This window comes from Hydra vulgaris, chromosome 10 (assembly GCF_038396675.1).
Source record: "Hydra vulgaris chromosome 10, alternate assembly HydraT2T_AEP".
Classification (NCBI taxonomy): Eukaryota; Metazoa; Cnidaria; class Hydrozoa; order Anthoathecata; family Hydridae; genus Hydra; species Hydra vulgaris.
This window is the reverse complement of record NC_088929.1, coordinates 39,562,323-39,634,411: the sequence shown is the minus strand read 5'-3', so window position 1 is coordinate 39,634,411 and position 72,089 is coordinate 39,562,323. Positions and strand designations below refer to the sequence as shown.

At 27.5% G+C, this 72,089-nt stretch overlaps 3 protein-coding genes and 1 long non-coding RNA gene across 4 annotated transcripts in view; 1 reads left to right on the top strand and 3 right to left on the bottom strand.

Moving 5' to 3' along the window:
* Nucleotides 1-375, bottom strand: part of LOC136086595 (uncharacterized) — a 5,396-nt gene extending 5,021 nt beyond the window's left edge. The window contains exon 1 of the long non-coding RNA XR_010641454.1: nucleotides 121-375. This is a non-coding gene — a long non-coding RNA (uncharacterized LOC136086595). The remainder of the gene's footprint in view (nucleotides 1-120) is intronic.
* Nucleotides 376-4,201: 3,826 nt separating this feature from the next.
* On the bottom strand, nucleotides 4,202-5,466 carry LOC124816598 (deoxyhypusine synthase). Its single transcript, XM_065807995.1, has one exon. It carries the CDS (start codon nucleotides 5,369-5,371, stop codon nucleotides 4,274-4,276), a length of 1,098 nt encoding a protein of 365 aa, XP_065664067.1. The 5' UTR covers nucleotides 5,372-5,466; the 3' UTR covers nucleotides 4,202-4,273.
* Nucleotides 5,467-33,407: 27,941 nt separating this feature from the next.
* LOC100198304 (LIM/homeobox protein Lhx1) lies at nucleotides 33,408-65,572 on the top strand. The gene is made up of 5 exons (XM_065807994.1): nucleotides 33,408-33,688; nucleotides 44,487-44,695; nucleotides 64,068-64,277; nucleotides 64,519-64,659; nucleotides 64,780-65,572. Exons 1-5 carry the CDS (start codon nucleotides 33,477-33,479, stop codon nucleotides 64,857-64,859), a joined length of 852 nt encoding a protein of 283 aa, XP_065664066.1. The 5' UTR covers nucleotides 33,408-33,476; the 3' UTR covers nucleotides 64,860-65,572.
* A 6,275-nt stretch (nucleotides 65,573-71,847) lies between these two features.
* The window catches only part of LOC100199350 (uncharacterized), a 14,666-nt gene continuing 14,424 nt past the window's right edge, over nucleotides 71,848-72,089 (bottom strand). The window contains exon 12 of the mRNA XM_065807993.1: nucleotides 71,848-72,032. Coding sequence (XP_065664065.1) covers nucleotides 71,976-72,032 — 57 coding nt within the window. The 3' untranslated portion in view covers nucleotides 71,848-71,975. The remainder of the gene's footprint in view (nucleotides 72,033-72,089) is intronic.

Sequence of the window (72,089 nt, the reverse complement as noted above, 5' to 3'; positions counted from 1 at the left end):
AAATAATTTACTCGAGATCTATATTCAAATAACTATTATATTATCCTAATAATACGTCTATTCGCACAAATCTTAATCTTATTTCTATAAGGAAAGATAAAAATTATTCGTGGTACTTACATACTTGCTTGCCATTCTCTTTATTAATATAAAATATTTTCACACAATATCAACCTAACGCATTGCAATGTCGATTTAAAATTTTTTTTTTAGTTTCCAGCTTTTAAATTAATTCCCATGCAAATCCCACAGGAAACCCACGTGGGATTTCCCATGTGTGTAAATACCATATGGTTCCCACATGTAACCCATGTGGGATTACCCACATGGGTTTAAGGTGACAAATTTCCATACAGATACCACATGGGAAAATCCGTCCCACATAAATCCCATCAATCCCACACGGAACCCACGCGGAACCCATGTGGGACGCGGTTTTATTTTTCACTGGGTTGCAATGTCGATTTAAAATTTTTTTTTTAGTTTCCAGCTTTTAAATTAATTCCCATGCAAATCCCACAGGAAACCCACGTGGGATTTCCCATGTGTGTAAATACCATATGGTTCCCACATGTAACCCATGTGGGATTACCCACATGGGTTTAAGGTGACAAATTTCCATACAGATACCACATGGGAAAATCCGTCCCACATAAATCCCATCAATCCCACACGGAACCCACGCGGAACCCATGTGGGACGCGGTTTTATTTTTCACTGGGTTGCAATGTCGATTTAAAATTTTTTTTTTAGTTTCCAGCTTTTAAATTAATTCCCATGCAAATCCCACAGGAAACCCACGTGGGATTTCCCATGTGTGTAAATACCATATGGTTCCCACATGTAACCCATGTGGGATTACCCACATGGGTTTAAGGTGACAAATTTCCATACAGATACCACATGGGAAAATCCGTCCCACATAAATCCCATCAATCCCACACGGAACCCACGCGGAACCCATGTGGGACGCGGTTTTATTTTTCACTGGGTTGCAATGTCGATTTAAAATTTTTTTTTTAGTTTCCAGCTTTTAAATTAATTCCCATGCAAATCCCACAGGAAACCCACGTGGGATTTCCCATGTGTGTAAATACCATATGGTTCCCACATGTAACCCATGTGGGATTACCCACATGGGTTTAAGGTGACAAATTTCCATACAGATACCACATGGGAAAATCCGTCCCACATAAATCCCATCAATCCCACACGGAACCCACGCGGAACCCATGTGGGACGCGGTTTTATTTTTCACTGGGGGAGCGTGTTAGATTTTAAATCAGTATCTCTAAGAGTTTTTAAAAAACTATAGCCAATCAAAGTTTAGAAAAATGAACGCTTTTTTATCACAAGAGGATCACTTTAAAATATTAAAGTCTAAAGAAAACCATATTTTAATTTTTTTTTGAACAGTCGTCAGAGTATAACAAAGAGAGGGGGTGACTGTTTTTCTTGTCCATCTCAGATTCAGAAAGGAGTCCAAGTTGCAGATGCTAAAAAGAAAGATATTAAAAGTTTAATTCTTGTGCATACAGGAGTGAACTGGGAGCAAGATAATTGTTTTAATTTTTTTAAAAAGTATCGTTATTAATTCTTTAATAGAAGAACGCCTAGAAGATGAGGAAGATACTATATGCAGTTGTCTTGATAAAAATGCTGTAAGCAGACATGTTTAACTTTTTTTTGTATTTCAAATTTTGTTTTGTTGTTGATCAGTTTTTTAATAAAAAAACTTACAATATTTTGTTTTATACCTCCTTTTCCGTTACCTTATTTATAGTATAATAATAAAAAACCTATAATTCGCGCAAGTTAAATAATTCAAAAATATTTCAATGCTTTTTAATAAACTAACAAGTCATGTGAATTTAACCAAACATTTTCAAAAAGTTCAAGTCCAACTGACATTATCAAAACAAGCTAAGTCCATATTTCAAAGAGGTTTATTTTGATATCCTGTAGAGTTGCATTTTTTTTTATGCAAGTGATTTTATAGTGTCTATTTAATGATACAAAATTAACTAACACAAGTTTTTTGGAGCGCTAATCAGGTGTGGGCTAGTTTTCCTTCGATTTCTCAAAATCAATTTACTCGGACTTAGAGCGGTTTGCAGATGGGCTCCTCAACTATATTATAACACTTGGCTCGCGCGTGTAAGGCAGGAGGGGGGGGGGGGGGAGGCGGATTAAAAGCTTATTCATATTTGACATAAGTATAAACATATAAATGTTTGAAGTTTGCTTCATGTCCGGAAATTAGCTACTACAAACAATAATAAAATGCTAAATCTGCCCCTGAACTCCAACTACTAAAAATAACATATTTTCCATCATATTTTTTTTTAATTAAAAAAAACTATTTAAAATAAACTAATAACTTACCTGAAAAAAAATTACCGAAAAAGGAAAATGTTTTAAAACTCCATTTTTTTATACTTTAAAACTTCAGATTGCAATTTTTCGGACAATTTATTTTTTAAATTAGTAGAAATTTAAAGGTTTAAAGGCACAAGCAGGAAAAAGTTATTCTTAAGACTGGGCCTTTTAGTCACAGAGGACAAAGTATTTTATAATAATAATAAAAAAAATTCTAAGCAATAACTGATTCTAATTTAAGGCTTTTTTAAAGATTTACACACAAAAACATAAAAATAAAATTGGTTAACTAATTTAACACCTTTTTTAAAATAAACACAAAATACGAACTTTATTGACTAGAAAATCGTTGCTTTTTAATGAAGTATTTTTTTTATACTTATTTACTGCTTTATTATAATTCTTTATTTTCTTTTTTTTTAATATATATCTAAACTGAGTTATTTAGGTATACTTGTAGAGAGATTAAATATATCAGCTGATTTATTTAGAGATGCAGCAGGGCATGCATCAACTGATGTCATAGATATATGATAATATATGCTTATTTAGACATAGGTACATAAGATTGATTTAATCATATGTACTTCTGTGATTAAATCAATCTTAACATATTAACTGATTTAATCATATGCACTGCTGTGCATATGATTAAATCAGTTGATGTTAGTTCTACTGTTATGTTATACAGGTATGGCTAAATAAGCATATACTACACTCTACACTGTACATAGAACAGAGAGGTTTTTGGTTCTATTAATTTAAAGAAAAGTTTTTTTTAAAAGTCTTTGCTTGTTTTTTTTGTTTTTTGGTCTACTTTTTTATATTTTTTAATCCATAAAGTGTAAACCAAACAAGCTTTATATAAATAAACAAATATATATATATATATATATATATATATATATATATATATATATATATATATATATATATATATATATATATATATATATACACACACACACACATATCAATAAAGACTAATCAGAAAATCTTTATCGATGAAACACTGTTATAAGTAAAATAAAATATTGTATTAATAGTTCTTTGAATGTGAAAAAGACTTTGATAGTAAAAAAAAGTGAAACAGATTTTAATAGTAAAAAAAAAAAAATTGTAAAAAAATCACTTTTCAATGCCTATTTTTAACATTTAAACAACTTTTAATAATCACTTCAATGTTGAAATAATTAAATATTAGCAGAAAATAATTAATTAGCAGAAAACTATTTTTAATAACTATTTTAAAAACCCACAAAACTTATTTTATTTACCTTATTTAACTTGTTTTTATTTATGACAAGACAAACCTTATTTAACTTATTTTTATTTATGACAAGAAAGTTTTTTTTAAATAACGTTTTTGTTTTTTCATCATTTTATACTGTTACTGTACTGTTGTTTATATATTTCTTTATTTTTGCTTTGTTAAAGGATTGAGTTGAGCATACATACATCAACTGACCTAAGTAAGGAGAACATACAGAGAGTGTAAAAACATCGACTGACTTAGGTAAGGAGATTGTGCAGATATACTGCAGTGTACATCGACCAACTTAAATAGAAAAAAAATGTAGTAGAGTGTAAATATATCGACTGACTTACACAAGTAGATAGAACATACAGAGGAGTGTACATACATCGACTGATTTAAATAGGAAGAACATGCAGGGAGCACACACATATTAACTAAGAGGTTTTAATTCGGACAGCCAATCTAATATTAAACAAAAAGATTCTTTTATTTAAATCATTATCTTTTTAAATCTTTTTAACACTGGTACTTTGGCTCAAACATACGGCACAATAAATTTCAAAGTTTTACTTAGAACCACTACTTTTTCTTTAAAGGTATTATAAATATTTTAACTAAAATATGATAATATATATACTACAACTTATTATTCTTTTTTTTTTCTACATACTTTGCAAAGGTTTCTGCAACCAAAATAGGAAAGATCAACGTCGCATCACCAAAAATCTTCACAGGTGTTGCGTTAACTTTAATTTTACCCCATGAAACAGCTTCATCAGGACTAGCACCTGAGTCTGAACCATCAAATTCACAAGAAGTATTAATATATATACTAAAATCTGCACCATTCCTCATTAAGTTTGCATTACATATATGGTGTTTTATTAGACCACCTCCAATAATGATTTGACCAGTATTTTTAGCATAAACAGCCAAATTGTTAATTTTTCTTATATCTTCAGCAATATCAATTCGAAGTCCAGGATGGCGATAACTATGGAAGTAAATATTATCACCAATAGAGCCATCAGTAATGGCTGGGCTAAAAACAGGTATATCATTTTTATATGCCCAATAATATATTGATTTTGGGTTATTAATTACTTTTCCCATTTTAGCAATCATTTTTGAGGGAGTCCAGTTAAAGTTATTTTTATTTTGTTCTTCTAACATTTCATCTAATATTGGCTGAAACCATTCTTCAAACAGACAATAATTTGTATTTGGCACAATCAGGTTTCCAGTTCGATTAAGTCCCTGTCTTCTTAATGACTCTCCCTTAAGGCTAAAATCTCCTAAATATGTAGGTGCCATACATTTAATAAAATCTTCCTCTATACCTCCAGCCGTTGTTACAAGAACATCAACTAATTTATGTTCTACAAGATAACGGATGATATCTCTGATACCTGAGGAGGCCATGTTTGAAGTGTACCCTAAAAAAATTGTGCAATTTGTTTTTGGCCTGTACATTTCATCTATAAATTCACTAACAGTAACTGGTAACTCATCGCGAACATGTAGCATTTTTAAGATTTCTTCTACTGCTCTTCCAAAGTTTAATGCTTGAAAACCAGTTCTTTTGTAGCTTGAAAGTATTTTTTCATAACAAATACCCTCATTAAAATCAAAACCTTCAACAGAGAGAAAATCAGAACAATCTACACTTTTAATAAAAACAGCATCCTTGGCTATTGAAAGAGGAAGTTCATTGGATTTCATTTCGGTTTCCATTATTTTTATATTACGTTAAATTAGTTTATTATGCTGTTATTGTTCATGCTGAATTTATCGAAACTTTCGTCCGGACAACGGAATACGCGTCCCGAATGCATATTTTGAAACCCTATTCAGGCTTAGAATAGGCAGAAAAATGAGCAATCTGATTCGCTGATTTTGAAAGAGAGGCAAGTGCGATTTTGTTGAAAAATATAATGAAAATCAAATCAAACAGATTTTTGAAATAAATTTCAAAGTAAATGATATACTAAGTTTATCAATACAAATCATGTGTTACTATCAACACAAGAAATTCATTTTATTTTAGTACTTTTCAGTGTATTTAAAGTGTATCAAAATCTATTTGTACAAGAGAATTTTCACTCGTAAAAGTTTCAATCAAGTTTATCTTGGTGATGAAGATTTTATCTATTGTTAATTTTAAGAAACGAAAAAAAAAAATGTGTTAAAGTAAATTTGAAAAAATCTACAAATTTGTTTCTCTTAAAATATGCTCTTGGCCTTAAAGCATTCTCAAATACATAGTTTATATAAGTATGTTGTACGAGACTAATAGTGAAGCACTTTTGCATACAAAGTTTATATGCAGTTTTACGTGACTACTGGTGAAGAACTTTATTTATAAACTGATTTACATGTTTATTATAAAGAGTTGAAAGTTAGGGTTTTTTAAAAAAAGAAAATTTGTACTAATTGCAAAACTAGCTTACATGTTCCATGTCAATATATGAGCTCTAAAGAGATTTTGTTTTCATGCTTTGTTTCAACCATAGTTTGGAGGAGGCTGATATATTTTTTTATTACGTAACTTTAATAAAACATTGTGTTAAATCATTAAAAACTTTTTTAAAATTTATAAAAATTTTGGCAGGCTGCATTAAGTTATAAAATATTTGAAAATTTAACAAAAAAAGTGACATTTATGTTTGTCTACAGAACAGTAATTTTTGTACAGTCACACATAAACACTGACATTAAAAGCATGAAAAAGTATTGAAGTCAAATAAGTTAACCAAATAAAAGAGGATTATGGCATAAATAAAAGTGGATTATGGCAAATGATTGTGGCATTTTTTGTATTGCAGTAATTGAAAAAAAAATGATTTAAAAAACTAAACTAAGTGGTTAAAATCAATCGTTTTAATGAAAAAAGCGTAATAAAAAAAAGAAAAGAAAATTATCAAAAAAAGAACAAAATAAGTTGTCATGCTATGAATATTTTTGCTATTATAAAATGTGTTTTGTATGTATAAACTCTTGAAATATTTCACTTGAATTTGCATGTGTGCAATTTTGCAAGATTTCTAAATGTGTTTCTTATCAAATATAATGTCCGTGTTCTATAAAGCATGCTCGATACAAAGTTTATATGCAATTGCACCAGACTACTGGTAAAGTACTTAAAACATGCAAAGTATAAATTTTAGGCTGTGGTAGAGGTTGTTCTAAGCTCGTTACTGCATCTTTATACCAACTTGTTAATTATAAACAGTTTAACATTTAAAATTTTGGAAAAAGAAAATTTTTGCAGATGTTTTGCCAAACTAGTTTACATGCTCCATATAAATTTACGAATCCTGAAGAAGTTACTGTTCAACCTAAATTTTGAAAAGGCTGATAAGGTGTACATCAATATTTTTCTTTATATATTATATAGGATGAAAATTGGATATTAATCTAATGGAAATAATTTGAATAATAAATTGGATAATAATTTATTGGAAAACTTAACAAAAAAGTGATATTTGTTTTTTCACTGAACATTAAAACTTTACTGAGTATTAAATTCAAAAAATTTAACCAAGTAAAGGTGAATTATGGCAATTTTTTGTAATAAAAATAACTTCATCAACATTAGCTTTTACATTTGAAGAAGCAAGTTTTCAAAAAAATTGGTAATATTGCATCAAAATAAAACATAACGCATCATGTTTTTATATTAATAAACGAGAGATATTCACTGAAATTTGAAAAAAGAACACTTGTTTTTATTGGTTATATTAAAAATTACATAATAAAACTTTGTCAATAAAATTTAAAAAAATAAAATTTGTAAATATGGAGTACATTTTATTTAAGATTTTTTTTCTAATTTTTTTAGAGCAGACATATTTTCTTTTTTTTCTGGAGTATATAATGTAAAATGAGTTATTAGCATTATAAATATATAAAATTTATCAAAGTTTGCTGCTTAATTTAATATTATTTACCATCAGTTGCTATTAAAGGATACATATTTTATATTAATTATAGAATACAATAACGAGTATTTTGTTCAGGTTAAAAGCTATATATCAACAAACATGTATTGTGTTTTGAAATTGAAATAAACAACAACATGAACCTGCATGTTTGCAATCTTTCTTGTTTCTACCTTTTTACACTTAGTTTTTCATATAGGTGTGGTAAGTTGAAAGTTATTGCTTTTGGTAATCAGTTTCCTATATCAAAACACACTTGTGGACATTTTTTCTAATAGCTTACAATGCTTTGTGATCTTTTATTACTATACATTACCAAAGGATATCTAAATTTGCTCTTGCCTACAATTGCTTTTAATTTAAGAGTGTTGCAAATCATCTGGGCTAGCTATAACAACCAAAAAGCAATATTCTCAAATTTTTTTAGTGTTGTATATAATTTATATATGGGAGTAATAAGTGTAAAGTTCTAATAAGAAATTTGGCTATTGTTTTAAAATACTTTTCTTGCTAAATGATTGGATAAATGGGAACTTAATTTGAAAAAAATTATACCAAGTTAATTATAGTCTATTGATATTAGTAGATAAATTTTAAAACAGTTTTAAAAAATCTATTGTATGAGAATCACAGCATAGTCAAGTTTCACTATCTGGTTTATAGTTTGTTACAATGGCTGTCTTTTTCATATCTTAGAATTATAAAAACAAACTAATTTTTTAAAATCTTTATTTTTAAGAAAAAATTCTGAAAATCACGGATGTTTTGAGTTGTGAGGGTTTGTATAAGTATATTTACCATATTGCACAAAATTGGATAGAAAAATCTTAACTTTTTTTTTGCTAATATTATTTGGTTTTTTATGAAATTACTCAAATTCACTTTTATTATTCAATACGTTTTTTGACATTTGATTTGATTTAAACATACGCGCAAAAGCCTCTCTTTCAAAATTGGCGAATCAGATTGCGCATATATCTCTGCCTATTCTGAGTCTGTATAGGGTTCCAAAATATGCGTCCCGAATTGATTTTACAGAAAAAGAGGTGTGTAGAAGCTGTTTTTTGCCGGCATAACGATATATATTATGATTGACATAATGATATATATTATGATTTATATTAATATATATCATTGGGATAAAATAACTAAAGTCATAGTCGGCAAATACAAATTTACACAAAAGTCCTATTTAATTGACATTTGCCGCGATTTACCGAATGCAGTCTAAATTTGCCAAATAATTTTCGAATAAGGTTTTCGTAGTTGGATTATAAAAAAACCCACGACCCTTTACTCAAGGGACAACTTTTGACGATGCGTCGTCCAAGGCCGTAAGAAATCTTACGTCGTGAAGTAAGATTTTTACGGTTAATTAAACTTAAATCTATTACGTTCCGTACCGCTAAATCACTCTCTTCTTTTAATATAACGTTCACATTTTAAGGATAAATAAAAATAATATATAGTAAGCTGTGACATGATTTTTTAATCAATTGTAGAGTACAATATCAAAAGATGCTGAGTCTGATGACAAAAGACATATTTAAAAAAAATTTTGGTCTGGTTGGTTTGTCAATTTTGATTCTAATGACAGAGGTCTATCAATAGTTTATCAAATTTAATGCTATCCAGCAAGCTTTAGGTTTTAATATCGAGCGAATTACTTAAAAGCTACGTTATTGTAACGCTTAATTTACTAATATTGACAACACAATTTTTTTTAGCTATTTTAAACTCACCAGATGCGGCATATTAGATGCAATAAAAATAAAACAAAATTTTATAAACGTTTAAATTTCCACTAACCGTCGTCTTCTAATCAATGAATTGTTAATGTATTAATAAGAGAACATTCTTTAATTTCACCCAATATAACATTAATCATTTTTAAAGTTTTTTCATCAAGAGCTTATAAAATATGTTTACAAAAGAATATTTAAAACGAAATGGAGTTTCTTGTTAATACTTTTACCCGAAATGGACACATATAAACTTTACTTATATGAGTGTTATAATTTATTGTGTTGACTTTTTTTTCAATAACGTTTTTCTTCAATCATGGAAATTATCAGAATTTTATTAAAAAATAAAATATTTAACATAGATAAGTTGATTTTGCATAACATACAAATGTATCTTGCACTATAGATGTAAATCTCTTATCGGTGAATTCAGTTCAAGAAAGACTAAAAAAGCTTATTAAAACTAAGTTGAAAGGATATGACGAAGAAAACCCACGAGTATTACGCAACTGCGCCTCATTCGCTATTCCATTAGGTATAATCTGCCGAAGATCAATTTGCGATTCACAGGTTTGAGAGCTCTAAAAAAGATACAAATGTCGCCCCAATTTTTAAACAAGGTAGCAAGCAGACCGAGCCAGTTATAGACTAGCCTCACTAACATCGGTACTCGTCAAAATTATAGAAGGTATTACACACGAAAAAATCATAAATCAATGTCTTAGCACTAACTTATTATCCAAAGAACAGCCAAAATTTCTTTATAGTAAAGGATGCACATCGAACTTACTTAAAACTCGGGGTGTACTAACAGAAACAATGCATCAAGGCTACGCCAGTAATATCTTCACTGACTTTGCGAAAACCTTTGATAAAGTTCCCCACGTCAGGCTTTTACACAAACTTAAAGCCTATGGCATAAACGGTTTGGTCTTGGACCGGATAGCAAACTGGCTAACAAATCTTTATCAACGAGTTATAATTGGCAAGCATAAACTATAATGGAATTACGTAACAAGCGGGGCACCCCAGGGCTCTGTACTGGGTCCACTTCTTCCACCACTTTTTATCTTATATATAAACAATCTGCCGGACTAAATTACTCATTACATAAAGATTAATGCCAACGATTGCAAAATGTTCACAGCTCTAAAATCTGAGGAGGACAAAGAACCTTTGTTGAGTTGACGTTGATAACTTAGTCGCATAAATGGAATATGCCTCTTCACTTCTATAAATATAAAGCTATGTGCGTCTAGCGTGGTAACTCCAAATCTATTAAAAATTATTCAATGCTTGACTTGAGTGGAAACAGAATTCAACAGGATGTCACTAAACGCAAACAATCTGGAAGTACTTCTATCTTAAAATTGATCTTAAAGTAAGCTATCAAGTCAAATCAGCAGCAGCAAGAGTCAAGAGTAAACCCGGTAGACAAAAGAAATTATTTAAAAGTTGTGGACTATTTTTGTGGAAAATACTCTACAAAACCTATATAAGACCAGTTAGAATTTGTTATCCAGGCTCGGTCACCACACAAGGAAAAAGACATTGCTATTCTAGAGCGAGTACAGCATAAAGCCACTAAAACAATCACGGAAATAAAACACTTGCCATGTGAAGAAAGACTCCGTCATCTTGGCTTAACTACACTTTAAGAAAAGAGAGTTCAAGGTAATTTGATTTAAGAGTTTAAACTTTTAAAAGGTATATCAAATTATTTTTGAGAACCCTCAAGTCTGCCCAAAATAGATTTTGAGATTCCTCAAGTCTGCACACCATAGATTTTGAGAACCCTCAAGTCTTACGCACCATAGATACAGTTTGTGTGGACATTATCTTTAACTTGAACGTCAAAGGATAAAAAACTGCAAAGCAAGATTCAATTTCTTTACTAATCGCATTGCCAATGTATGGAATACGATGCCTTTAGACACCTTAAGTGGTGAGTCGACTCGTTCAAAGATAGTGTTTACAAATTGAAATTCAATATATATCAATGATTGGACACACGAATATATTTTCTTTTAGCATGGAAGTGCCTGGTGTAGCACTTTCTCATCAAAATATATAAACGTAATATATGCATATATAATTGATTTCTGAAATACATAAACTCAAACTCAAGTGTAAAACAAATTATTAAAGTACTAGAAAATTATATTTAATGAGTTGAAAGATTTCTTATGACTTTAAAATACCCGAGTCATTGATCGCAAAGGTTTAAAACGAAATATGCTCTACAGATGCATGCAAGAATGGCGGTTCTTCCTGTTTATGAGAATGACAATGACCTTCACTTTTTAGGGCAAATTTATTAAATGTTTCTAAAAAGTACATTTTGTTTTTTTTTATATAAATAGAGATTGATATTTAAACAAATAAATTTTTTGGATAAAATTTTCTACTTTACGTATTATTATTTTTTAGATCTTTTTGATTCTAGTTTATTTTTATTTATTTTTGGCTCATTGCTGAAAACTGATCTGAATCTTTTACGTTGCAATGACATTATTTTTGTTTTAATAAAATAAAATGTATGATTAGTTTTTCAGTTTGTTAATAGTTTATATCATATTAGCCGAAATATCACAACAAAATAGCAAAGTTAAAATATAACCAAACAGAAAATGTTCTGATAACAACTGTACTTCGCTTAAATAAAAAGTGAAAGCGCAGAAAACAAAATTTGTTTTGACATTAATTCAAAGGCGACTATCATAAAAGTAGCTAAAAATTTAACATGAACTTACCCATAATAACATAATGGACATTTGTCATAGTTAATACCGTTATCGGTATCCATGAGATAATATCGTCATCAGTATCCATTAGATAATATCGTCATCGGTATCCATTAGATAATATCGTCATCGGTATCCATTAGATAATATTGTCATTGGTATCCATTAGCGAAACATTTAGAGTAGCGAAAGCTGTTGCTCTTACTAAAAATTTAAACAATTTTAAAAAACAAAAAAATTTTTTAATTTATCTTTTATTTTTGTATAAAATCACACTAGATATTGTACAATAGTTTTCTAGCTCCATTAAAAAAGAAAACACGCTAGAGGCTGTGTAACAGTTTTTTAAATCAGAAAAATTAAAATTAAATGCTGTTTACAGTAAAAACTGCCGGATAAGAAGTGACTAAATATACTTGTTTTTATTTAGGGTAGAGCGGGGCATATCGGGACAGTTGGGCATAACGGGAAAGTTATCTCAGCTGAAATTTATTATTATTTTTTAATTTTTCTTGATAAATCATTTTTAATTATTGTAAAAAAAAATCAATTTTAGAAATAGCAAAATGCATTGAAAATACCGAAACGCATCAGTAAGTTTGGGAAAAACAAAATTTGCGTATTTTCTTAAGCGATACAACGATAAAAGATTTAATTTGCATCATTGCGAATTGGTTTTATTTATAAAAAATATATTTTTCAGATTTTTTATCCTCTTTTAGAATCTGGTTTTAAAAAAGTATTTAAAATTGAACTTTTTGAATAGTATTACTTTCACTAAAATGACTTTTACTGTCATGTTTGATGCTGTTTACAGTTAAATGATTTTATTTTTAATCTAAAATATTATTTTTCTTGTTTAGGAAAGTAGTTTTAGTAATAAATTCAAAAGATTCTTATTTTTATAACTTAACTTCAATTATTAATAACGTTTAGTGTAAACAAAAAAATAAGAAATGATATAAGAAAGATCAATAATCCAAAATGGGATGAAATGCAGTTTTAGCTGTGAGTAAAAGGAAACTTAGAACTAGAAAAGCTGCTGATACATATGGCATATTTAAGTTTGCTCTACATTGGCATATTGCAAATAAAGCCAGCTCATCAAAAATGTTGCCAAGTAGTTTCAAGATATTTTTTGTGTGATAAGGTAAGTATGGGTTATTAAGGCCCACCTAACAGACTTTTGGCCATTTAGGCTTTAAAAATTAAGTTTAAAAAAATATTTTCGATTGCTGCTTAAGATTAATCATTCCTTGATGTAAAAATCTTATCTGTATATTGAGGAAGTAATTATAACAAAAGTTATTCATGTTTTTGTAACATACCTTAATTGGGCCTTATTACCCCCTTATGGGGGTAATAAGGCCCGTGTAAAAAATACAAAAAATAAATAAAGAAAAACCAGAAAAAAGTTTGGAAACATTCTTTTAATGCATAGTTTATCTCACATTTATAAAATAATAAGTAATCTTGCATATTTATATACTTTAAAAGAATCAATTTTTTATACAACAGTGAATAACAACAGAAAATTAAAAAATTCAATAAAGAAATGTTACAAAGAAAAACATTATTCTTCGCAGAATGGACATACTAATTCTTCCTCATCTTCAGAATCATACCCCATGCACGCCTCGTGGTACCATACTCTACATTTACAACATTGTCGCATACTTTCTACAGACTTTTGCTGGCATAACAAACAAAACCAATCATTCACATCCACACTTTCAGACTTACTTTTCTTTGCACTTGGTTTTCCTTTGCCTCTATTCTTTTTATTAACAGCTTTAGAAGTGGAAGATTGAGAATAATCTTTTTTCAGGTCTTTAGAAACATTTGCTTTTCCTTTGCCCTTATTCTTATTATTAATAGCTTTAGAAGTAGAAGATTGAAAATCTTCTTTTCGTTAGGGCTTTAGCAACATAGTTAAAACTTTTTTTGCGACCGACCATAGCCATATTTTTCTTTTTAGCAGGACTCGGCATTAAATCATTGAAACTTACATTAAGATTAATTTCAGGTTGATCGACTGAAACTGTTGAGGGACTGGGTTGGGTGACTGAAGCTGGTGAAGGACCAGATTCAGTGGGCCGATTTTTAGTGGGCCTTATTACCCGCTTTGAACCTGTTACGTTTATCGATAATGTATCCTTTTGTTTCAACACTTGCATAAATATTACATGATGAGTAATGATAACGAATAAGTACTTAATGCAAATAAATGCAATTGAAAAAAATTGAAGCTTTATAAAATATTTTAAAATGTAAAAACTCGTATCTTAAAAATTACACTTAAGCAATTTTTGACGAAACTAACAAAGTAATCTTGCTTTGTCGAACGCGCGGTAAAGAAATGCTGATTTTTTTTTGCTGCCAGTAATAAAACCAGATAAGTCTAATATTTTAATGTCGAAAAAAAGTTTCACAATTTATTTTTTCCCTAAGTTTGGATTAGTGGGCCTTATTACCCGCCGGTCTTTAATACCCATACTTACCTTATATGTAATCCATAAAAATTTTTTGTTTAATTTCAAATTTGATAGTAGTTACCAATTTAATAATATATGGGTTAGAGTAGAGCCAAAGTATTTTATAATAAATCACAAAATTTTTTTTTTTATTTAAGCTGTTGTTTCTTTTTTGTGGTGTATGAGTGTAAAAGACGTTTTCATATGTCTGAACATATTTAGACAATAGATTACCTTCATTTTTCATCATTTTTAAAGCTTTACAATTGACAAATAACAGCTGCTTTTTAACTGTCCCATTTTGCCCCACCCAATTGTAAAATGTAAAAGTTTTGCTAGTCAAGAGTTTTGTTACTTTGGTTGTCGTAACTTATTTTTAGAATTTTAATGTTTTTTTATTTTCTTATATCAATGAATTTTAGGAAATTTATAAAAAACAGTGTTAACTATGATTAGTTCATCCGCAACTAGCATTTGTTTCTTAAGTGTCCCTTTTTGCTCCGCTCTACCCTATTTAACTTATAACAATAAAACATAATTTATGACGTCAAAAATTACAAATTTAAACAGTTTTGACTATAAAAATAAACAGTAAAAAAATGTTGATTATGATTGAATATATTTTATTCATAATTTTAAGTACTTTAATATGTAATCTGTATTAAGAACTTAATAAAAGATTTATTGAAAAGATTTTAATTTGGAAATTGTTTAAAGTAATCACTTGTTTAAGTAATGAGTTTGCTTGGGTTGTCTTTATGAAATATAATTCTAGAAGCAAGTTTCTGCCGATGATGAAATAAACTAAACTAAGTATTGTAGGTACTTGCCTATACTATATTGGCGTATTATAAATAGCTTTGTATAAGGGTTAAAATCACTTTAATGAAAAGGTTAAAAAACATTGTTTTATAAACTAGCTATAAGTTTTGTAATATATAAATATTTTAAAATATAACCATTTTGTATATAGAAGAGTCCTACGACAGATGCTTAAAATTTTCTACAATAGAATATATTTTTTGACATTTTAAATATTTTTGGTGCATACCAGTAAGAAAATATCGTTTTTTTAACGGTTAAAAAAACACCAGAATTATATAAAAACTAAACGCTTGCCATTTCATTTATAATTATTTATGTGCTCTGCTAATGATTTGTCTGTTACAGAAGTGACACAGTTTTGCATTAACACAAAACAAACTTCAACAACTATATTGTTGTTGTGCAATTATTAATTAGTTAGCTTCTGCGCCGCTAGCTTACAAAACTACCTGAAATAAAACCTTTATTTAACATAACCGAAAACAGACTAAAAAACTAATAAGAACAAAACAGGTTAACAATAAATCTTATTTATTATAAATAAATAGTTCCTGAATGTCATCACAATCAAGGGATTGAAAAATTGCTTGAGATTTGGATTCTGTTTGGAGTGGTTTTTGTAGAGTTATACACAGAATATCAGTTTCAAGAACTTCCTCTATATATTTTAATTTTGGCCGTGCACATTTGTAATTTTTACTTGGACATGAAGGACACAGTTAGGTTCCATGAAGAACACAGTTAGAACACCATTGTGCTTATCTTCAACCAACCTTTTTTAAAATTAAACAAAAAAAAAACTGAAAAAATATATATAAATTATTAACAAAAAAATTTTTTAAAAACTAATTTATAAACTTTGTTTGCCTAGTTATTTGATGCAAAATAATTAAGAAAAAATACAAAAATAGCAAAATGCTGGATGACATTTGCGTTTTGTATTTTAAGTGCAAATCTTTTAGAGAGTGCATCAAAAATCTCCTCTGGATTTTGTTTTTGGTTTCTTTTTTTTCCGCACAAATTCTGCTGATTTCATCTTCCTGTAAAAAATGATTAAATCTGGATTGATTCTATCATTTGAGCACCTTGCAATTTGCTTTTTCTTACATATTCAAGATTGGTCGAAGACTTTTTAAAATAATTTGTATTAAAAAAGCTGCTTGCTATTCCAATTAACTACAGCTCTTTTTCATTCCAGTATAGGGAGACTAAACACAGCTCTGTTTCATTCTGGTATAGGGAGAATAAACACAGCTCTGTTTCATTCTGGTATTGGGAGAATAAACACAGCTCTGTTTCATTCTGGTATAGGGAGACTAAACACAGCTCTGTTTCATTCTGGTATAGGGAGACTAAACACAGCTCTGTTTCATTCTGGTATAGGGAGAATAAACACAGCTCTGTTTCATTCTGGTATAGGGAGACTAAACACAGCTCTGTTTCATTCTCTATGAAAAGTAAAGTACTTTAAGTGTCAAATGATATACGTCATTTCGGTAACCAATCAGTAAATAAAAAGTGTTATAGAAATTATAATTATAGAAATCACGCTTGGTCATAAATGCCATATAAATGCTTTAATATGTACTAGTCAGCTTGAATAATGTATCAATTCACTATTTAATAACATTTACATCAGATTGTTTTATTTTGCGTTACTGAGATGACTTGCCATTGAAACGCGGACTGAGTTCTTAATTTTTTATTGGATAAATTTAAAATTTAAATAACAAAACAAGTTTATATTTTTCAACTACAATATTTAATAAGGCAGCTCTATGCACACATCCGGTTGCTAAAACAATATTTGGCGATAAATAGAAATAAAAACAGTGATGAAATTGTTTTCGATCCGGTAGACGTTCACATTAATACAATTTTAGCTGTTAATATGTTAAGTGTCTCCTCTAAAATTGCATTTACTTATTCAGTTAAACTATTATTTCATAATAATTTTATTTTATGATATTTTATATCAACTTATCTGTGATTCTAAAGTTCAAAAGAAAAAAACTAGGTCGGGAAACAGAAATGACGTTAAAGCACATTTTGCTGACTATTTATTTAATAATCGGAACCAAATAATCAAAAAGATTTTCAAATTGAAATATGCACAAATAAATTAAAGATACAAACGGAAAATAAAAAAGATCTAGTATTTTTGTATAAAAAGATTTTTAAAAAAATGACATGTTTTTCAATTGTTTTTTTTTTAATAGCATTTATGTAAAAATTTAAAAGTAAATTTTTGTTGATAAGTACACCAAGAAGTTTAGATGATTAGCTTCTATATTTAGATGATTAGCTTCTATATTTAGATGATTAGCTTCTATATTTAGATGATGCTTATCCCTGCGGGCATTCTAACATTTAATCAACGTTTAAATAAAGTTCCCCGAAATGTTTAAATTTAATTTCGTTTTGATTTAGAACGTAAGTTATTCGAATGTTCCGTTTAAACCCAACTTAAACTAACGTTTAGGTAGTTTAACACTCATACTAAATACTGAAAAGTAATAAAAAACATCTGATTGTACATTTACACATTTAAAATTGTAATAGGACATGTACAAATAAATTATTTTAACAAGTTATATAAAACTTAACTATCTTAACTTATATAAAACATTGTGAGTATAAATTGTAATAAAAACAACTCAATAAAACTTTTTGAAAGCTCAACAGAAGCTAAAAAAAAAATAATCATAACAGACGTAATTTTTGTTTTTATAAGTTTGAAACACCGCCAATTCCACCAGGTTCAACTCTATCTCTCATTAACTTTAATGCATTTATTTTAGATGGTGGCCGCATAAATAGTTTCCCACGCACCCATGTGGAAGGCAAAACACCTTCTTCTTCGCAATTTTCCTCTAACAAAACAGCTCGGTGATATGACATTTTGCTAAAAGTAAACTCCTTTAAAAACTTCTTCTATATATTGATTTGTGTGTATATATACATATAAATTTTTTTTACAACCCATGCCTCAACTAAACAATATATCAAGAGAGGTTATTATTAGAGGCTAGGAAACTTTTCAAAAAATAAACATATATATTTACTACTTTTATCAATTTCATGTCGGTTTTGCTATCAAAGTAAAAGCTATTAGGAAAATGACACAAAAATGATATTAACATTTTTTAAGAAGGATAATTCACTCATAATATAGCATAACTCTTACAAATTTACCAAATGAAATACCAAATACAAATATTAAAAAAATAAAAAGCAATTAATCTTTCTCTAAATATGAAGCCTTAGAATGTTATACATAGCTAGTGCAAATTAAAGAAAATTCAGTCTTATTGCTAAGCCTCATATACTAAGAAATATCTTCATTAAATTAAAAATTTTAAACCCTATAATAAGTAATAAATTAGTGTAATAATTTTAAAATATTAGTCTTGTTTATGAATATGTATTTATTTTCCCTAATTTATCTCAAAACTAAAATACGATCCCTCCTGTTTGTTAAATGATTTTTAAATTTGACTGACTTAACAATCTTTTGAATGAAGAAGGAGGCATCAACACAAACCCATCATTAAATGGAAGCTTCATAGCTTTTCTCTCAATTTCTGTAAACTTGACTTTTTTAATTTTAGAATGCTTATGATAACTGCTCACAAAATAAATGTCTATTAGGTCAGATGAGCAGGGCTCAATTAAAAATGGATGAAAATTAGCAAAATTGAATATATAACACAGACATGAATCTTATTAAAATTCAAAAACTTCTGCAAATTGGCCATTTTTTAGTTGTACAAACGAATCTCTATATGCTGTTGATAATTTAAGGTTTGGTTTTGTTGCATTTTTAATTTCAGATAATTTATTAGCACTTTCGTATTCTTGAATTCTTTTTGCCTCTTGTAGAGCAGGATTTGAAGGACCTCTCACATATCTCTTTAGTTTTTGGAGATAATTTTCAAAAGGAAATGCACTGATATCATCGAGTGGTGAATCAAAGAACTCCATATCATCACAAATGTGCAGTAAATGATGAAAATTATAAACGACAAAATCACTACCATATAATTGCTGAGAATTCTCAACAAAATGAGTAAGCAAATCTTTGGCATAGATCAACATGTTATTTCTTCTCTCTTTTGAAGATGTGAGTAGAATTGATACCACAACAGAAAATGTTAGAAAATATTTGTATAGCTCAGAATTCAATATTCTTTTTAAGACAACAGGTCTTGTATATAACAAGAATTGCCGTAACTCTGTAGCTTTCCATCTATCAAGTTCCAGTAAAGATCTAGGGCGTCTGACAAACTCACTTGGTATGCATTTTCTTAAACCCAAAAGGTTTTCAGAAACTTGCAATATGTTAATGCTGCTTAATTTCGCCTTTCTATTACCTTTTCTCAAAGCTTGCAGAACACGATGTACAACACCTAAGTAGATCAAATGCATATAGTCAAGTGGGAAAATGCTGATACATTGGCCTGTTATTTCATTTAAAGGTAAAGCTCCATGTTGGTGACTTCCAAGGAACTCAAGATTTTTAAAACTGTCATCTGTGCGCTTTTCAGCATTGAAGCAATCAGTAGAGACAAATATGGTTCGTTTGTTAGTAGACCGTTATGACCTACAATATTTTTCAGAAAAGCTCTTGCTGGAGCATCACAAACAACTGAGTGCAAAATAACTGTGCAATGTTTACCATTATGAGTGAAACCATTATACTTAATTAATTTAAATTCTTCAATGAAATCTTTTAAAAATTCGTTAACAGAGTTTGGCTCACTATCTCCTTGATATAAGGCAACAATCGTAGGTGAACCTTGATTAACAGTAGAGAGAATTGGCCAAAATTGTTTTTTAGAAGATCTATACAACGGTATACCGTCAACATTTATTTGCAGATTAAGTACATCGCTGCAAGGGCCTAGATTTATTGCATTCTGTAAACCTTTTGTGAGACCAAAATATATGTATTTTCCACCATATCTTTCCTGAATTCATATAGCTGAAGGAGTTTGCAATAAAGAACGACTATCTTTAGGCAGCTGGCATCCATGTTTTCTCAACCAAGTTAATAATCCATTACATGATGAACGTGTCAGTTTGACATTAACAACCCATTGAGCTAGATCGTATTGAAAAGATCCATTGTCAATTACATCAATATCACAATAATGTTCATCATCTGAGCTGCTATAAGGTGGCACTGTGTCAAAGTTGGGTCCATCAGAATCGCTATTGAACAAATAATCATTGCTATTATCTAATATATCAACAAAATTGCAAAAACTTGCATTGGAAAGGTTTTGTGATTCAGTTGATATTTCAGATAATATGATCATATTAGTTGAAGAGTCTGATTACGCAAGAGATTCCAATTCAAAGCAACTACTTACATCTTTAATAATTTTTCTATACTTTTGCATATACTCTGCTTGTGACGTCATTTGAATGAACTTAAAGGAGAGCCTTCAATTTGAGTATTCAAATATTTGATATTCAAATATATTTTTGTGAATAAAATAAAAATATTTAAATTAAATATTTAAATAAAAAAAAAATTCTTTATTTAAAATATATGCGTGTTATTGAACAACTTGTAATTCAAATATTTGCCCATTATACGAATAACTTTTAAAATGAAAACCCACAGAAAGCTTTGAAAAAAATTTTAAGAATTTTTATATAGGGTACAACAACCATTGCTTGCCATGCAACCTAGTCTTCGCCACTTGATCTTTAAATGAATCCCTTGTCTTTAGTTTTAAAGTTAGGATCATCAAACTTTTGCATATATCAAGCGGTCATTGCTCTATAACTGAAAAAAGTTTGATCTTAAATTTTAAATTAAAGATTTCATTTAAAGATCAAGCTGCGAAAACTAGGTCAGATGGTGAATACTGGGTGTTTTACCGTAGCCTTTCTATGGAGAAATGAAAATATATTTTTCTATGGACTATATTATGTGCGACATTATTTTTTTTATTAAAAAAAAACACTGTTGAATATTTAAATTGTTTATAAATATTAGTAAATTTAATAATTTACCATACGAGCCCATAGCAACCAGGGTGGCAGCATTTGATCCCCCAACCACAATTATTTAAATAAAGGTTGCTTTTTCAGAATTTTCATTTCAGAATTGTTCATGATAACACAGGAACAAAAGTTCACATGTTTTATTTAATAAATTGATTGAAAAGAAATTTTTAAGAATCAAATACTAGAATGTTATAAATCATTAGAAAGCCCTCAAATACAGTATTTCAAAGGTGAAACAATTATGAAAATTGGACAATTATAAAAAGTTATGACGTTTTTAGTAGCAATTTTTCGATGTATGGATTTCTTGATAAAACTGTGATCAAAACAATATTTTTTTTAACAGAAATTGTTATAACTTTGTCAATTCTTATTCAAATATCTTTAACTTAGTTTCAAAAGATAGATGTAAAAAAGGGCTATAATTTCTAGTAAAGGGCGCTTTAAAAATTAATGTTTCTAAAAAAAAAATGACAAAAAAAATGTTTTCCTAACTATACTCAAAAAAATAAGACAGGAAACCCGCTAAATAAAATTTCATGAGAACCGCTAAAGTTTGACGCGTCAATAAAAGTTTTTTTTTTTTTTTTTTTTCTATTTATTTCGTCATTTTACACATTTTACAATGTTATCTATAAATTTAAACAAATATATATAATTACAAGCTGACTGGGGCAAGTAGAAGTCAAAATGATTTATCATCAAGCCCCTTTGTGAAATACAAAAAAAAAAAAAAATACAATTAAATTTTACATTTTCCAATATTACATAAAAGAGTGAAATTATTAAGTTTAAAAAAAAAAAAATTGGTTAGAAATTTTAGAAGGTTAAAGAAGAACTTAAAGTTAAAAAAAGAACTTAAAGTTAAAAAAAGAAGAAATTTAAGATAAAGTTAAAATATGAAATAACAAATAAAAAATTACAAATCTGTACATATTCGTATACATATTAAAGACAATAAACAAACAAAAAAAAAAAAATTTAATTCGCTTCATATGCATATACATATTCAATACAATATTAAAATTAAATAAAGTACATAAAAAATTAAAAATACAAAACTATTTCGATTTTTTTTTCAAAAAAATGAGAGAATGTACGTAATGTTTAAGTTTAGTAAGTGTTTTTTTATAGTTCTTTTAAATGTAGCAATAGATTTTATTTTTTTTATATTTTCGTCAAGAACAGAATTCCACAAGCGTGGTCCCCGGCATATAGTCGAGAAGTCAGATTTTTTGAGTGATGTAAGTGGGATGTAGTAATTACTCATTGAATGTCTTGTTTCATATTTATGATTAATTCGAGTGAAACTTTTAAAAAAATATTTTGGAACCATTTCATTTTGAAGTTTAAACATAAATAACAAGTTATGGTATATATTTAGTTTGTATACATTTAGAGCATTTATTTCCTTGAGTAACGGCTCGGCACTTTCGTATCTACTTGCGCCCAAAACTAATCTCCTTGCTTGCTTTTGTTTTGTATAAATAATTTTTAGGAAAGATAAATGATTGTTTGCCCAGGCAATATTACAATAGTTAATATGACTATGTATAAATGAAAAGTATAAATTTTTTAAACATAAATTATTTAAAAGATGTTTTGTCTTGTACATAATCCCCAGGGTCTTTGAAACTTTGTTCTCGACTAGCTTTATTTGGCTTTTCCAATTTAAATTCTCATCGAAAATTATTCCTAGTATTTTCACTGAAAAAACTCTTTTTATTTTAATATTGTTAATTGTTAGTTCAGGTAATTTGAGTGGAAGGTTCTCGGATTTAGATGACTTAGCAAACAAAATATATTTCGTTTTTTCAATATTTAATGAAAGTTTATTTGCTTCAAACCACTCATTAAGATATATTAATTCTGTGTTTACAATATAAAAAATATTTTTTAAATTTGAGTCAGAAAAGAAAACATTTGTGTCATCAGCAAAAATAATATAATTAAGTATTTTTGAAGACAAATAAATATCATTAATATAAATTAAAAACAGCAGGGGTCCAAGTATTGATCCTTGGGGAACTCCGCAATTTATTGATTCAAATGGGGAACATGTTAAGTCATATGGTACTCCTTGTTTACGATTTTGTAAATAACATTGCAGCCACTTTAAATTGGAGTGAACTACTCCATAATTGTGTAGTTTATAAATTAGAATCTTGTAATTGACAGTATCAAATGCTTTTGATAGATCTAGAAAAATTCCGAGTGTGTAACTGTCGTTATCAAAACCATTTAAAATTTGGTTGGCAAGATCAATTACTGCATGTTCCGTGGAATGGTTGCTGCGAAATCCAAACTGTTTATGATAAAGAATGTTGTTTTTTTCAAGAAAATTGTACAGTCTGTTGTGCATAATACGCTCTAGTATTTTGGAAAAACAAGAAAGTATGGAAATTGGTCTGTAGTTAGATTTTATTGAGTCATCACCGCCTTTGTATATCGGAATTATTTTTGCTAATTTTAGTTGGTCAGGAAAAATGCCGTTTTTTAGGGAAAGATTAAAAATTTTGATGTAAACTCATACAAAATAAAAATAGTAAAAAAAGTTGATGTAAACTTATACAATGCGACTATCGCATAATTTATTGGTAATAAATATAGTATTTGAAGTTTTCCTTAAATTAACTTGAAACTTGGTATGCTTTACTAGAATCATTATTTGTTTGGATTTTTTTTAATTTTTAATTTATTTATTATTATTTTTTTTCTGCATCTTCTTTTCAGTATAGCACAATTTTATTGAGGAACTTTCATTTTTCTTCAAAATTATCATTTTCTTCAACCGTTGTAAAACACCTCTGCAAATACATTATTGAATAGATTAAGTCTATCTTTTTTTTTTCTCTTTTTTTAAAGTATATCATGATTGCCTTTGTCGAATCTATTGTTTAGTATATCACAATTGTCTTGTTAAATTTTTAATTACAAGATTTTTATTGTCATACGATGAATATTTTCCACTTGGTGATTTGTAAAAGTTCTTCTTTGACCCACGTGCAGCAAATTTGAACAATTTCAGCCATTTTAGGCAAGTAGGTTAGTTTTAAAGGTCATACTAGTCACTTACGTGTATGTACATACATAACATCATATGTGCATATAGAACATTTGTATGAACACAAGTAAACACATAGAAATATACAAATAAAACACATAGATACATATTACATATATACACATATACATACATAAATACATACATGCACACACACATACATACACACACTCATATATACATATATACACATACATACATACATACATACATACATACATACATACATACATACATACATACATACATACATACATACATACATACATACATACATACATACATACATACATACATACATACATACATACATACATACATACATACATACATACATACATACATACATACATACATACATACATACTTGCTAACATACATACATACATACATACATACATACATACATACATACATACATACATACATACATACATACATACATACATACATACATACATACATACATACATACATACATACATACATACATACATACATACATACATACATACATACATACATACATACATACATACATACATACATACATACATATACAAACATACGTATACACATAGACATGCATACGCACACACATACACACATATATATATAAACACGTATACGCACACACAGGTGCATACACACATATACATATAAACATAAATATACACGCCCATTCTCAATATATTTTACAAAGTATATTTCACTAAACTATATATAATATTATTCAAGAAAAAATTTACAGTTTTAGTACATAAGAACATAGTATACACGTACATAAGAACATATGTTTACACTATATAATATCTTTAACAATAAAGTATTCTTCTGGAAAACACAAATTAAGAAAACTTAAAATCAAAATTTAAAAAAGAAATAGATATTTCATCAATTGAAAATATAATATTTTTTAGTTTTAGTTTAAAGGAGTGATAACTTTCTTAAAAATATCAAAGATTTTTGAAATTATTTTATTCCACAGGAATTTTTGCTGTTTTTGCTGCTTATATATTCGGACGGGAACTTTTTCCGCACCCTGTATATATATATGTTATATATAAACAATCCGGCTTCAAAAGCACGTCGTCTGATTGTTCGGTCCGATACAGGCAGCTCTAATTGCTTTTGTATCTCGACTGATGATATCCAGGGATCCTTCTTGACGGATCTGACGATCATAGAATCCTCTCTAGAAGTGGTGGAACGCGGTCTTCTATCTTTGTTATCTGCTGCCAACTTCCCCGTAGAACGATATTTGGAACATAGTCTTGATACGGTCCATTTTTTCACGCGATATTTATCACAAATACTTTTTTGTGACATTCCACTTACGTAATCGCCAATAATTTTCTTTCTTAGTACCAATCCAAGACTGTCGGAACCATTTTTGCACTTGAAGTCATAAAAATAATAAAAATAAATAATCACGCTTCTCAAGGCTTACCGTGCTACATTTACCTTGTGATAATACAATAATGCTCTGTTGAACACAACGTCTTGGTTGGATGTGGACTGTATTGATGTAATAAAACACTTGTTGTATTTCACTTCTTGTATTGATGTTCTTCAATAAAACACTTTGATAAAACTCACTTCGATAAACTGTCTTGATAATACTGACTGATTGACTTCCATATACTGACTGAATTACATGTCGATTTACATGTCTCTTATATAGTAAAATGAACCTGTGTGAACCTGTTCTGGAAGATTCTAGATGCCTCTTTTCGATGCTTCTGGAAGATTCTGGATGCGTCTGGATGCTTCTGAATGTTTCTGGATATTTCTGGATGCTACTGGATGCTTCCAGATGCTTCTTCTGGAAACTTCTGCATGCTTCTAGAAACTTCTGAAAATTTCTGGATACTTCCTTTAATTATTAAAAAACTTCCGTGACGTTGACACGGACCAGACTTAAGAAAATGAAACAAACCAATAAGTTGCACTTGTTTTGTCCGCTGCAAAATGGCACTTGTCAACGAAATTCTGTCTGTGTGCTGTCACCTGTCAGCTGATTGTTCATGTCATGGCATGCTATGACTCCAGACTCCTGAACTGTTTGCTGTGGTAGTATTGTTCGTTTCGTTTTTAAGACATGTAAAATTAGGAACACTTTTTAGCATTGGTCGATGTTGGTTGCAAATGTTTTGTCCAATACTGTATATATATTGTTCTTTTTATTAAATTTTTACAATATTTAAAATACAAATGTATAATAACAAAAAAATATATATGTAATGATCGTTATTAAAAAAATAAAAGATAGAAAATTCAAAATTCAAAAGTTTTTTGTCTTTATCATATATATACATAAAGTTATATATATATAAATTTATATATATATATATATATATATATATATATATATATATATATATATATATATATATATATATATATATATATATATATATATATATATATATATATATATATATGTGTGTGTGTGTGTGTGTATATATTTAAGTTTTAAAATGGTTTGAACGTTATTTTTCAAATTGTAAACAATTTGTTCCGAGTATTGACGATTATCACACCAATTGTCTTTCTATAACATGTGTTGTCTCACAAGGCTAAATTCTTGGACCACTTCTTTTCCTAACTTATATTAATGATTTAAATAAATCCTCTGAACTAACAAGTATTTTGTTTGCAGATGATATATTTGAACTCTTTAAAACAGTGAAAAAAAAAACTTAGACATGTGTTGAGTTTGTTCAAGTGTAATAAGTTATCTTCAAGTACTAATAAAACAAAGTGGAAATTATTCCATTTGCTTTCCAAATAGCGGTTTTTTCCATTAAGCTAACCTCAAATTTTTATCGATCAAATTGAAAAAAAAAAAGGATTCCGTAACAAAATTTTTAGGTGTTTATCTTGATAAAAACATCACTTGGAATCATCATATCAACTACATAAGCACTAAAATTTCAAAAAACACAGAGGTTTTATATAAATCACGAATCTATCTCAATAAGAACATTTTAATCAAACTTTATTATTCATTTATTCCCAGTTATTTAAATTGTGCTAATATTGCCTGGGGTAGAACAGAAAAGCGTAAGTTGGAATGTCTTTATCGCCGTCAGAAACATGCAACCCGTTTAATTTGGTTTGCAAATCGTTTTTCTCGCGCAAAACATTATTTTGTGGAAATGAGAATTTTAAATTTATACGAGCTAAACATATATAATGTTTTTTGCTTTGCATACATGTGGAAAAATGTTCCTATCTGTCTTCAAAGATATTTTTACTCCGAAACCTACTAACAAATGCAACTTGAGAAATATTGATTATTTAAAAGAACCTTTTTTTAAAACGAACATTAATCTATTTTGTGTCTATCGGGCACCACACCTTTGGAATAAAATTGTTTTTTGCCGAATTTTGATTTTGAACTACCCATTACTTTTCGCCTTATTAAAAGTAATTTATAAATATTTTTTCGTTAGATGACATATTATGTTATCATTAATGATATAAATTAATAACTTTGACTTTACTTATTAACATTTATAAAATATTTATTCTTGCTAATTTTTTTGGTTTTAATACTTTTTACTTAACATTTTATTATATTTTGGTACGTATTAGTTTATAAAAAATATTGGCGAGTAGATCCGCGTGATCTCTCTTTTGATTATATATTATAGACTTTGGAAATTTGTAGAAGTTTTATATTATAGTTGTTAACTTAAATTAAATGTTTATTTGAACTGATTTAAGGTTCTAACGACAAGATCCTTTAATCTTCTTTCAGATACTTTGTTTTATATTGGTTATATCGTTTACCAAAAATTTGTGAAAATTTATTATTTTTATTTTTGGCAAAATATAATTGTAATACGACCAACTAATTAAAATTGGTTGGTCGTATAACAATTAGGTAGCGACTAGCAAGCAAACAGCTTGCTAGTCGTTACCTAAGGGTAAAAGACGTGTTTAAAATGTATAAAATACGTAATAAGAAGTATTTTAGACGTTTTAAACACCTCTTATCTGGCTATCTTTTTCCCACCGGGTTTTTTATGTATATACTTTTATGTATATATATATATATATATATATATATATATATATATATATATATATATATATATATATATATATATATATATATATATATATATATATATATATATATATTAGGGTGTCCCAAAAAAAAAATTTTTTTGCACGCATGTATTTCCCATTCCGTTTTGTCTACTGAGTTCATATGTATGACTAAAATTTGACTTTTTTTTGAGGTCAATTTCAGCTATAAAATCTGTAAGTAAAATCTGAATTTCTTCATTTTTGATAAAATTTGACATTTTATAACACTATTTTAGATGCGGACCTAATAATTTTACATTTTTAATGCCCCTTACCCTTGAGGATTTGAAAACCAATGATTTTAGACTATATAAGAATCAATCCATCTGACATTATTTTTTATACAAGGTTTATTGAAGTCTGATTCACAGAAAATGTTGATAATAATGACTACTTGAACAACCTTTGTGTTTTCTGTATACTGTTTTGTTTTAACTGGTTTTTGTTTATTATTTTGATTTTAACAGCTTAGTGTAATAACTAGAAACTTATTTTACTGAAATAAGAACTAATTTTTTCATATATAATTATGTAATAGTTATGAATATCTTCAATATACATATATTTACTTGAAAATTGTAAAACCATAAAATGTAATTTTTTTAGGGGGAAATTAAAATTAATTTTTTTTAATATTGTTTTAGGATTAACTGACACTAATAACTTAAACTGACAATTAATAACTTAAATAGGTCGTACTCAAAAAAACAAAAAAAAAAGAAGAGCGAGAAGAGAAAGTACAGCCTGTCAACAAATCCAAGGAGGCTACTTTTTCTCTTAAAGTACACAATCAATGGGCTTCCAATAAACCAGCTGGCAACCATTGGAAATATTAGATACATCCAGTTTCTAAATCTCCCTGGTAAAACAAATAATTATTATTGTCATATAAATATACTATAAAACAATGATAAAATTTTTAAATGGTCTATTTTATGCAATACAGATTTAATCTAATATCACCCCCTCCCCTATAAGTGTTAAAAATGAGACACAATGAGGCAAAAAATTACGCAAGAAAAAAAATAACATAATGATTAATATTTGTCTATTTTTATTTTAGGTCTTTAAGATTTCAGTCTACTAAGTTGATAGTAGCCTGCCCTCAGAAACAGGACAACAGGGATCTGATCTGTAAAGATTTCTTTACAGATCAGATCCCTGTTTCTGCAAGAATTCTGAACAAAGATGTGTTGCCTCCGCTGTAATAGACACTTGGAAGAAAGCCGGGTTTCAAGATTTTATCATCAGTGGATCCAGTGACAGGGATAAGATACTGAAGCTCCATAATAAGTACATAAATTTGTATCATCTCAAATCATTGAACTGGAACTCTAGTGATGACAACTTCTCTAAGATACAGAAAGAGTTTTTAGAGGAGAGCAATACACTCCTTGATATTTCATTAGCAAATTTTGAACAAAAAGTAAATTAGATCGTTTTCATTCTGAGAATGCCAAAGATGAGGATATTTAGTTCTTAATCAAAAAGGAGAGCGAAACATGTATATTACAGAAGAAATTGATGAAGTATTACAAAATTCAGTTGAAAATAAAAATAACAGGCTCAAGAGGATGGAAGAGGTAAAGGTAGAATCACAATGAATGCAGTAAAATCCAATGACCTTGAGGTTTCTTTGCATTTATCTGAAAATGAATCTGAATTGGAACCAAGTTTAGATTCTTTAGATGATGAAGATTTACCTAATAGACTCATTCTACTAAATCTAAGATAATAATAAGTATAATTGCTGAAGATCTGGTTGACTGTACTGCTGCAGTTTCCGCCCGATACAGAGTAGGTATACGACCACAAACTTCCATAGTAGCTGCTATTTGCAAAAAAGCTGGTGTGAATCTAGAAGATATTATTCTATCAAGAAGTACAGTTCATAGAAAGAGATTCCAAAAAATAGAGGCAGTAGGAGATAAACTCAGGCAGGAAATTATAACTACTCTGAAGGGAAAAAAGCTATGTGTTCATTTTGATGGAAAACAGGTAAAACAGATTGAAGAAGATCTGATAATAACTGTTTCTGTAGAAAGAATAGCGGTGAGTGTTACATCCCCTGATATGGATGACACAGATGACGTACTGCTAGGTGTTGTTCAGACAGCAAGTTCCAAAGGTGACCAGACTGTAGCAATTTTGAATCTGATAGAATACTTCAACATTGTTGATCAAATATTTGCTGTTTGCTGCGACACTACAGCATTTAATACTGGAACACACTCTGGAGCTGTTGCTATCCTTAGCTCCATCCTTAACACTCCACTTTTATGGTTTCTCTGTAGAAGACATATGCTAGAAATACACATCCCACACTTTATGGAGGTTTTGACTGGAGAGAATACGAAGGGCCCAAGAAAAGGGCTGTATGTCAAACTCCAGAAAAATTGATATTCAGTCAAGAAAGAGGTGGACAAGATGTTAGACCTAGTTAGGTTTGATTGGAGTCAGCTTCAGACTGGGTCACCCCTTTATGAAATTGCTAAGAAAGCTCTGGAGTTTGGAAAAGAAGCCCTTGCCTCAAAAATATTTGTCAGGAGTGATTACAGGAAACTATGTGAGCTTTTTGTTTTCCATTTGGGAGGAGAAGTACCTGGATTTTGTTTCCATCAACCTGGAGCCTGCCATGAAGCCAGGTAAAGTATATTGAAAAAATAAAGCCTTATAGATAAATTATAAAATTTGTGTATGTAATATAAATAATATATAAATAAAAAATATGATAAATATTAATGGTAACAAAATTTTAATCTTTAGGTTTATGGCTGATGCTTTATACATTCTTACCTAGAGAATAACTGATAAGATCACCATGATTATGAGCGAAAAGGAAAGAAATATGATAGAGTCAGCGGCATTCTTCATATCTGTCTGGTATGCACCTTGGTTTCTAAAGTCGTATTTAGTTGCAAAATTACCCTCAAACGATCTTGCAGCCTTTAAAAATGCATTTAGCATCAAAGATAAATATCCCAATCTTGGTTCAGCATTGGTTGCTAGTATGCAAAGACACAACTGGTACTTGACTGAGCAGTTGGTGCTGCTATCTCTGGCTGATGAAGATGTAGAGTAGGAAGTGAAGGAAAAGATGTTAGACAGATTAGTTCAGTATGACGTTCCTGACAAGTTCAAAACTGGAAAACCTAAGCTACCCGTCATATCAGTCCACTGAGCTTTGGGAATTGGTAGGTAGATACAAATCTGACATTATGCAACAAAATTTAATGCTGGTGGCAAGGGACAATAGAAAGAAGCTTAAAAAGGTTCTTTCTAAATCTCAGTTAAAAAATATATAGTTTATTATTCCTAAAATACATATTTTTTTTAACATTTTTGTATTTTTATTAAGAAAATGTGTAAAATTTAGGTTTTTAACAAAAAATGGAATTTTACATATAGCTAAAATTGATTTTCGAAAATGTTTTTATATATATATTTATTATCAGGGGACATAGGAGAATGGGAAAAAACTGCGTGCGCATTGAAATTAATAAAAATATGAAAATTTGGGATACCCTAATATATATATATATACATATATATATACATATATATATATATATATATATATATATATATATATATATATATATATATATATATATATATATATATATATATATATATATATATATATATATATATATATATATATATATATATATATATATATATATATATATATATATATACTTTTTTATGTAGCTAAAACGTATTTATAGTTCATTATCAAGGTTTTTATAATAATAAACTATTATTATTATTAGTCAAAAATAAAATATTTAAACATATTGTAATTAAACTTGTATATATTATTGTAATAATTACTTTAGATGTGTGTTTAATTGTAATTATAATTTTAAATGTTTTTTATTAACTTAGTAGACATTTTTTTGCTGTTGTTATAATAATTGTTGAACATTGATTAAATTATTAAAAACAATACAACCTATATCTTAAATATCCAGTTATAAAAAAAATTGCAAAATTCATTGTCTACACAAGATTTTTGCACAAGTTGGCGGTTATTTAGAGCATTGTTTTCTTGAACAAGTAAATATTAAAATTATAACGACAAGTTTTCTTATGACCCTTGTTAAAATAAAACTATAAAGAAATATATTGTTCAACTAATATAGAATATATTATCAATATATTGTGCAACTAATATCGCGATAGTGGTAATTAAAATACAATTTCAAATCACGTTAAAACAATATATATAATTGATGTAAAATAAACAACTAATTAAAACGATATAACATTATATAACTACAAAAACGATTTAAATAATAAATTTATATAAAAATATATAAACAATGCACTAATAAACTATATTATTAAAACTTTAATATATATATATATATATATATATATATATATATATATAAATATATATATATATATTTGTATATATATATATATGTATATATATATATATATTTATATATATATATATATATTTGTATATATATATATATTTGTATATATATATATATTTGTATATATATATATATATATATATATATATATATATATATATATATATATATATATATATATATATATATATACATAATCGTTTAAAAAAATTTGTTTATTAGTAAGAATAATCACGTATCCAAAAGATTGTTAAGTTCTGAATTATATTCAACTCCTTAGACAATTTTAATTTGTTAGTTTACGTCATGGATTTGTCGCATAGACGTACGAAATTACATTAACTATAACCAAGGTGCAGAAACGGAATTTTTAATGATGGTGACGATATAATTACTAAATTTGTCGGTTTCCGTGCAAATCATAACTGCGATTGTCGGTTTTCCTGCAAATCATAGCAAGTCAAATGATTTATAAAAATTTATATTTTTAAAATTAAAAATTTATTTATTTGACAACAGATTATAAGATTAATATGGAAAAAGAATACAGTTCAAGTAAAGAAGATTTTAATTTAAGTAATATATGCTCAAGATGCTCATTGCCAATAAACGATAAGTTTGTAGCAAAAATCTTAGACATGATAATGCACGAAGATTGTATTAGATGCTTTAGTTGCAACTGTATGCTGAAGGACACTTGTTATTTTCGTGAGTCAAAATTCTTTTGCAAAGAGCATTTTTTTAGGTAATTTTCAAAATTATATTAACTAATTAAGAGTTCGTTTAGAGTAGTTCTTACTTTGATATTTGTAATTTTTACTATGATTTCTGTGGCTTTATATAAAAAAAGTTGAAGTTTTTTAAAATAAAGCTTGATAAATATTCAACTTTACGTTCAAATTGAAGATAAAGTGACTGAAGAAAACAGTCTCCTTTTTTTGTTTTCTTTCCCATAAAACCAAAGTAAACTAGTTATTGTTATCACAAAAAATTTTAATAAAAAAGATATACATATATATATATATATGTATATATATATATATATATATATATATATATATATATATATATATATATATATATATATATATATATATATATATATATATATATATATATATATATATATATATATATATATATATATATATATATATATATATATGCAACTCACTCAAAATGAGAAGGTTTAAAGTTTATATGGTCATAATTTTTGAACACTAAAATATTTTTAAATATTTTAGTGTTTAAATTAAATTTAAAATTTATCGATAAATATAAGTCTAGTTAAAAATAGTACAAAAAATATTTCATCCACTTGTTGCTCTCACGTTTAAGGCAGGAGGGGGGGGGGCTTAGATTTTAGGGTTTCTTGTTCACATTCTCCTATTACAATAATTTTTTTTTGTGAAGAATCTTTTCGTCATACATATGAACCTAAAAAAAATCGGAATATTCTTTTTGCTTATAAGCTGGTTATTTAAAACATTTAAAAACCTTCCTTCGCCACTGTATATATATATATATATATATATATATATATATATATATATATATATATATATATATATATATATATATATATATATATATATATATATATATGTACATATATATATATATATATATATATATATACATATATATATATACATATATATATATATATGTATATATATATATATATATATAATAAGAAAAAAAAATACTACTCATAATTTTAGCACCATTGCTTTTGAAGTGATTTTAGTCCAAACCTTAATAAAGAATATAACCACCTTCTATTTTTTATGCATAATCCAAATCTTCTTCTTGTAGAATCGAAACTTTTACGACAATATTCAACTGTTAAATCGTTAAATATTTGAATTTTCTTTTTGAACTTCAGCTGAAGTTACTGGTACTTTGGTAAGTTATTGGTTCAGTGTAATTCAAACAGTTTCAATTTGATTCAGATCAGATGATCTAGCTGGACACTGAATTACCTTGATATTGTTTTGCTCAATCCATACTGTTACAGACTTTGCATGTGTACCTGGGACAATCAGATCTGATGCACATTGGATAGCCCAGTTCTAAATGTGCAGACTTTGCCCATCATATGTGATACAGCACCAAATACCAACTAAACCACCTCCATTATGTAGCATTTGTTTATTACAGCAACTGTTATACTTTTCTTGCAGACAACTGCTTTAATCTTACGGTATATATTGATTCATTACTAAAAACAATTTTTCTTAATTCATAATTACTCATTTTTAAAATTGCTTTGCAAATTTAATTCGTTTTAAACGCTCTGATGGTTTTAATAATTTTCCTGCAGCAACATTGTCTTTTATTCTTCAATTTGGTCTGGTTTGCTAAAGTATTTATGATTTTATCCGGAGATTCTGTAAATAGAATTGTCATCAGTGATACTTGTCATTTTTCGTTGTCCAGAGCACTTATGTCAGCAGTATTATAACGCTTATGTCAGCAGTACTACCAATTTCGTTAAAAATTCTACGTACACATTAAGGTGAAACGCACTTTAATTTCAATATATTTCAAATTTAATTTTTTTTAAGCTTTACCGACTGAAAGAATAATATATATGGAAAAAATTGAATTAAATTCTGCTGTTTGCTAGACCTTTTAGCGCTATTGTATGTACACTACACTATTGTATATACACTACACCAGGGGTTCCCAAACCCGTGCCCACGGGCACCATGGCACCCGCGGAACAATTTGTATGTGCCCCCCACTAATCAACAGTGAAACTTTTTTTCATAAATAATAATTTAAAATGTTAAATATTTTTATTTATTTGTGAGAGTTTAAATTTTTTTGAGTGCCTAAATTTATTAAATACGTTTATTTGTTTGCGATATTGTATGTATGAGTGGTTCTTTGCCGATAGTATTTGTCGCAACTTGTCAAGTTACGAGCAAGACGCTAGCCTGGAACGGGGAGTGCTATTTGCACATCACTTCTAGTACACGCAAAAAATCTGAAATAGTTACGTGCTCGTACGATCCCGATAAAAATAGGTGATGCCCGCCACCCTATCAATATTTTAGAATGTGCTCTAGAGTACAAAAGGAAGGGAACACCTTCACTTCACTATTGTATGTACACTACACTATGTACACTACACTGTGTACACTGCACCTATTTTTACACTACATTGCACCTACTTCTAAATCGTTAGTCGACAAATATACACTCCACCTCGCTAGATTACTTTTAATTTCAAAAATCAAATACAAAAAAATCTTTTATTTAAATAAGAAAATTATTACCGTTTTTATATTTAATGTGCAAATAGGCTATAATTAAATGTATAGCAGTCTATTCGCACGTGAAAAACGTGCGAATAGACACTCCGTTTAAATAAAAAATAATTAGAGTAAATAATGTGTTAGTAAAACCTAAAACACGAGTAAAATTTTTTAAAAACAATTAATAATAATCGTCAAAGGCAATGTTTTACGTTTAAATATTTTTATTTTAATATTTTATAGTGTATATATAATTATAAACTATGTATTTAGAACTATGCATTTAATAATTATTCTAAACAAAAAAACTGCAAGTCCTCAAATTTTTTTATATCATCATCAGTTTCGTCAAAATTAGTATATGAAAATACTTTTGCTTTGAACTTTATTCCTTAGCATTCTTGCATTCCTTAGCAGTTCCTTATTTTTTTGCTTATTTTATTCCTTAGCATGTAGTTTTTAATTTTATTTGTTTTATCTATTGTTGCAAATTATTTTTTTTATTTAATTGCTTGATTTTTGGTTTTTTCTTTTAGGTATGTTAACCTAATTTTTTTCTAACCTGAGCATCACTCAATTTTTTTTGTTTTTAACTGTCTACTAAAGAAAAAGATTTTAATCTCTCTCTTCTTCTTCTCTCTCTCTCTCTCTCTCTCTCTCTCTCTCTCTCTCTCTCTCTCTCTCTCTATAAGTTTATTATTAATCTGTTCTTTAAGAACATTGAGCACTCTATTTGTAGAATACACTAACATAATATATATATATATATATATATATATATATATATATATATATATATATATATATATATATATATATATATATATATATATATATATATATATATATATATATAAAGATCAAATTTATATGTTTATAATTATATCAAATAAGGATGTTTTGCATAAAATTGCGATGATTGGAATCTGGGAACAAAAAAGCCCTAAAATCTTGGCCACAACTGCCACAAACGAGAGAGAAACAAATTGATAAAATATTTTTATAATATTCTTAAGTAAATTTATATTCATGGATAAATTCTAATTTTCGTCAAATAATCTCTTGGCGTTCAAAAGTTATGACTTTATAAAATTTGTAACGCCCGCAAAAAGAGGGATGTTCAAACATTCTAGTTATCGCAAACATCAAAAAACGCTAGTGGATGTTTTATTTGGTTTTTTATAATTGCTTAAGTTACAAAAATTAAAAAAGTTAACTTGTAAAACCTATATAGTTTACTTTTTTAAAAAAGATTACTTATTACTTTCAATTGATATTTATTATGAATATTTAGGTGTCATATTTAAAAAACTTTAAAACGTTTAATAAATATGAATTATAAACATATATAAAATTTATATTCTCATAATTTATTAAATTTCGATTTTTAGTTGAGCTATACATTTAATATAATAATATAATAATAATATTATAATAATATAATAATTAATATATATATATATATATATATATATATATATATATATATATATATAGATATATATATATATATATATTATATATATATATATATATATATAAATATGTAAATTCGGCCCTTTTGCTCAATATATATATATATATATTTACAATAGCGTAGGAAGGTTTTTAAATATTTGAAATAAACAACTTTTAAACAAAAATAATATTCCTAATTTTTTTGCATTCATATGTATGATGGAAAGGTTCTACACAAAAAAATTACTGTGATGTATGGGAACAAGAAACCCTAAAACCTTAGCCCCCCCCCCCAACCAAAAACGTGAGGGCAATCAGTTGAGTTATTTATTTTTTCATAAATATAAACTAATTATGTATTCATCAACAGGTATCAAATTTTATGTTTAAATTGTTCAGTGTTCAGTTTTTATGACCATGTAAAGAAGTTCATGGTCCCCTCAATTTGAGGAGGTCATAAACTTTACATAGTCATAAGTGTGTGTGTATATATATATATATATATATATATATATATATATATATATATATATATATATATATATATATATATATATATATATATTGAGCAAAAGGGACAAATTTACAATTGTAAGGACCCAGACCAAAATATAGTATAGAGTCCTTTGCTTTCCAGGATAACTGATAATGCATTACTCAACCTTGTGATTTTAATAATGTTTAAAATCACAAGGTTGACATAAGTTTATTAAAAATAAAGTATCAACTAATAAATAATACAAGATATAGTTTGCTTTCAGCCATAGTGTTAAACTTTCTATAGGATTAGTGTTAGATTATCAGATATAAATAGTATTAATTTTGTTGTACGAAAAATAAATCAGAACTATGCTTTTTTAATTTTTTGGTCAGCAAAGTCATAAATAATATCATCACTTCATTTCTCTTATGATGTCACTTTCAATATTCACAAGAGTCTGGTTACTTAGTTGGTACAGGTTAGCATTGAGATACGCAGCTTATTTTTGACCAATTTCATTTTAGAAAACAATCTTTCCGCCAAGTAGTTTTTTATCATAACTACAAGGTATATTCAACCTCATAATTAGAGAACTCTTCCTGCACACTTTTCTTGTTTATAAGTGAATACATGAATTTTTCCATGCTCACATCAATTTGTTCTTCATCAAGATGCACCTTTATCACAAGCTCTTTAAATTGTACTAAATCGTTTTCAAATAAGGATGACGTTAAGTCGTTTTTGTAAGTTTCTGACGTTAAGTCGTTTTTGTAAGCTTCTCTACTGCTAACTCAACACACACACAGATATATATACAGGGGTGGGCTGCCAAATTTTGAACAACCGGCTCGCTATTATTTCAAAAAAAACCACGGTAAATGCGTACATCGTCTTCATTAATTTTTGTACAGTATAAAATATATATAACAAAACAAAACATTTATTGCACAAAATAACTAAACAAAATATTTATTGTACAATAAAACTGATAAATCCCAAATTTAAAATACTACGCTATGTATGTGCCTAATTAATTAATGTAGAGCCCATATGCCTTGTTCATTTGCAGAAACATCATTGTTGTGCTCTCTTCTTACCCTTGTTTCAGTTGCTAACCTGTGATTCTGGTTCATCCAAGATGTAACAAAAGGAATGGCATCGAAATTTGCTATTGGTTTACCCAATAAATTTATTGTCATTAGATTGGATATATGTTCCACAGTAAGGCTGGTTCTTATTTTTGATGCAATTAAATTAATAAAGCTAAACCTCTGTTAGCTTCTGAACTGCTAATAGCAATTGTGCTTGCTTTTTTTTTAGTCCATGAAAATTGAATTAGGTGACTGAACATTTTTCAGCTGTATGTTAGCATCTACAAAGTCACGAAAATCATTAACATCTACTTTAAACTTTAAAATTACACATAATTTTCTAACGATGTCTTTACCTTCTAGCCATGGTGACATAATTTTATCTAATGACCAGGTAGAGCGATCTAAAATCTTGAAGAGCTGCACAAATTTTTCATAGTTAACAGTGTCATTGTTCTTATTCTTATCCCCATCCATATTTATATGACTAGCCGATAAAAGTCTTGCTTTCATATTCTTTACCACACTATCTAATAATTGCTCTCTGGAAAGAGACACAAATTTATTATTGTAATCAAATGGTATGCATTTGAACTTATTTGATGAAACTAAATTTTGAACTTTTTTTCATAGATACCATAATTATCATTCTTGTGTAGTTCTATAGCTCTTATTGAACGCTTAATTAATTGATCAGCTTTAGATATGGTAATTTTTCTTGATTGTAGCGCATCGGATAGTATTGAAAATTCTTCTAAGATATCTATCATTAAAGCTAAACCTTCAATAAAATGTGTATTAGCTAATCTTTTGGCCATTCCTGAATTTGATTTGAAATGGATAAAATGCTTATACAATGCTGGGTATGCTCTCCACACAGCAGTAGCTGCTCGTAAGCTACAGGATGCCCAACGAGGTCCGAAAACGCGACCAATTTTTATTATTTCTAGGTTCAAAGCACTAGAAATAGTTTCCATTACAGAGTGTACTTCACACTGTAAATATATTACCAAACTACTTTTTTTAGCAAGTGTAGAAGCTTCGTCAATGATACAAATTTTTGAATTTTGATTGGTAATGTTTTTAAAAACAGTTTTTTTTAATCTGCATTGCAATATGTTCGACAATTCTAGTGGCAGTGCGTCTGGAATGTAAACAATTTCCTATATTAACGCCATTTTTTTCTTGTTATTCCAAAGTTGCTTCTATATCAGACAATGGTCTGTTTCGTTTAACAAGACTATAAACTGTGTTGAAAATTTTTACACTAATGTTAATTGCTTCACAATTTAATATTTTTACTACATTTGGTAAAACTTGTTTGTTAGATTGAATAATTGTTTTTTGAATTTTTAAATGTGAGCATGAAGTGGAATGTTCTTTAATTTTTTTGCGTAGAGAAGCTTGCCTTGTGTCTTTTTTAGTTCCATTAGGAATTATTGAACATAAAATCCACTCATTTGATAAGTGAATATGTTTTTTATTTTCTATTCCTTAGGTTTTTATTTTTGAACAGTCTTTACAACCTAATTTGCCATCTTTTACCACTAACCATTTATATTGTTCTGTGAAAAAACTCACTTGTTTTTCTGTCCAACAATCTGGTAGTTGACTATTGCGTACTGTGCATGATTCCAATGATATTGTAGATGATGCTGATAAAAATGAAGCTTGAGTTTTATTTGAAATTGATTGCATAGGTTAAATATCTGCAGAATTTATTTTTTTCTCTACTATTTCTTCATTGAGTTTTGTTTTTTTGACATTTACAAAGGACAATAAATTTTCTTGCACTCTCTTCATTTTTAATAAAAAAAATCTAAAATTTAAATACTGCCATTATATTCACACAACTTTTAAATGAATGAATTTATATTATTTACAAATAATAATTTACAGTTGTTTATTTATGTAAACTAAAAATTTAATTTTACTTATTTTACTTATCTTAGCAATTAGACTAATTAACTATATTTTCAGTAAACAATTCAGTTAATTAAATTCAGTAAACAAAGTAAGTTTTTATAGTAAATATAATCTCGATTGCATCTCGAAATTCGAAATTCGAAAATTCCAGAATTCGTTTTCATAATATAGTTTTGAATTCCGAAAATTTTACCAGCGAATTCCGAAATTAAAATTGATTTTTTCGCGCTCTATACAACTTTTAAATTGTGTTTTTGTTTGTTTACATATTAATGTTCTACATTCTAATTCTGTAAGAAGACATTCTATAAGTTCTAAATTCTATAAGTAGACAGAAAACATTCCCAAATTGCAGTTAACAGTGTTATGTCTTCATTTCTTTTGTTGAAATATTTTACGATTTGGAACAGTATTCGTTTATTCGAGTGCACTCGCACTCGCGCCGGCCTTGCACTGCATTTGAGCAGTGCAAGGCTGGCGCGAAGGAGGGGGGGGGAGGAGGTATATGGTAGAGGAATAAGCTCCCCATCCTCATGAATAATTTGTGTGTTAATTTAGTCGGCAAAATTGACAATTTTAGACAAGTCAGTCGGCAAATAAAGACCTTTGGAACAATTAGTCGGCAAAATTCAGATAAAGAAGACCTTTTTTTTGGTTACTTATCAAAAAATTTAATGGCCCCCCTTCACGTGACACCTACTCGCACCAACCCTGGAGCGGTGTGTATTGATTTATTTAGATCAATAATCTTTAAATAAATATCATCAATATTTTATACGTAGGTAAGCATTAGAAAACAAAAACTATGCCCTTAACATTAATACAGAAGTTGCAAAACAAAATTCAATTGAATTTATTGTACAACATACCGCCCAGCTCAACTCAACAATTTATAAGTAGGAGCTTTAATTAAAGAATTAAATCTGCAATGAAATTCTTCGAATAGCGCGTCTACTAATTTTTGATTTTGATTTCGCCATTGAGGGTGGAGTCTGAGCGAGCCTTCTCAGTTGCTGGTAACTTTTGAATAAAAGTTCGATCGAGACTCGGAAACTCAGCTTTAAGCGATATCTGCTTCCTCAAAGCATATTTTAGACAAATAAAACAATAATTAAATATTATTGAATTGGAATTCCGAATTCCGAAAAGATTTATTTTTGAATTCCGATTTTTTATTTTCGTTAAAATTTGCATTTCCTATATAATCTGTAGAAAACGAACAAATTATAAAAACAATAAAGTTGTAACAAGTAACGAAGGAAATAATAAAGTGGGCGATACCATGTGCAGTGTGCCGAAGCTTCACAACTTGTGGCTCACTCACAAGCAAGAGCCAAGCACCTCGTATTTTACGTACGCCATGATGTGTGTATTGTGTTGCGCACATGATATGTTTGCGAGTGTGTGGCACATCAATGCGATGTGCATATTTTGCATAAACATACTATTAAAATGGCTTATTTTTGGTTTTAGGGTTAATTTAATAAGCGGTTCGCCGAGTTTCAAAAATTTTAACCACCGGCTCCTGCCCACCCCTGTATGTATATATATATATATATATATATATATATATATATATATATATATATATATATATATATATATATATATATACATGTATATATATATATATATATATATATATATATATATATATATATATATATATATATATATATACATGTATATATATATATATGAATATATATATATATATATATATATATAATATATATATATATATATATATATATATATATATATATATATATATATATATATATATATATATATATATATATATATATATATATATATATATATATATATATATATATATATATATATATATATATATATATATATATATATATAACTGTGAATAAGTTTTAGACCACTTACATTTTTTCTAAAAATTTCGGAGAACTCTTCTCTAATATTTAAGTTTGTAGTTCTAAATTATAAACTTATTAAAACACATGTATTTCACACAAAATATGGAACAATTACAAACTTTTTAATGTCAAAACTCTTAATATTTACTATGTCCTCTTTTTGCCTCAATCCCAGCCAATATTCGTCGGAGAATAGATTCATACAAGTTAGCTATAAAATCCTGGGGTATGTTGTGTCATTCTCTTGAAGTACTTTAAAACATTGTTCAGCATTTCGGGGAGCATGTTCGACCTTCTTTCTGTCCAGGTAATCCCAAATATGCTCAATTATATTCAAAACAAGACTCTGGGGAGACCTGGTCATCAATTCCAGTACTCCTTCCTTCTCAGTGTTTAATAGTAGGGTTTAAACACTCGAGCTGATAGACTTCTTCAATTCTTCTTCAAACATATTGGCGTCCTTTCGTTCCAAAAATTTCGAATTTGAACTCATCGGTGTGCAGAACCCGAATAAACATTTCCTGGGCCCAATCTTTGTGTTGTTTTGCATATTTAAGTTGTTTTTCTCTATTGTCACACCGTAATAATGGTTTTCGAATTGCAACACACCTTCTTAATCTTGATTTAAGTAGGTCCCGTCAAACAAAAGAAGAGCTGACATTTTTCCAAGTTGCTGTGTTAATGTCTTTTGCCAGTTCGGTTGATGCTTTTTTTGCATTTCTTAAAGATAGGGTTTTTAAATATTTATTGTCATCTTTTTTTAGCTTGGGAGGTCTACCACTTTTCTTTTTATCTTCAAGGGAGCCAGTTTCTCTGATTTCTGTAACAGCATTCTTCGAATATCCTGTTTTGGATATAGTTGTTATGACACATCGTTTTAATAAATAAACAAACAAATCCCTGATGTTTCCTCATCGATTTTGTTTGTTTATTCAAAATAATATATTCTTTCAACTTTTCTTATATATTAATAAACTTAAGTACGCTTTAAAAAAATTACATAGAAAAAAAAAAAGTTAAATACGTCTAACTTCACAAGTGATCTAAAACTTATTCATAGTTTTGTATATATATATATGAGTCAATTCTACAAATAAAATGAGGGTGAAGGGGTAAATCCTTCGAAAATACCGACTGGTTCCTTAAATAGAAACAAAAAAAAAAGGTCCTCAAGACTAAATTTCACCCGACTGAATTGTGTCAAATACCCTGACTAGCCGACTAAATTCGTCAAAATACCTATAACTTAAAAATCACTTTATTTGGATGGGGTAGAGTGGGGGGAGGAGGGGTGTATCACCCCCACCCCCCACCCCTTCCCCTAAAGTCTATATTTATATATACTTGTATATATATCCCTGAATAATCTATGTATACTTGTATTTTTGTCACATGCTTCGGTTTAAAAAATAAATTTTTATATAAGGTTCTATGGCGTTAAATGTGTGGCTTGTAAAGAAAGTATAGATCCTTTAAATATGGTGCACAAGTATAAAGAAAATTTAATCCACGTAGCATGTCTTCGGTGCTGTTTTTGTAACAGAAAAGCGACAACCGGCGAAGAAATACATATTACAGAAAATTTCACTTTTGTGTGCAAGGAAGATTTTGAAAATAAATATCAATACTGTCAAGGTAAAATAAAAAGTCAATTATTTATCGGAGATATATTTTTCTTATTAGATAAATTATTAAGAATTACGCTTCCTAAACACCATTATCAAAATCACGCGGAAACTTAAACAATATTTTTAGGAAAAATTTTAGAGGTGCAATACGAGCCAAATTTCTCTTAATTTAATTCAGAACTGTTTTGATCTTATGTTTACTGCCAATGATCAGGGAAAGCTGCCAAGAATTTTTTGCCAAATCATCAGGGAAAAGAGAGAAATTGAGTTTTCCAAAAATTTAATTAGAATATTAAAGAGTTGACAATTAAAAACTAATTATTTATAATTATATTGTTATTAGGTTTTATTGTTCAAGAGATATTAAATTTAACTTATCAGAAAAACTTATAAAATTAAGCTTTTTATATTGTTATATGTATTACATCAATGAGTTTAATATGAAGGTGACACTTGAATAAAAATATGAAAATTGTAACTTTCTTTGTTAAGACTCATAAACAATATTTTTGCGCAGTCTAATATGCTTACTTATTTGAAATTATTTTGCAAATGCTGAATTCAGAAGGTTTTTTATGATTGCGGTCAGCCAGCTACAAGTTTCTAATTGTGATTAACAGACATACCTTTGATAAAGACAATGAAAATTACAATAAAAGTCAAGATGGACTTAAAAGACAAAAACACTTTATAATTGTCATTTCTAAAGTATTGAACTATAAAAAAAAAAAACAAGAAAGGTATTAAATTGTTTATTGAAAAGTAGACAAAACAAATAGTGATGTATTTGCAAATATTAGGGTTAAGTTTAGAAAAGGTTTAGCAAGGTTCTGGAAAAAAATAGTTTAGCAGACAATTTTTTTCACAACAAGTTTGATTAATATATATATATAATAATATTCAATAGTTAATTGATTCTCAAAAATTTTGTTAATTCATTTTACATAAAAGGTATAAAGTTTCATTCACGGTAGTTGGTGCTTTAACTGAGAACAATAGATTAGTAACTGGGACCCAGCAAACATTTGTTGTATTTTAAAAATACCTAATTTTGACTTTTATTTATTTTTAAATAAAATAATATTTGTAATTATTTTAAACTAATAAAATAAATCAAAATGGTATAAATAGAAAATATTAAAATAAAATATTTTAATTTTTCGAACACGGCCATTGTTTTGCAAACCAATACTTTGTAATCAATAACTGTTGTTGATAGCGTGAATAATTCAGTTTTTTTTAAAGTAGTTTCCATGGTTTAAAATTTCTTTATTGTTGTCAATATTAAATGGTTTAAATCCAGAAACATTTCTAAAGCATTGTCTCCTGGGGCCGTATTCTCATCTCTCCGTTAAGCTTAACGGAGCGTTAGTCAAAAATTTCTTTTAAATTACATTAATAAAAAATTTATTTAAAATTATAATTTTTTAAACATAAATATTTTATTTTTGTATAAGTTTTATTTTAACGAATTTATATAAATTTTCGTCATTTCTTTACTTAGAAATATTGTAATGAAATTTCAGACGAAAGCTCCGTTAAGCTTAACGGAGAGATAAGAATACGGCCCCTGAACGTTGTTAGCATCTTTCATTGCTCGACACGTCGCAGACAAGGTCAGAAATAAGATAACTGTTAACTAAAATTTAACAGCATATGTATAAAAAAAATTACAGCATAAAAAAATGTCTTTTGATTTAAGATAAAAACATAAAATGGGTTTAAGATGGCTTTCCTGCAATAAACCATTTAAGTTTTTGAGAATTAGACTTTTCAAAACGACAGTTTTACTTATTTTTTATCTAGCATATAATCTACCGACATTCTTATATCTTTACAATGTTGTGATTCTATCTATATAACTGATACAAATTTACAATTTTTATAAAAAATATGATGGTAAGAGAAAAAATAAAATCTCACAACTTTATAGAATACAAAAAATATAACTGCAGGGTATCATTATTATTAAAAGAACGCGGGAAACTTGCAGAAGACCAGATGGTCTTGTCATCAAGAAACCGCTTGTACTAGTAATATTTTTTGTATTTTTGTTTTTACATGTTTCTAGTTTCACAAAATATAATGGTAGTTCATTTTATATTGGATTCACATATAATAAAATGTAAGATAAAAAATAATTGATAAATGCTAGATTTTGCACACATAAATATATGATTAGGCATAAATAAAATTATTTTTGATTTATATATTTTTTATATTAATATTTGTTATTGAAGTTTTTTGGGATTTTCGTTTCAACGTTAATTTTGGCTCTAGTTTCAGTATTAGTTTAGTGTAAGTTCATATAATTGTTTGTATTTAAAACGAATTTTTTTAGTAAGATTTTCAAACAATTTAGGTTATCTAATTTTGTAATTATGGCATTTCTGGATATCAGTTTATTATAGAGATAGAGAACGCGATATGAAATTGTGAAACGCGATAGTTTTGTTTTTCTAAACGGTATATTAAAGTTTCCTACTTCTCGAGTGTCATATCTATTTCTATTGCTTTTAAAGAAATCATTTGAGAAATGTGATGGGACAAGCCCGAGTTTATATTTCAGCATAAACAATAAGTTTTGATAAATGTTTATTCTATAGACGTTTAGTGCATTAAGGAGTTTTAACAAAGGTTCAGCATGAGTGAATTTGTCTTTTTTACAGACAATTTTAACGGCATGTTTTTGACGTCGATAAAGTGATTTCAAATTGGATTTATTGGTACTTGCCCATGCTATATTACCATATGTATAATAGATCTGTATAAATGAGAAATAAAGATGTTTTAGACTTTCTTGGGATAACATTGGTCTAGCTTTGTATAGCACGCCAATGTTTTTGGTTATTTTTGTATTTAAATAGTCAATGTGTGCTTTCCATGAAATATTTTCGTCAATTAGTAAACCTAGAAATTTTGTTATTGAGGTTCTTTCAATATTTTTATTTTCTATTTTTAGCAATGGTAATATATAAGGTATTTTTTTTCTTTTTTGGTTGGGATGGAATAAAATGTAATTGGTTTTTCTGTGTTTAAAGATAATTTTTTAGATTTCAGCTAGATATTAAGTTTTTCAAGTTCGATATTCGTTGTTTCAAAGAGTTCTTCAATAGACTGAGACGAATAAAATAAATTAGTATCATCTGCAAACATTATTACATCAAGTTTGTTTAAGACTTTCGGAAGATCGTTAATGTATATTAAGAACAATAAGGGAGCTAGAATGGAACCTTGGGGAACGCCACATTTAATCTTAAGCAATTTTGAACAGATATTTTCATCAGTATTAACACATTGCTGTCTGTTTAGCAAAAAGTTTTTAAACCAGAGTAATGCAACAATAAATCTAAAATTAGCTTATGGACCCAGCCAATAAAACTCGGCTTAGTTTAACCAATCAAACTCGGCTTAGTTCAGATGATTTTTTAGGGCATTATTTGCCTAATCACCGAGCCTCAATCGTACGTATTAACAAAAACCGTAATATATACGTATATTTTACAAAACGTTAATTGAAAAATATAACAGTAAAATAAATAGCAATTCATTGAAAGTTAAAAAAAAGTTTAAGAATAACATTCAAGACTAGAGACACCATAATTAAGTCAATGAAAAAAATGTTGATACATTTTGTGATATATTTTGTGATTGTGTATTTATAATCTTGGAAACTTTTTCCACGAGTTAGGTCCACGATGTTGAACTGAATATGAAATTCATTTTGAATTATATATAGAGGCAACGAAGTTATTACCTGAAAATATTGTTTGGTTATTAATAACTATTTTGTCAATATAAGATTAAACAATTTAAGAGAATTCATTTTTGTTTTATACATAAACATTGAAACTTAGTGTAAGTTAATTTTATAAAAATTTAATGCACCAAGTTGGTACGCAGAAATAGTTCGCAGCTCTATAAGTACCAAATGATAATATTCTGCACGAGTGTTGTTGTTGACTGAACAATTTCTTTAATTATGTATGATTGTACATGCCATATTAAAATCAAATAACAATGAATATAAGAGAAATGAAATATCTTTTTAAAGATTTTAAAAATGGTTTAGTTTATATATCACTGCAATAATTATTTTTTTAAAAAAACTGTTTATATGTAAACTCAAACTTAAATGTAGATCTACGATTACGCCTAAAAAATTTCCTGAACTTTTTTTGTTTTAATGTTAGCAACTTTTCTGATTTATTTACATTATGAAATGGAATAAATTTAGGATTATCCACATTTAGAGAAAGTTTTTTACTTATAAACCACTCACTAACTTTGCCTAACTGTTCATTAGCAGTTTCAAAGTGTGTTTTAAAATCACTAAAGTAAAAGTGATTAGAGACATCTGCAAAGACTACAATTTAATATGCGAAAAGATTAGTGTTTAAAGTCTGCTGCTTAATTTAGATCATTTATTACTCTAGGAAAAACCACGATTCTAAAATTGAGCCCTGGGTAATCCCACCTAGAACGGAATACGGTAATGTTTATTTTGCTCATACTGTATAAATTGCTATCAAATTGGACGACAACTTTTTAATCAAAGTAAGTTATTATTTTATATTTTGACAATGGAGCCAATGAAAACAAAGCCAATGATGATGCTGCATCTAGGGGCATTTTTTCACTTTAATAAGTTTATTTCATGGTCAGTTCTAAGATGCTTATTGATTCCAATGGTACTGCAAAAATGTAATTTTGTATCTTAGTTGCAATTTTTAAACTTTGAAAGTTGATTTTTCTTATCACACAGAAAATAAAACCACCTAGATTTTTTTTCAACTTGCGCACTAGTGCTTAAGTCTTCGAATATGTTTTTGGACATGTTGTGTGTTAAACAATGATAATAAATAAGACTTTCTGACAGTGACTGGTTGTGGTGAGTAAGAAGGATGATGCAGTCGAACTGACATAAAATTTGAGGCAAATAATCACCATAAATAATAAATAATAAATAAGTTTTACAATGGTGCGCACCATTGTAAAACTGTTTCACTGATTTCCAACAAAAAGAAAATACTCTGCAGACAAATACAACCATACTTTATTTGGACATGTTGCTTGTTTCTAAATGTTAAAACTGTCGATTAATACAAATCTCTTTCTATTAGAAACACATTAATTACTTGTTTCTGATTCAAAATGTATAAAGTGTTTTTTTTATTTCGCGTAAATATAATTACTTATAAAACTAAAGTTTTCTAAAAACCTTTTTTGGTACTAGTTTGTGGGTATAGATACATATTAACTAAATAAATTTGTCAAAATGCAACGTTTCTATAGAACTTTATGCAAAATTTATGGATCCAATCAAGTAATTGCTTCTAATTAAACAATAATACCTATGACCAATTAGAACAAATTAGACTATTAAACCGCGATGTTAATTACACTTAAACTTTTATTTTAACTCTTATTATCTTATTTTAACTCATAATCAGTAAAAATCATGACTTTTAAGAGAATTTTTTAACTACTTACAAATCTTGGGTCTGGGTTTTTTCGCCAGAAACATTTTAAAATAATACGACATAAAGTTTGCGCAAATACCAAATTTGAATATAATTATTTTGTATTAAACTAAACTGTAAAATAAATATTTATAAATAGCTCTCATAAAGAAATAATTTATTCATAAATTTTCATTGTTATATTTTAATTTATTATACTTGGTGAGGTTCCCCAGTGCTCTATTTTAGAACCGTGATTATTCCTATTATAGATAAATGATTTAAATTTAAAAACAGACTTTAAACATCTTTTTGCATATAAAATTCTAACCTTTTTCTAGATGACTTTAATCATTTTTGCTGCAAAGATATTAAAAGACATTGTGTGCATTACTAATGAAAGAGCTACTAATGAAGAAAGTAGAACGTTTAACCAACTGTGGTCTAGAGTTTTGAATTGCGTATTCAATTGTGTGTACACTGCATTTTGCACAAAAACCACTTTTAAAAGAACGCTGAAAATAATCTGCAATGAAAAAAATAGTAATGAAAGTGACGACAACGATGAGAAAATTAACTGACAAAAAAGAATATAAGCCAATTATAATAAACAAAATTTTCTGACAATTTCGAAGTTTTGATAAGTGAGAAAAATGACACTGTTGAACTAACTAATGTTTTCTGCTGTCAATCAACAAGGTGCACAATAATATGAATATATATCGCCGATCTCTAACAAAACAAGGTCAAACACTTCAAAAATACACAGTAGACAAATTTAGTAAAGCCTTTCCACTAATGCTCAACTATAAAACTTGCTCGAGTACCATGCATATATTTCTCAAACGTTTCTTGAAATTGAAAAATTGCATTCGCATGTTGCTGATTGACTTTGAGTCTAAAATTGAGATAGCTGAAAAGAAACCCAATTTCAATTGATGTGGTATGTCATGCACCAGCAAAACTGGCTGTGGAAGCATTGTAGAAAAATAATGCATCTGTTGTCTGACTAAAGTCAGTCGATACAACACTACTATTTATGAATAACCTTGGAGACACAGGTTTAGATATTAAATTGAAGGTTGCAACAACATAGTTTGTGCAACTATCAAATTAAAAGCTATGTAAGTGCATTAAAGAAACGAACTGTGAATCGGTTTTACATTTAAACAAAAAAATCAAAATAAAACATTTAGGCTGTATATATTATTTCATTATTATTGTTATTTATTATTGTTTTTTATCATGTTATTTAAAAGACTAGGATCTGAAAGAAGATCATAAAATTATGTCGTCAAAACCTTATAAAGTATAAACAAGCAAAATAAAGACAATATGTTAAAAAATAAAGTAAAAATAAAGTACTAAAATCCAAGATATAAGACAATTTTCATAATATTAGAAGTATCCTAGTATATTATAAAGTGAAAGCATTTCTTTATTCAGAATGAGCTTGCAAAAGAAAAATGAGTGTAGTAAGTCAAAGTTCTTTGGTTTTATTCCATGGTGAGGTCTACGATAAGCAATACAAAATGGATTAAATTTCGTGTGACCAAAAAGGCTCGGTTAGTTTATATAACTCATATCATTTTTGGTTTTGGCTTGAAAGTATTATTAAAACAGTAGGGGATTATTCCTCCATAAAAATACAAAGCAACGAACTTTTAAAAAATTGAGTTCAAATAAATTCAATAATCTCCTTTCATTAAAAAAAAAGGTTGTGTAAAACAATAGTTAATTATGCTAATTTAATGTAACTGTGAATAAAGGAGTAATAAAGTTCGCTTGAAGAAATTTTATTAAGTTAGTTACGAGCTTTTAACAGAATCCCTTTGTTTTTTGAAATTTTAATGTAACTGTGAATAAAGGAGTAATAAAGTTCGCTTGAAGAAATTTTAATAAGTTAGTTACGAGCTTTTAACAGAATCCCTTTGAAATTTTAGTTGGTACATAATCAATGTGTTGATTTCAGGAGATGTTTTCATCGAGATAAAGGCCTAAGAATTTTGTAATAGAATCACTTTTTATTTTCAATTTTGTCAATATAAAGTTGTAGCAAGTTTCTTTCTAAAACTTTTGGTTCTAAAACAGGTTTGGCTTTAATAATATTTAAAGTTAGCTTATTAGCTCTATTGTAAATTTGGTGTAAAAAGTTCAAGAACATTCTATGGCAATTACGTAGTTTCTTTTTATCGTTAGTTTTGTATTATTTAATTGTAATAATGTAATAAGTGGATTTTGTAATGTCAATTTTTAAGGGTAGTTATTTTATTTAAATTTATGTAAAACTTTTGTAAAGATGAGTGGAATTTAGGTTAAAAAATAAATTTTTGGAAAGAAAAGCAGCTTTGTTTGGAGCTAGAAAATTACAAGCTAGCTAGGCATATATATAGTATAAAATAGAGTGTTTCAAAAAAAGGTCATGTCTCCAAAAAATAAGAACCCTAGCTTATCATCTGTCCATACCATGTTTTGTACTGAAGAAACTTTTTTTTTGTAATTTTTAAAAAACCTAAGGGTGTAAAACGGGGCAATTTTAAGGGCGTTTTGTACCTTTTTTAGAACTGTTTTTGGAGAATCTTAACATTAAAACTTTTTCTTTTTTTTTATATTTATGTTTGTAAAGACTTATTTAATCGAAATAAAATAATCTAAAAAAATTCTTAGAAAAAAATTAAAATTTAGAAAAATTGTTTCAAAAAACCCTAAAATCTATAAATATTTAGGAAAGGTCATAAAAATACAAAATATTCTTAAAGTTTTCTTGAAACACATAAAAGTACACTATATTTTTAATCTATTTTTGATACAGTACAATATTGATTTCTCACTTATAATCAGCTTCAGGAACTGTTCTGGGAAATATATAAGAGAGAGGGCCTAGACAGGGAAAAAAGATACTAAAAAAAAAATTAATTAAATTATAAAAAATTTCGACTCAATTGTAAAGTTTCATTCAAATTAAAATACAGCAATCCCAGTAAATTTATGAATCCTTTTATTTTTATTTTTTATTCTTTCTTGAAGAAGTGATACAAACAAAAAAATGTACATAAGATGCATGTACTAGATTTTATTTGTGTTTGTACTAGCGGTTTTTTCGTAATCTATTTTATTCTTTCCGTTTCAGTTTTTCTTGTTACTATTTGTAAAGAGAAAGGTGTACTGCTATTTTCCCTCAGAATATGCTCTGTTTATAAGGTCTAGAACTAACTTAACGGCTCTCTACAGTCAGTAACAACATCAAGCACCTTAACTGTTGCTCTAAATTCTAGAAAAAAATCGTTGAATTTTCAAAATACTGGTGGAATCTTCATCCATTGAGTTTCTGCCTTTCCATCCTTAAGTATGTCAAAAACTAGCCACAACTTTTCTGTTATTAATGGAGTCAAACTAATAGGCTCGTCTTTACTAAAGTTGAGGATATTCAATATAGCTTGGTCCAATACCTGGCGCTCCAAAAGAAAACTGTCACTTGGACATCTTTATAAACCATACAGTTTTTGGCCATATCACCACGTTCCCTACATTCTTATCTGCTATGGAAAAAACTACAAAAGTGGGATCTAGATACCAAGTATATTTGAGAATAGAACTTGCAACAGCTTGAGAGCCAAGTAGATTCCATTCCTCAAACCTTTTCATTTGCCACTAAGCTTTCATATCCTAACAAATGATATTGATTAACATTTTGAATTACTTTAATCAATAATAAGCTTTCTAACTTATTTAAAAAATACTAAAAGACTGATACCCGTGTTGGTGCCAAAGAACATAACTCTGCTTTTAAAAACCACTCTGAATAGAAAAATAAAAATGAATAAAGCCATACCAGTTATTTCTTTCTTATGCTCTTCAGTCAAGTTTTGGATTTCATTCATTAAATGATACAATTTTAAGTTGTATAACCTTTTACCATAAACCTTGAATGGTGAACCAGTCCTGGTAAGTGAAATTTAAACCTATTTGATGATAGAACCATTTGTGTAAGTTCAGCTAGCTCATGGTATTCTTTTCTAATATTTCTGTCCTAAAAGGTTTTGGGTATATTATAAATTTGTAATAAATGTTACTTTTTAAAAATTAGATTTGATAAAAAATGAATAATAATAAAAATATTAATTTTTTGAAGATCTTTAGACTGATCACATTATGGCAAAACTGAACAGCAGCTAGTTTTGATTACATACCCATGTTCCAGGTGGTATTATTATTCTTTTCAGTTCCTTAGTTTCAGCATCTATACTATTCCAGTTTTGTTTTAGAACTTCAAATAGTTTGTTTTCTGGACCAGAAGTTTCGCTGCTTGGGTAAATCTTATAGAAAGTGTCGCTCAATTACACGATGCATACTTGCAATCAACAACTAGGGACGTTGAACTTGTTGAATTAATCTTATGCAAGTACCTTGCCATTTTCCTGTATTTGCTGAAGTTGTGTCAAAACAGAGACATTTAACCTTATCTTTAAATCAAAAAAATTCCATCAATTCTACAACAGCTTGCTTTTGATTAACCCCTGAACTAGAATCTATTGGAGGAATGCCAAGTAGTTCTGTTTTCGCATCAATCCTTACCAAAACTGCAATTCATTCTTTTTTAAATTGCTTTCCCTTTGTTAATTCATTAACTATTTTTCCATCAAAGTGTATAGTCATTAGGAACCTGGTAATATTACAGTATTTTTTTGTATTCTTTTATTTCTTTTACCCTGACAGATGTTATGCTCTCTGCAGCTCTATAAGGTGTGGATTAAGATCAATTAACGTTTGCTACAGAACCACCAGCCATGACAATAACACTTGTAATCAATGCTGTTAGTTGGTGAGGTGTTATATCTTCTCCCACTGCTGAATGAGCGGTTGACTGAAGAATATTTTTAGGAAGAAGAACATAATTTTTAACATTATAATGCGCATTAAAATCAAAATCAACATCTGTTTCCTCGCCTAATTCGTCGCTAGTGTAACTAGTAGAACTTTGATAATCATTCTTATATAATTTTGCTGCCGGATTTCTATTTAATTTTGATGTGCATCATTTACTTCTTACTACAGAATACTCATATCTTTTATCTCTACCTCAAAGACATCCTTTTCTTTCACTAAGCTGGTCTTTTAAGAAAGCAATATCTTCTTCTTTGTCTTTCACTTTTCTCATTTTATCTTTTAATATTTCTTCAAACATAACATGAGGATGTTCTCCAATTAAAAATACTTTATTCAATTGCCCTTCAAACAAATGTTTTTTTTTTAATTTCAGCAGGATTTGTTGTGTATCTTTGATCATTTCATTCACACCTTCAACAAATTTCGCTTTTTCTTCACACTCTGATTTTCGTAGAAAGAGATAATATTGAATAATTTTTTTTGCTGGAAGTTTTTCGATTAACTTTTTAACAAAAAATATTTTATCCAATCTAATACTTCTAACATTTTTTTTTCGGTGGCATTATATTAATTATTTAAGTATATAATCTAAAAGAATTAATATAAAATATATTTCAAGAAAACATGTTAATTACTAAAAAATTTAAAACTATATTTAAAAAAATATTAAAAAAATGTACAGTGTAAAAATATTTTTATTTGTTAAATATTTATGCATTTTAGGGTTTTTGAGTTTTTATTTTATTTTTTTAAGTGAAGAGCCCATTTTATTTAGTTTGAATAAGTCTTAACAAACATAAATATTAAAAAAAAAAAAATCAAAAATATTAATCTCAAGACTTTCTACAAACAGTTTTAAAAATGGTACAAAACGCCCTAAAAATTGCCCCTTTTACCCCTGAAGGGACCCTTAAGATTTTAAAAAATTAAAAAAAAAATTTTTCAAGAACTAAATTATGGTTTGGGCAGATGATAAGCTAGAGCTCTTTTTTTTGGAGACATGACCTTTTTTTGAAACACTTTTTTTGTATATAAGTATTAAATTATTAGATATGTTTGAAACGAATGATGAAACTCCCGTTTGGATACAGCAAACAAAAGTAATTGCAAAACTGCAGAATGTAAAACTGGAGTTACTCTTTCCAATCCTGCTTAGAAAAACTGCTTGTTTAGTATATGACGCTTTAAGCGTTAAAAATAAGAAGTCGAGAGTGTTTTGTAAGCATGTAGATGCTTATGCAGCATTCAAACATTTATACAAACAAAAATTAAATATAGGAGAGAAAGTTAATTTGTTTTTACCCAACTTGAAAGGATTGGCTTATCTCGCTAAATTATCAGAAGAGTCTGTTCGATTAGCATCTGTCGTTGGATTACCCAAGTGTTTATCAAGATTTGGAGGCGTTACGGATCTAATTGATGTTATGATATCCAAAGTAAGAGCTACTTTGAACAGTGTATGCGTAAATGATGCTGTTGGTTCCGTAATTTGAAATCAGGCTACAAAAGTTCCGTTGGTGTGTTACAACTGCAAAGGGTTAAACTATGTTGCAAGAAACTGTTTCCTTGCAAAGAACCTGGCTCCGAAGAATATGTTTCGATGTTTTAAATGTGGGAATAAAGAACATGTAGCTTCAAAATGCATAAAGACGCAGGGAAACAATTGTGGAATTGGTGCATTGTCTATTATTCATCTAAAAGTTAATGATATGTTAGCAAAAGCTATAGTAGACACAGGATTTTCAAAAACAATCATAAATTAAAAATTGTTGTCAAGTAATCAAATTAAACCCCAGAATCCTCCGGAGGTAGTAACTTTTTACGGTAAAATTCATCAATGTAATGGATCAGTGGTTTTTACAATTGAGGTTGCTGGTATCCAAGTACAAGAATAAGTTATTTTTTGTGGATTTTCAACAATTTGGATTTAATGTGATGCTTGGAATGAGTTCCATTAAATTACTAGAAGGAGTCTTTATTTCCCCATCTGGAATCGCAAAGTTTGGGTTCAGCTCGTGTGGAATGGCAGTTTCAAAAAAAGATAAATTCAATAAAGTTGAAATTTAAAAACAAGACAAATTTGACCGATGCGTCAAACCAAAGTATGCAAGAGCAGAATATGAAAACGAACTAAGGGATTAGATCAATCGTAAATAGTAAGTTAAGTATGACGAAAATAAGATGGAACCATTTAAAGGGCAAATTGCCATAATTCCCAGTATCCAACAAAATGAAGATAATAAAGTCAGACCCGTTTTGGACTAGAGAGAAGCTAACAGTTTTATTGAAACGTATACAAGAGATGCTGATGTGAGTGTTGAGAAGCTAAGAGAATGGAGAAGAATGGGAAACAAACCAGCGATTATTAATTTACGCAAGGCTTAACTCCAGTTAAAAACTCAGGAATCTCTTTGCCCATTTCAAAAAGTGGTTTTTTGAAACAAAAAGTATTGTTTGACACAACTTGGTTTTGGATCGAATATTGCGCAAATGATTATGAAATCTGTTGTGAGAGCCATTATTTATCAAGACGAATTGGTGAAGAGGGGAGCATCCACTTACGTGGACAACATTTTTGTCAATGAGGAAGTAGTGAGTCGATTATGTTAGAAGACGTTTTGAAAAATATTGTTTGGAGAGTAAGGAAGGTGAACAGATTGGATGTAATGAGATTCGTATTTTGGGATTACGTTTGTACAAGGTTCGTGGCAAGTTGATGTGGTCCAGAGAGAATCGAGTTGATTCAACTCCAAAAAAGTTAAACAGAAAAGTAGCGTTTTTCGTTTGTGGGCAGTTAATAGGTCGCTAACTCAGTAAGTAGATCACCGCACTTCCCCCAGATTCAAATCTAAATTAAGGTGTTTATCAGTACTTACGCATTTTAATATATTGGATTTTGTCTGTATCTTTTAGAAGTTATTAATTTAAACCATAAATTTAGAGCTATAAATCTAAGATCATTTAACAAAATTTCTAGAATATTTAAAAAAAAGAATAAAATTAATTCATGTAATTTTAATGTCGGTGATAAGACAAAATAATGGCTTCTATTTGCCCCGCCAGTGTTTTTATTTATAAACTTTTAAATTGTAAAAGCTATTGAACGGCAAAATAAACAAACAATGTCTTTATCAGACTTTTATTAAAATTTATTCTTGAAGTTAGCTGCAATATTATTATTGTTTTACATTCATTTGATACAAATATACAGACTCTTTTTAAAAATTATTTTATATTTACGTTGTTTATAACACTTTATTTTAAGAAGTTGCAACTGAAATTCTATTTATTGTAATTTCAAATTACAATCAGTATAAAACTTAAAACGGGAAATTTTGTCATTTTTATTATTTTATTTTTTTATTCTTTTAATTTTTTTATTACCATTTTTGTTACTCAACATCTTACAACTGTCTTTTTTTATGATATTATTATGAATTGTTTCTTTTATGATACGGGTATATAGAAGCGTTTCTAGATGTGCCAAGTTATTATATACAAACGCATTGTCAATTGCAAGCATTACAACTTTAAAGATGGCAACGGTAAAAATGGCTTTAGCTTTAACAAGAATTTCTTTTAGTATTTAAAGCAATAACATATTTAAAACTTTACTTAGTAGTCATTTGTGTATTTTTTTGTAGAATAAAATAAATATAAAAATGATTGATAAATAATAAAATAAAAAAATAGTTAATAATATAAATATAAAAATAATTGATAAAAAACAATATTAAGATGTTTTAGTATATAAAAAAAACTGTGATTCTCTCTATTTTAAACTTAAAACCATGATTTGTTTATATTTTTTAAACTCTTTTTCTAAAAATATATGCGTGACATTTCATTAATTTTTGATAAAAAAATCTTAACTTAATTTGGAATTGCTCTTAGATCTAAGTATTCAATTTTTTTTCTGAATAATGCTAAAATTATTTTTTTATAGTGTATAAAAATAAAATTTTTATAGTGTATAAAAATATAATTAAATATAAAATATAATATTTAAATATTATAATTAAAATTAAAATATAATAATATATAATATTTAAATATTATTATTATATAATTAAATATTATATAATTATATTATTTATATAATTATATTATTTATATATAATTTATATATAATTATATTATATTATTATTATAATAATATAATTATTATATTATATAATAATATATATAATTATTATATATATATAATATATATAATATATATATATATATATATAATATATATAAAATAATATATATAATTATTATATTACATATAATATATATAATTATATTATATTAATTATATATAATTATATTATTTATATAATTATATAATTATATAATTATATTATTATATAAAAATATTATATAATTATATTATAATTAAATATTATATAATATATAATATTTAAATATTAAAATTAAAATTAAAAATAAAATATATAATTAAATAATAAATATAAAAATAAAATTTTTATAGTGTATAAAAATAAAATTTTTATAGTGTATAAAAATAAAATTATTTTTTTATATGTGAATGATTAAAACACATATAATTGACTAAAAAGTCAAGTGAAATGTCCAAACATGTACTGTGCTTTTTAAATATTTGATTTGGATGCTCTAAAAGACCTCAAAAAAATGAAAGATATCGTTTTTAAAAAGCAGATAAAAGTAACACCTTAGTTATAATGGATTACTATCAAGATAAACTAATGGAAACTAATTCGAATGGAAATCTAATACTTTTTATGTAATCCCTGAAATTCATAAATGTAATGAAATTATTAAAAAGGTTCCAGAATCTAGTTCTCTATTTATCAAAAGGAAACCACCAAAAGATTTAAAAGGTTGGCCCATTATTGATGGAATAGAGTGACCAAAATTGCATCTAAGCCAACTTCTTCATATAATCATATCTCCTTTTGTAAAGAAAAAGAAGGCTATTGTAAAAGATGATTTTTAAATAAAAATTGCTAGAATAATAGATTTAGATAGTGTCATACTAACTTGTGACATTGTAAATCTATACACAAGCATTCCACATAATCTTGGTCTACAAGCATTAAAATCCTGGGTTGAAAAAATAAAAACGTATATATACGTTTTTATTATAATACGTATATATACGTATTATAATGGCTAAAAGATTTACCGATGTTCATAGATTTAGCATCTTTCATTCTTAAAAACAATAATTTCTACGTTGACGATCAATTGTTTCGCCAAACTACAGGAACAGACATGGGCACAATTTTTGCACCAGGCTATGCTTGTCTTACAATCTGAAAATTGGGTGACTATATCAATAGCAATTTAAAATGCCAACCAATTTTAACTAAAACTGACCTTTTACTTATTTGATAATAAAGGAGTAAAAAAAAGTTTTTTTTTAAGTATTTAACCAGTAATTGTCTACAAAAACCCAGCAAACTTGCTAAGAAAAATACCGTGCTCAAAATTTCACTCTACATCATCTTTCAAAAAAATGGGACCATTCAAATGCAAAAAAAGTTGATGTAAAACCATTCGGTTATATTTACAAGAATTAGAAAAGTTTGAGACTTATTTAATGCCACTATTTGGAACATTTAAAAGTCACTTTACATTTTATATCAAAAATGTCATTTATTATCTAAAATATTTATCATGTAATGGAGCAAGTGCCCAAGAAGTCTTTATGGTCTTATCACAAAGCATCGCGGAAGAGCATTTAATAGGAAGTTTACACGTACTTCCCAACATGCCCCCAGAGGTGTGGTTTGAACCACGGATCTTACGCTTCTGAGGCAAATGCGCTACCACTGCACCACGGCTGCTATATATATATATATATATATATATATTATATATATATATATATATATATATATATATATATATATATATATATATATATATATATATTATATATATATATATTTTATATATATATATTTTATATATATATATTATTTCTATATTATATATATATATATTATTTATATATATATATATATATATATATATATATATATATATATATATATATATATATATATATATATATAAGTTAGTAAAAAACAATTATCTAACTTTTATCTTCTACTTTAAGTTTCACCATTAAAGTAGAAAATAAAAGTTAGATAAGTGTTTTTTACTAATTTATTATTGCTCTGTTCTTTAAGAACATTGAGCACTCTATTTGTAAAATACACTAACATAATTTACATATATATATATATATATATATATATATATATATATATATATATATATATATATATATATATATATATATATATATATATATATATATACGGTTTCCGAAGCTATATTTAAAACTCTAGAAAAGTGCGAAATTTTTTCCTGCGCATACGTATAATATTTTCTCACTTATTTAAACGACTAAACGACTGCGTGTTTCAGCCATTTATATATCTTTTTATACTTTTGCCTGTTGTAAACATTTTTAACCGGCGAAATAAACTAATATCTAAAAAATCGTAAACAAAAGCTTAAATTATGTTCATCATTTTCTGAATGGCTAGAAGTTTCATTGGGGGTGCCTCTATGATCAGTTCTTGGACCATATATTTTAGTACAATTATAAAAAATTTTTATTTATTAAAGAGATTGAGGTTTGCCATTTCGTTGATGACAATACTTTCTATTTTTGTCATAATAGCAAAACATCAAACTCTATTGAATGGTTTAAATTAAACTATACAATCGTGGATCCCAAAATATTTCAATTACTTATAATTGGTCTAAAATATTCAAACAACTAATTTTTAATGTTTGGAGAACAATGACAAACTCATTTAAAAATACAAAAAAGCACACATAAATATCATAAGAGATATGATTTGTCTTTGGATGAACTTTTAAAATTAGAAAAAAGCTTGAGAATCTTCAAAAATTGCAGTTTCTAATCATTGAAGTTTTTAAAAAACTTAATGGTTTAAGTTTTGTATTTATGAAGGATTTATTTATAAAGAAAAATTTACCATTTTAATTGAGATATTGCAAAAAACAGATTTTACTGCCCAAGGCTCTAATCATTAGAGTTTTGGGTTGAATGATTGTCATTGAGATGAAGAAAGAATGAAACGTTGCCAACTGCTGTTGAGTTATTTGCTGCATAGAGTTAATAATTAAATGTTTCTACTTCGTGAAAAACTATAAAACTTAATCCAAAACTTAATCCAAAACTTAATCCAAAACTTAATCCAAAACTTAATCCAAAACTTAATCCAAAACGCTCTTTCCATTGAGAAAAACCGTATTAATTCTATAGTATGCGTCATGTAATTGTAATTCTACAAAAAGCGTTCACTTTTACTTCAAAGGAAGATATAATGTAAAACTGTCTTGAACTCGGAGATAAACCATAATCTTTCTTTTAGGAATAACGAAGGAGATTAAAAAATATGTTGAAAGATCCGGCATACAGAAGCTATATCTAAGCTAGTGTTACTATTAGGTTACACTATTGCACACTTAAATGAGTTTTACGATATCAAAAAATTTCATTTCAAAAGTGGTAAAACCTTTTTAAAAAAAAAATTGTTTATTCTAATGATCTATCTATGTTATCAAATTAGGTGTGTTCCTTCAAAAAATTGGATCTTAATTTTGTTGTATGTTTGGTATTGGTAGAGGATAGAAGTATTTAAGATTGTCATGAACGTGTTTAATCCATCAGCATTAGGTTTATATGTTTATCATAAGGTAATTGTACAAGACACATTTCAAAACGTAAGAAAGAAGAAGAAAACACTTTTTCAACTGTTTTAACTCAATATAGTTGACCTCTGACCTCAAATTTATCAGATTTTGGAATAGATAATTTCTTTGTTCAGTTTCTTAAATGATGAAATTAGTTATAAACAACATGTAAGTAAACTTGTTGATCTTTTATTTACGGATAAAACTTTTTTTAAAAAAGAAAACTATTATTAGACATCGCTATAATGGTAGCGCTTTCGATCAACACCACTGTTCCAATATTTTATTATATTTTATATAATATTAATAATAGTTTATTCTCCAAGGTATATATACGAATGTATTAAAACACTGAGGTAAGTTAAAGGAAAAAGTTCATTTGTTGAAAACTATTTTTTTTTTTAATAAAAAAAAGAATACTCTAATTTTAAGTTTTTAAAAAATTTAATAGTCAATTGAAGTTTTGTAAAGTGAAGAATAAAGTTTAAAAATATTTTTTATTATATTTAATAGATCCATAATTTGTCCTCAGTTTGCAATTAAAAATATACAAAAAAAATGACAAAAAGTGCTTTTGAATGATAGAAACAATGTTTATTTTTTCTATTTTAAATATATTTATTTCTAATAGTTCTGAAAGTATATCTTTTTTTGTTAGATAAATAAAGTCAGCGTTTACTTAAAACAATTATATTAACTTTAATTTATTATTATTTTATAGGTTTGCCTCACCAAAACAATCTGTATCCCGTAGTTTTATTATAATTATTTGCATTTATTAGAATTCATTCAAAATTAATATATTTTATTTATAATTAAATAATAATAGTCATTACAAAATTTTTTATAACTAAAACATTTTATAACTATAAAACTATTTATTCTAAAGTTTATTGATTTTCTTAATTTATTCTAAACTAGAAAATCAAATTGATTTTGGTGATAAGACAAGCTATGTCTTCTACTTCTCGCACCTGCTATTTATATTTATATTATGTTTTTACGACTTGCATAAATTTAAATTAGCAAAAAAAAAATTTAATAATAATTTTTAAATTTTAGTTCATTTAAGGGGTGTTTGTTTAAAATTCCTAAAAATATTATACTGGCTTGTTTTTTAATTAATTTATTAATTAAGATATGAGGAGGCAATCTTTAAGGAAGGTTTTTTTATGAAACAAAATATTGTTAATTTTTGCAACGTTAAGTAACAGTTTGTTAGTCCTAACCAAAGTCACATAAAATGGTTGTACTCGATGTGTTTTATATTAGACTTTATACTTTATGTAGCTATTCAAAAAAACGTATTTATATCTTTAGGTTCAGAAATTAGAAATTTCATTTCCGACGAATCTTTAGAAAAATCTTCCAACGCTTCCATCGATCTAAGTGATAATGAAGATGAAATAAATAAAAGTCGAGGTCCACGTACAGTAATTAATTTAAAACAACTCGAAGTGTTAATAGAAACATTCAAAGTAAATCAAAAGCCATCACGTCTTGAAAGAGAAAAATTGGCAACTAAAACAGGTTGTTTTTTTTAAATAACTTTTTTTAATTTTAAAGGTTTTTTTAAATTACAAAAATAATTAGCCATGATTATTATATCTGTTGTCACACAAGTCTGTTGCAATACAAATGTATCATTGAACAAATAACCATCGAATATTATAGTATCAAATGCATATATAAAAAATAACTTTTTTATATATGCTTTTGTTACTATAATACTAAGTTTTACTATATTTTTTTCAATTTTGGCGTCATCTAGGTTTGACTACTCGAGTTATACAAGTTTGGTTTCAAAACAAAAGATCAAAAGAACGTCGATTTAGACGTCAATCATTGTATGAAAATCGTCTTAAAGTAGCCATGAGCTATCAATTTTTTAAAGCAGAAAGTCGCAATAAAGGTTACACGCTTTAATATTTTTATATAATGAGGATTGCTTTTAGATCTCCTGGCTTATTGTTTTTTTTCCGGAAAATGATATTATCACTCATATAAAATAGTTTTGTACATTTTTATTCAGCTACTTCAGTGCAAGAATGTAATCCATTGACTTGCATCAACGGCAACTCTGTATTAAATACAGAACTTTTATTATTTTAAAATATTAAACTTCAATATCTTACGACAGTGTTGCAGACAGTATCAAAAATGAATATATTACAACAATATTCGACGACGAATTTTAAGTTGCTCGACAACCAATATATAAATAGTTATTTAGAATATTACAACAACTTTAATACATTTAACTTTTGCTATCTTTATTCAACAACCTTTTGGATGCTCATAAGTATGCTTTGTCAAACAGTTTAAAATATCAAAAAGAAAAAAACACGTTTGAACTGTATAAAAACCAAGCGAGTAAAAACCGATAGTAAGTAAATAAGCGAGTAAAGTGTTATTTTGCACTTATATCACAAAAAAAAATTAATAAAATTTATCAATTCTGTATTTTGTTTTTATATATTTATTTAATTTTTGTTGTATTTATATATTACTATTTATAGTTAATAATGGAATGGGATCTAAAATTTTACCAGATATCTTTCAATAACTGGCCAAAAATGTCATTTTGTTTAAAGCATTAGCTTGTCGTGATAAGCTGATGCTTAATTAAACAAGATAACTTTTTGGCCGGTAATTAAAAGATATATGGTAAAATGATTAAATGTATAAAATGTTGAATGTTTAATCTTGATATATCAACTTATAAATTGTGAAAAAATAAAAACCTAACAAATTATTGTAGACAGTATTTGGTTTTAAACAAACCTTGTGTAATATGCTATTTTATATATTAGATTTTATCTAGTGAGTTTTCTTTGATTTTTTAAGCAAATAATATTACAGATTTTCAAGAGTAAGGAAATTTTTTTCTTGTTTGATTATGTTGAAAACGAAAAATATGGAAGTAAAGAAATGTAAAGCAGTAATATGCTGATCAAAATGAAGTAAAAAAATGATGTAATTTAAAAATAGTAATATGTTTTTTGTTGAGGGTTAACGCCAAGTCAACCGTATGACAGACTCAAATAACAGGTTTTACAAGATTTTACGAAACAACTTAAATAAAACCAACAGTTAGCTTTCAAAACATAGCTTGTCTATTTTCGATTTAAACTCATTAACGGACTGCGATTCAACAACTGAAGTAGGCAGTTGGTTCCATAATTTCAACACTCGATTTGCGAAGAAATTTTCACTAAGATTATTTTTGAAATAAGTATCGGTAATCGTGTGATGTGTGATCAGTAATCAGTAAAATAGTTTTCTTAAAACAGCTAGTTTTTAATTTTTTTTAGGAGGAACCAGCCATTCAATCTATATTTTTATAGCAATTAAAAAATTGTATCAAATCTTTTTCTTCTTTCTGATAGAGTTGTTAAATTTAATGAGCATAATCGTTTTTCATATTATAGATGTCGTATTTCCGGGATGAATTTTGTTGCTCGTTTTTGTGTGTTTTCAAGGATATTTATATCTTTCCCCATGTGAGGTGACCAAACTTGAATTGCATATTCAACATATGGTCTTACATGGCTTATGTACAATTGTCTAAAAGATGATTTGGTTTTGTATTTAAATATTTTGATAATAGACCCAGTCTATTATTTGCTTTGGCTACTGCTGATTTAATTTGAACTTCCCATTTTAAATCTCGCGAAAGTATTACTCCGAAATCTTTTTCCAACTCAGCAGTTCTAAAAACTTGTTTAAATTCACCTTGCCTAAAAGTATATAAATGTTTTGGATTTAACATGCCAATGTGCATAACCTTGCATTTATCTAAATTTAATTTCTTCTTTAATTCGATATTATCTTGTAGCTTCGAAGTATTACTTCTTTCATCTAATATTGCAATAACTTTGCTATCGTCCGCATATAGCTCGCATGGATTTTAAAGTAATGAACACAAATAATTTATGTAAAGATTAAACAATAGCAGACCAAGAACGGATGCTTGTGGGACACCACTTCTGACTTCTAGCCATAATGAATTAACATCACCATATATAACTCTTTGACTTCTACTTGATAAGAAAGATCTGATCCAAGTTAATAAGTTCAATTTTATACCATAAGCCGATAACTTTAGTGTTGAACAGTATCAAAAGCTTCAGCATAATCGATGTATAAGACATCAACTTGTTTTCTGTTTGCAATTGAAGACGTTACAATATCCATATACTCCAGCAAGTTTGTGGTGCATCTTTTGCTTTTAACAAAAAAACCATGTTGCTTATGAGATAATAAATCATTTTTATTTATAAGATTCGCTATTTGTTTACTTATTATTCTTTCTAGAGTCTTACAAAGAACCAATGTTTAAAAAACCGGGCGACAATTACATGCTTTTAAACAACTGCTCGTTTAAACAACGAGGAAATATTTGCAAGTTTCCATGCCCTAGGTTTCTCTGCTTCATTTATTGATTTTCTGAATAATAAAAATATTGCCAACCCAAGTTCTTTAGCACATGACTTTAACACAAAGGTATGCACAAAATCCGGACCCATTGATTTTGTTGTATTTAAGTTTAATAGTTTGTTTAAAACATCACGCTTATCAAAATATATATTGTCAATGATTTTATCTGTTAGATCTTTAAATCTCGGTAACTGCTCATTTTCTACATTTTGAACAAAAACTGATTGAAAATATTGGTTAATGTGTTCTATAATATTTTTTGGATCTGTTATAATATTTCCCTCGAATTCGATGGCTTTGGTGAAGTTCTTTATTTGTTGCTTGGATTTAATATATATGTACAAAAGTTTTGGGTTTGTTTTCGTATTTTTTGCTATATTGTGTTCAAAATTTTGTACCTTAGTCTTAATTTTTTTTGTAACATTACACCTAGCAGCCTTGCACTTTATTTTAATACCTTTATCGTTCGAACTTCTAGATTGTAAATTGTAGAATTTTTTAGTCATCCAACCTTTTCTTTTTATTTCTATTGGATTTTTATATGGTATATTTCCTCGACAAACTATATTGTAATGCTTAATAAAAAAATTATAAGCTTCTTTAATATTCATATTTGCAAATATAAATTCCCAACCTAATTTATTTAAACAATTCTTTATTTTGTCATTATTTCCAGCTTTATATAGGAAACATTTCAATCCGACATTTAAGTTATAACTTTCTTTTATTAAAAAGTTCTATTTAATTACGCGATGACCTTGGATTTCATTGCCTAACGGTGGTAGTTGGACGATATTTTAAACTCAATTTTTATCGCCAACAATCAATATATCTAAAATATTTGTCAATTTTTCATTAAATTTTTGAAAAGTTGGTTCTTTTATTATCTAGAACAAAAGGTTTTCCTCAAAACAACTAATAAATTTTTTTGCTAGTTTGTTCATGTTTGATACTCTCTCATTAGACCAGGACATTGAATTGTGATTAAAATCTCCAATTATTATTAAATTTGAGAACTGCTTTTGCCGAACCAATAATGTTGCTGTATTTATTGATTTAATAGTTTTGTTGTTTATTTTCTCATTTTTATTAAGTGGGTCTGGAGGTCTGTAAATACAACCAAAAAATGTCGTTTCGACCAATTTTAATATTTATCCATATTTGCTCGGGTGCATTGTATCTTTCATTAATACTTATCTCATTCAATGTTAAAGTATCTTTAATATGAATACATACTCCACCTCCACTAGTTTTCCGATTTTTTCTATATATTTGATAATTTTGATTAATGTCAGAGATTAAATTATACCACGGTTCTGTAAAACAAAAAACATCAGGATTATAAGTTTCACACAGATTTCTAACTTCACCAAATTTGTTATTTAAAGATGTCACATTGGTATAAACACGATAATATCGTATCAGGACAACTTTCATTAATTGGTATCGAAAATATCTTATTTGAATCTTTTTAATGTTCACTACCCTTTAAACTAAGACTGTTATAATTACCTTTAAACTAAGACTGTTATAATTACACATTAAAGTATAACTCGCAATAAAAGTTTAATTTGCTAATTTATTTATAAAACTCAGTTTCAAGTCTGTTTAGTCACTGAAGATATTTTATTCCGAATCCCATAATCAAAATCCATAACTTTATTTTTCATTAAATCTTTGTTCAGACCATTTCTTTCTTGAATCAATGTTTTAAAATTTCCGTTGCGTTGGCGTTAAGTCAAAATTTATGAATACCTTTTTATATTTTTCATCAATCTTTTTGCTAGGCTTATTACCATAAGACTTTCGTTCTTCCGGTTCAATTAAAATCGGACCTGGATTATTTCCGGTTGAGTTACGGTTAAAGCAAAAATATCTTTAAATTTTCGATTTATTTGCACCAATTTTATCAAAAATTTTATCAATTGCATATGTATTATCAGCTTGTTTTTCAGTTATCAGCAATTTACTTGATTCTTCTATTTCAAAAACAATGACATTTTTTCCTTTCTTTTATTATCACTTTACTCAACACTGACACCACTTAAAACATCAGCTTCAGGCATATTTGGTTTATTTTTAAATTTGAATAAATTGCTAAAGGTTTTTGAGGAGTATTCAAATTTTTCAGAAATGACTTTTTCCTTTAATGATTGATTTTCAAGGAAAATTGTTTCGAAATTTTTTTCTAATATTTTAACTCTTTTATTCAACAATTTGTTGTCATGTAACATGGAGAGTAACTGGTCAACAAATTTTTTTGTTCATAAAAATGTATATTTTTTTATAATTATTTAAGACTGCGTCCTTTCCTTCAAACACAGGTTTAGTTCCGCAGTTAACTGCGGAACAAAACCTGTGTTTGAAGGAGAGGACGCAGTCTTTCCTTCAAACACAGGTTTAAGAGTATACTCTTAGTATCCAGTCGGATACTAAGAGTATACTCTTACCAAGCACACTTCGTCATTGACGACTTGTGGAGCGTGCTCAGTGTTTGCTGATGATACTAATCTATTTCTTACTAACAATGATATTGAAAAACTATATGCAGGTAGTTATAAAAAAATTAGATAAAGTATATACATGATTTTAGAGCTAACAAACTGTTAGCCCTAAGACCATGTATTTACTATATTTAATTTTTTAACCAATCTAAATATCTTTACATTTAATAATTAACAGTTTTTAAACTCTATGTCAACTCACTTGTGCGTGTCAGCGAGCAAGTTGATTATTAACAAGTATAAGAGTTTCTCTTATACTTAGCAACTTGCTCGCTGAGACGCACAAGTGAGTCAACATTGAGTTTAAAACTGTAAATTATTAAATGTAAAGAATGCGCATAAACACTGCACATTCGTCATACCAACAATTCTGACAATTTTAGATTAGATATATTTTATTTGAGGAACTTAGGATATATGTTCATCAATAAGAACTTACACTAGCTTGTTTTTAAATAATTTATTATTTAAGATATGGTGAGGCAATTTTCAAGGAAGGTTCCTTTTTTTTTTATTGAAACAATATATAGTTACTTTTTTCAACGTTAGGTGACAGTTTGTTAGCCCCAAAACCATGTATTTAATTTATTTAATTTTTTTTATAACTATCTGCGTATAGTTTTTCAATATCATTGTTATCACTGCATATAGTTTCTCAATATCATTGTTAGTAAGAAATAGATTAGTATCGTCAGGAAGCATTATTGAATTCAGTTTTAAGAATGCATTTTATAAATAGTTTAGATAAATTAAAATTAGGATTGAATTAAGAATAGATTCTTGGGAGACTACATAAAACATTTGGTACTCCAGATCAGACATTGTGTACATATTGTCTTCTACTGGTAAGATAGCTTTTAATCCAATGATAAATTTTATTAATTATTCCACTGTGCTTCAGTGGTTAACAAAGATTCTATTGCTAAGCCAGGGTTTAAAAAGGAAAAAAATTAAATTGTTATTTTTGAAACACTCGCTACCTGTAAATACCAACAAAACAATAGAGCTCAATTTGAACTTTAGTTAACAAGTTTGAAATTAAAAGATGTTTGGTTTTTAAAAAATTTACCACTTTACAAACAAAACTAGGAAAATTAAAAAGTAAAAAAAAAAAGTTTTCAGTAGGTCATGGTTGGCTTAAAACATAGAGTAGCTTTTCTGAGTTACAATCAACTTGGTGGCATTTAGGATCTTGACATTTTTTGTATCTTCATATCATTTATTTTAATAAGTTTTATTCTTTAACAGAAAAAAAAAAACCAAAAGAAATCTTGTGCATAAAATTACATTAAAAAAATGCAATTGGTATTTTAAAATACATGTTTAAAAAACTATATTTTTAGTTCTGTTTCTATCCATTTTCAGTTTTTTTTTTGTTTTGTTGAGTTGTTATATGAAAAGCCATTTCTGTCCGTTTTCCCCTATATAGCGATCCACGATATAGATAGATTACGTCTTCTCAAATTAATAAAATTTGAATGAGTAATTGATGTTATTTCAAGATTATTTTAATGTCACATTACGTTTGTTTTAAAATTACAGCCTAAAAAGAAGTTTTTAAATAAATGTTTAAAGAAAAATTTATCTATCGCAGTTACTCAACTTTCACTTACTCTATTAAGTTAGTTACTGGCATTATATTTAAAAAGCAGATCGTAGAATAATTTAGCTTTTGAAAATTTATCATGAGTCAGTGGATTCAAATTTACATCTCAGATATTGCATAAGGATTTTTAATTATTACTTACTTTAACAATTGTTTCTAATAATATTTTAAAACAGTTTGGTTGAACCACTCGAAAGACGTTAAACCCTGAGTTTGTTTTTATTTCATTTAAACTATTTTTTGTTGTTAAAAATTTATAGTTATAATTTGCTAAGAAAAATTGTTTTATATGCATAATTTTCTAACATAAAAAGTCCTCGTCCTTCTTTAATGTGTTTCCTCACGATTGACCAATTACTCTGTAATTTAGTAATTTGAAATTAAATTCAAGTAAAAATTCTAAAAAGATATGACGCCCTAAATATAATTTAAGGTAGTAAGAACTCTTTAAAGTTTTTGAAACTTTTTTGAATGTTTTGTTTATATTTATCTGTATAATAGAAATTGAATTTCTACAATAGAGTTATGGAAGAGTTAAAATAAACGCAACTTTAAAGATTCCAAAAATATTTATTGAAATTTAAAATAGCCTAATATAAATTTGCACGAGTCTAGTGTGTAATCGTAAACAAAACTTTTATTCAATTAAATAAAAACAACTAAAATATATAAAATAAATTACTCCAAATCGTGATCCGCTACACTTTGTTTCAAATATTCCGTATACAATCTAGCCTGTAAATTAGGTTTTTTAGGTTAATATTGAAAAAAATATAAACAATAAATATTAAA

Bases quoted from the DNA above. Each gene is read 5' to 3' on its own strand.
- LOC124816598 (XM_065807995.1), bottom strand. From the start codon at position 5,371: ATGGAAACCGAAATGAAATCCAATGAACTTCCTCTTTCAATAGCCAAG.
- LOC100198304 (XM_065807994.1), top strand. From the start codon at position 33,477: ATGGAAAAAGAATACAGTTCAAGTAAAGAAGATTTTAATTTAAGTAAT. The intron at 64,278-64,518 runs GTTGTTTTTTTT...GGCGTCATCTAG, and splicing joins AAAATTGGCAACTAAAACAG to GTTTGACTACTCGAGTTATA. The intron at 64,660-64,779 runs GTTACACGCTTT...ATTTTTATTCAG, and splicing joins AGCAGAAAGTCGCAATAAAG to CTACTTCAGTGCAAGAATGT.